The sequence below is a fragment of the Oncorhynchus clarkii genome, chromosome 10, assembly GCF_045791955.1.
Source record: "Oncorhynchus clarkii lewisi isolate Uvic-CL-2024 chromosome 10, UVic_Ocla_1.0, whole genome shotgun sequence".
Lineage (NCBI taxonomy): Eukaryota > Metazoa > Chordata > Actinopteri > Salmoniformes > Salmonidae > Oncorhynchus > Oncorhynchus clarkii.
Genome location: NC_092156.1, coordinates 64,427,889 through 64,499,977, shown reverse-complemented (window position 1 = coordinate 64,499,977; position 72,089 = coordinate 64,427,889). Strand labels below are relative to the sequence as shown.

The 72,089-nt window shown below is 41.8% G+C and overlaps 3 protein-coding genes and 1 long non-coding RNA gene across 6 annotated transcripts in view; 1 reads left to right on the top strand and 3 right to left on the bottom strand.

Moving 5' to 3' along the window:
* Window positions 1-12,930: 12,930 nt before the first annotated feature.
* LOC139419005 (F-box only protein 8-like) lies at window positions 12,931-29,474 on the bottom strand. The gene is made up of 6 exons (XM_071168812.1): window positions 29,220-29,474; window positions 23,474-23,871; window positions 22,788-22,914; window positions 22,057-22,175; window positions 21,770-21,966; window positions 12,931-15,653 (listed from the first exon to the last, which is right to left on the bottom strand). The coding sequence occupies exons 2-6, from the start codon at window positions 23,860-23,862 to the stop codon at window positions 15,466-15,468; spliced, it is 1,020 nt and encodes a 339-aa protein (XP_071024913.1). The 5' UTR covers window positions 23,863-23,871; window positions 29,220-29,474; the 3' UTR covers window positions 12,931-15,465.
* Window positions 29,475-29,926: 452 nt separating this feature from the next.
* Window positions 29,927-42,928, top strand: LOC139418997 (centrosomal protein of 44 kDa-like). The gene is made up of 11 exons (XM_071168804.1): window positions 29,927-30,022; window positions 30,258-30,356; window positions 37,870-38,017; window positions 40,709-40,855; window positions 41,056-41,151; window positions 41,351-41,503; window positions 41,624-41,839; window positions 42,104-42,167; window positions 42,306-42,424; window positions 42,703-42,740; window positions 42,880-42,928. The coding sequence occupies exons 1-11, from the start codon at window positions 30,000-30,002 to the stop codon at window positions 42,926-42,928; spliced, it is 1,152 nt and encodes a 383-aa protein (XP_071024905.1). The 5' UTR covers window positions 29,927-29,999.
* Window positions 37,558-47,532, bottom strand: LOC139418998 (uncharacterized). 3 transcript variants are annotated; one of them, XR_011635371.1, is made up of 6 exons: window positions 47,378-47,532; window positions 46,987-47,068; window positions 44,662-44,755; window positions 41,013-42,410; window positions 40,703-40,819; window positions 37,558-39,949 (listed from the first exon to the last, which is right to left on the bottom strand). It is a non-coding gene; the product is annotated as an uncharacterized lncRNA (long non-coding RNA). The 3 variants fall into 3 exon arrangements; XR_011635370.1 differs by lacking the exon at window positions 47,378-47,532 and having other exon boundaries at window positions 41,013-41,122; window positions 41,315-43,643; window positions 44,325-44,755; window positions 46,987-47,243; XR_011635369.1 differs by lacking the exon at window positions 47,378-47,532 and having other exon boundaries at window positions 41,013-43,643; window positions 44,325-44,755; window positions 46,987-47,265.
* A 22,361-nt stretch (window positions 47,533-69,893) lies between these two features.
* The window catches only part of LOC139418995 (15-hydroxyprostaglandin dehydrogenase [NAD(+)]-like), a 29,302-nt gene continuing 27,106 nt past the window's right edge, over window positions 69,894-72,089 (bottom strand). The window contains exon 7 of the mRNA XM_071168801.1: window positions 69,894-71,033. Within this exon, the coding sequence (XP_071024902.1) occupies window positions 70,910-71,033 (124 nt within the window). The 3' untranslated portion in view covers window positions 69,894-70,909. The remainder of the gene's footprint in view (window positions 71,034-72,089) is intronic.

Here is a 72,089-nt window from a genome sequence, read left to right as displayed (position 1 = left end):
GCGTCACGCCACGACACACGGACATGAACGCAAACCCCCGGCTATCGCAGAACAGTCGATCTCATTCACATATTCTCACTAATGCGACACTATTTCAAGTATTTTACAGGGCGTGTAATCGCTGTGGCAGGAATGGCGAGGGCCGCCTTTGACATGGGAAAGTTGCCTGCCCACCCAGGTGCTAACACCATGGGACCAGCTCTGTTTAGTATTGGCCGCTCCTCCACAGCTTTCAACAATGTTGTTAGGCTACTCTGACCACCACGGTTTATGATGAAGCCACTACAGAGGATCATGGGAGGTGTAGTTTCATCAAGTTTTGTGATTGGAAACTCAATCCGGGTTGATTTGTAGTCTGACAAGTAAAAAACAAGAACTTAATATTCCTTATTTGATTTGATTCCGCAAATATTAGTGTATGTGTTGTCCTTATGGTCAAACAATGGTGGTTTTGTGGCCAACATTTGTTTGTTTTTAAATGCAAGACTCCCAAACACTCAAGACGGTTGTGGCTTAATCTTCTATTGGATTGTGCGACTGGACCGGTGAAGAAGGATGATGAAATGCTCGGCTCTCTCTTGCTGTGGCTGAGTGGTGAAGGAGCGCAAGCATCTGTTACGTCTCACGCTATGCCACCGCTAACCCAGAGGGACGTGAGGGAGGCCAGTGATTGGCCGCTGGCATCCTGTTGCTCTGAGGTCATACCGGGTCTGACCCATGTATCTATGGTAATGACCCATTTCTATGGTAGCCAGCTCGAAGGAGGAAGGGGTGTGTGGTAGTGGTACATGGGCGGCCATTTTGGAGAGAGTAACTGATCAGGACGGGTAAAGGGTTCTTTAGGCTCTCTGTTTTACTTCTCGATCTCTCTCGTTCTCTCTCTCTCTCTCTCTCTCTCTCTCTCTCTCTCTCTCTCTCTCGCTCTCTCTCTCTCGTTCTCTCTCGTTCTCTCTGTCTCTCTCTCTCTCGTTCTCTCTCTCTCTCTCTCTCTCTCTCTCTCGTTCTCTCTCTCTCTCTGTCTCTCTCTCTCTGTCTCTCTCTCTCTGTCTCAGAAAAAAAACTAATTAACAGCGGAAAAGTGGATTAAGATCTCCCATTTTATGTCGCTTTGAAGCATGTGTCTTTGCGGAGAACGAAAAATAAGACTTCTGCCTTATAAGTGCCCCTTTTCAGTCTCATTTCTACTATTTCGAACTTAAATTGAAACTGGATACTCACTCATCCATTCACATCAGCAGGCAAGGCAAGCACCTAGTAAAAATGGAGTATGGGACTCGGGACTCCTAGGATTTACAACGCATCGAGCCACCCCTGAGGGAATAAGGCCATTATCCAACCGTTCACTTCCATTGCTGAAATGGTTTCCCAGCTAGCTACTAGCCTACCCTGGCCCCTCAACCCCCTCAGCCCAGCACCAACCTAGGCCATAAAAGCCGGCCCCAGCCCTGGCTCTCCCTGGCTGTTGGTGGTCCCACTCTAGCCCCTTTAAACTAGGAAGGGGGCCCAATTTGATTGTGTCTTTCCACTGAAGGGCCCATCTGAGAGGGAGAAACTTCAAACGGCTACATAATCCAGGTACAGGCCCTCCACTTTTAGCTTCTCCGGCCCCTGTCTGTAGCAGCCGTAAAACTGTGGCCACTGAAACCGGAGGATGATTGATTTTATACAGATCTTGATTAGAATACGGGTTCCCGTTCTCTAGCTGACTGTATCAATATAATTTTATGATAAAATAATCAAGATCTTTAATGAGGGAAATGTCTCACTAATAGATTACTCGATGGAGTGTAATCAAAATGCGCGACATGTGTCCTTCCGTCGGTTTATAATTGAATGAATCTTTTGCAAGATTACCTTCTTCCCCCCATTGTTTTGTGTATCGAATGTTACTTTAGATACACTGTTCAATGGACAGTGTTTTCCATGCTGTGTGCGGCGTACAACCCTCTTACCGTGCGTCTCCCTTGCCAGTCAGGCAACAAATATCCACACATGTCTCTGTCTGGGACGGACTAGGTTGTCCAGGCTGGCTTTGGGGTTGACTAGATGTCAGTCAGTTTGGGGTTGAGGAGGAACAACGTGTGGAGGAATGTGGGGAAAGTGCACAGTGTGTCTGGACGGTCTGAGCCAGAGGACTGAGTGTATGCCAACAGCTGTGAGTAAGGCCTGGAGCCGGGGGCATTCCTGTGGCAGTCCAGGCCAGCCTTATGACCCGCGGCCGCCCACAGGGCCACGCAGGCGGTCAGAGCGGGTGAGAGGGGCACCCTGGGTCACCTCGGGCCCCATGAGGAGGGAGGGAGGGAGGGAGGGAGGGGGAGAGGAGAGGAGAGGAGAGGAGAGGAGAGGAGAGGAGAGAGAGAGAGAGAGAGAGAGAGAGAGAGAGAGACTAAATAAAATAGAGAACTGGAGATTGTGAGAGATTGTTTGATGTGACTGGCTGAGATCACCATTCTAGAGAAAAGAGGTGTAGAGAGATGGGGAGAGTGAAAGACAGATGAGAGACTGGTAGAGCAGCCAAGAGAGGTACAGAGAGAGAGAGACTCAAGAGCACAACAGTGGGGATTAGAACTCTCTCCCTAACTGTTCAGCTAGATGCGGCCATGTCTAGATGGGATTCAGTTTATGTCAAATTGATGTCAAAAGTAGATTTGTCTGCAGCGCCAGCTGTGCCATCAGAGTCCTGGGTTCGCGCCCAGGCTCTGTCATAACCGGCCGCGACCGGGAGGTCCGTGGGGCGACGCACAATTGGCCTAGCGTCGCCCGGGTTAGGGAGGGCTTGGTCGGTAGGGGTGTCCTTGTCTCATCGCGCACCAGCGACTCCTGTGGCGGGCTGGGCGCAGTGTACGCTAGCCAAGGTGGCCAGGTGCACGGTGTTTCCTCCGGCGCATTGGTGCGGCTGGCTTCCGGGTTGGATGTGCGCTGTGTTAAAGAAGCAGCGGCTTGGTTGGTTGTGTATCGGAGGACGCATGACTTTCAACCTTCGTCTCTCCCGAGCCCGTACGGGAGTTGTAGCGATGAGACAAGATAGTAGCTACTAACAATTGGATACTACGAAATTGGGGAGAAAAAGGGGTAAAATTCAAAAAATAAAATAAAAGTAGATTTGTTTTGTATTTTAGCTAACCCTGACCTAATTATCCTAACCTGCTACGTAAATTATTCTAACCTGCTACGAAAAGTCAACTTGAACATAAACTGTAAGCTTTCTAGTCACTCGCCCCAGGTGTTGATGGGGTTGATGGATGGTTGATATCCCACTGGGCACAGACATCTACTCAATGTCTATTCCACGTTTGTTCAACATATTTTCATTGAAATGACATGGAAACAACATTGATTCAACCAGTGTGTTCCCAGTGGGATCTGATTGGAGGAGCAGCTGGAATAGGCCTGCAAGTTAACTACAGAGCATGAACTCATGTTTTAGAGAAAAACAGTAATTGATGTTGTTTATTAGGGAGGTTGTGTTCTTTCTGAATGCTGCTTACACTTGGGACATGTTTTTGTTTTGGTTGTTTCGACTGAGGCGAAAAGTTGGCAGGTATCTCTGAAACCACGTTGTGTTTTAGTGGGGGTTTCTATCGCCACCTAGTGATCCTGGACAATGCCTTGGTGCAGAGAGAGAGAGAAAGAGAGAGAGAGTGTGGTCTACCTTACGGGTAGCAATGATGGTTTTTCCACATTCGATGAGAAGATGGTCGACTTCAGAAGAAAAAAGTCCTAGTAGTGATTGTATCATTTTCGCATAAACGAAACATGCACTCTTTAAAAATAAAAATCGGACAGAACAAAAAAGGGTTATATTGCTTGCTTCATACATGGCGCCATATAGAACCCTTAAGAGGGAAGCCCTAGAAGCATTTTTGGATCTATCTGAAACTTTTTTTTCTGAGAGTGTATATTGTTCGTTTATGCGAAAATGGTGCAATCACTACTGGGACTTTTTTCTAAGAGTGTAGGCCAATTTTACGTGAATTGATTTCTTATTTGACTTATTATTTGGTCTAAAATCGTTGTGACCAGCTCTTGTAATGTGTCCTTGACGCATCGAAGGATAGAACAGCAAATAGCGTAGAGCATCAATATTGTGTGCAGATTTGCTCTTCATTAATTGAATTCATATGTCAGGCAAGTGTATAATGAAAACATCTGAAAACGAAACACAAAAACTCTTGGAGAGAAATTCATGCTCTCATTGAAGAAAGGCTTTTTTATACAATACCAAATGTGATCAGGAATTAATGAAGTAATTCTTCCTGCCTGGTTTGTGTCAAAAGGCCTTGCTCATGGTGTGTAGAATTTCCTTTCGCATGCAAATATGAGATATATAGAGTAAAATATGCTACAATCCATTATTTTCTAAATGAATCAGCCTACCGTTCGTTTTTATTTGACCCTCGTGAAAAAGATGTCGTTCATTTATTAAAAATAATAACATGATTCATTATTCGGCCTATAACATAATGATGTGGCATGCATACGTCATCGTATAAGAGCACAACTCGAAGCAATGTTTAAAGTTCTAGGAATGTTGTTGTGTATGATGTATTCTAAGCCTAAGTCGTGCCTTTGATTTGTCTGGCCGTATTGCCAAGTTAAATAAGGGAATATAAACAACCTAAACTGCATACGGTTCGCTCACTGAACCTGAATGCAACTGTTAAATGTTTAAATCGAATTGTTAAACCCATCATCGTTGTCTATGTGAATTTATTCCTCATCGTCGTTATTTTGAAAGCATCATTTTTTCACTTTCAATTCTTAATGAACCTATCCACTATCGAATGATTATGAATCGTTTAATTTTAATTGTAATAGTTTATTCATTGGTTTCGTGGCAATGTAATCCTTGTTTGAAAAGAATGCCATACTCATGGTCACTTTGAATCAAATAATTAGCCTTTTCTGGCTATGTAAAGAGGATGCTTGACTGGCCTATATAGCCGATTACTCCTCTTCCAACAACCGGGGGAAGAGTCTGCATTGCACCGATGATTGCGAAGGGACACCTCAATCTTCAATATACGATAGGCCTATAGATTTTCTATTATAGGAAAAGTACAGCATTATACATTACACACACACACGGAAACTGATACATTAATTCAATCTTTTATAAGTTGTATCTATAAAAAAAAACGTAAATGTCTTCATTCCAACGTTTGTTACCCATATTTGTTTTAAACGAAAATCACCCACTATATTTTTTTTCTAACAGTCGACCCAAATATATAACGTTCTTGATTTTGACCCACTCAACATGTAAGAATAATGTAGCAAAATCTACTTAAGTAGGCCTAGCCCAGGTAAATGAATATGTTTGCTTTGAAGTGAAATATATTGCGTATATTTATATATATAAATAAATATATATAAATATATACATATACGTATATACGTATATACGTATCGCATTAATCATTACAAAGAATAACTGGATAAATGTCACCTTGTTTCAAAATAAATCTGGCCTAGATTTAGTTCCAATGTCGTCTACAAGATCAATAAAGCCTTATTGCATTGCATTTCAAAGCAAACGTTCATTTACCGAGGCTAGGCCTACTTAAGTAGAGTTTGCTATATTTTTCTTGCATGTTGAGTGGGTCAAAATCAAGGATGTTTTCATTTCTATGTAAAGGACATAATGACAAACCAGGCGGTCAAATGTTCCTCTAGGCTTTCTTGAAGCACTAATTCATCCCCTCAATGTGATTATTTACCTCTGATTAAGATAATTATGATGAAACGAATCGATTATAAATCAAAACCCGTTACAAATCATTCTGAAAAACAAACATAATCGGTTGTCATAGTAATGATAATTATGTCTCACCGCTTTGATGGCTCGGGAATACAAATGATGTGTGTTTTATAATTACACAGCGCTCACCTCTGCCTTTTATTAACGCACCTAGACTTTTTACAATGTAGTAATGTGTGAAAACAAGGACAGCCCAGTCAATAAAGCAAATCACTCTGCAGTCCGTCACCGATAAGAGGGAAAATTACCCTGGTAATTGCACGATTAATCACGCGCCTTTTTATGTTTTTCAGTAGGCAGACACGGAGCCACTATACCACCAATGCTCATAGGCACAGCAGCAAAACATGGTACACAGACGACGCTGGACTTGTACAAATCACAAACAAGCAACACGTCCATGCTTCATTGAGCTATAATGAAGAGGCGGCATGCAGGCACAACACAGAGCAGCTATAGGCCTACAGAAATTAGGTTATTTGAATGATCTTAAAACCCCACACGTATATAACGGATAGCTTACATCTAAAAACTAGAGCTGAATAATTATTTGACATATAAAAAAGAAAAATGTCAGATTGATTTATAAGCAACACATCTTGAACACATGCCCATAGTATTTATTTCTTACTAAAAGTGTATAATGCATGATTATCTGTCTCTATACATGTAAACGTGCACAGTTGTGTGTGTAGTATGCCTCGCATGTCCCAGTCTGTGATGAAGGTGGATACCTCCAAACAATAGGAACTAGGTAGAAGACAAAAATACATCTCTTCGGCCTCTCCTCTCTCTCTTGATACGTTTCTCTCAGCAATATTACCCTCAGAGATCAAACAGCTTGACATTGGCGAAATGTGGCTGTTTAGAAGCCCATAGAAGCCCTGCCCTGATTGGTTGGCTGGCAACGGCTGGGGTAATGTTATGACCAGGTAATTGCAGACCTTGGACAGATGCATTAACCAGGCTCAGTGACTGGAGCCACTGGATATTATTTTAGCCAGAGGGCCAAAGGAACCTGGAAGAACTGGGCCCTTAGAGAGGCCGAGGGCTGGACCTCCGAGGCCCCAGGAGGGCCCGGTACCCTGGCTCTGGTGCCCTCCATACCCACAGAGGGCTGCTCCCAACTGAGGTCTCGTTGGATCTCTGGGTCTCCCTCCTGGTGCTTTGAAGCAGGGGGCATTGGAGTTGATGAGCTCTTGTGGAGAGTGGGGACATTGGCACCCACCCCACTATAACTAACGCCATTCATAACCACTCTCACAACATGTGGTTGACCACTCTGTTGGTCTGTGTTTGTCTGTGCCACCCCATCTGTGTATTGGATGTACACACCTTATGGTAGCTTTCCCACCCTTGCTTTAATATGCCAGGGTACCCTGCCTTTATACTGCATACTTTGGACGATTCACTGAAAGTCACTTCCCCACTTTCCCCCCAACCTATTGCCTCTTCATTCAGTACAGAAACTAGACCCTCGCAAGGCCAGAAAACAGCTTTAACCGAAGATTGTGTGTCAATGGTTTCCATCACATTTCCTGTCGGATCTTTTAGGAACCCCTAGCTGGAAACCAGCCCAGCAGATCCTTTTTAAATTTGACGCTTGATACAATGTAACTCTTATGGAATTCACTGGTTTGCGTCCCAAATGTCACCATATTCCCTACACAGTGTGCTACTTTTATCCAGAACCCTGTGGGTCCTGGTCAAAAGTAGTGCACTATGTAGGGAATAGGATACATTTTAAGACATAGACACTGAGGTGAGAAACAAGTGGGCTTTCTGTAAATTAAACCTTTGTGGCTTATTATATAGAATACGCTCCTACGCCTTGTGGGCTTTTAATGTCCAATAGCATAGCCAGTAAAGCCTGGGCCACACTTCCTGAGATGCACTCAGGATCTAATAACACTGTCATAGTGCTGCTGAATGGCCTGGTGTTGTACAGCAGTATGTCAGAAGAGAGCCTTTGAATAAGTTGACCCTCGCCATCCGGAAAGGAACTGCCTCCTTCCATAAAAGCTTATTGCCAAATTTACAGCAGAGTTCATTTACAAATGTTGGACATGTACTCCAGTGTGTTATAATGTGTGGGCTATGTTGGACAAATGAGTGAATATTCTGGTGTTTTATTTTCTATCTCATTCTATCCAATTCTATTCCATTCCATTCCAGCCCATTCTATTCTATTCTCCATCTCTCAGTGCCAATCTAGTAACAGTAGCAGCGCAGCGATTGCGATATGATGGGGATGTATAAGCAGATAGATTAAAGCAGTAGTTCCACCCAACAGCTCAACAGCCTATAGACTGATCACTGATCTCCCCTCCTTGTAATCTGACAAGTGTCAGACACCCCAGCCTGTCACGTCTGGGCAGGGCGCTCTCCCTAGTATATCTTTATGTCGTTTGGGGGAGGGGAGGCAGTAATGTAATGTAAGTTGTCAGAGAGATATGGTTTTCATGAAAAAAACATCCCATAAAACATATCCCCACCACTTACATCACCTAACGGCTTATTCAGGACTTGCCTTAGAATCAGGAACTCACCTTTGAGTATTCGACTCAGAAACGAGAACCATAAGGAGAGAGAACGGACTGCAACAGTCAACTAGGTTATGTACATGGCTGTGACAGTACTGTCCTGATGCTGAAAATTATTGTCATGTCATATCGCGGCCATATTCCTTCCCAATCTGAATTAAAAATAAATCAAATACGAAATATTATATCGTACCGCTGAGCGCCAGACCGAGGTTTTGAAAAGTACCCTGTCCAATAGAATATGAAGTCTCCTTCTTCCCTGTATGAAAGAGAAGACAACTGTTCACTAACCCCTTCATCAGAGCATAGCCATGTCAGGACAGGTATAGAGAATCAGCCTATGGGCCGTGTCTGTGATGGGATGTCTATGATAGGTATAGAGACTTGGTCACTGATCGCTCCCCACAGCTGGACAACAGCTGGCCAGAGCTGTTGGATGTCCAGAAGACTCTCTGTCCACTCCAGAAAATAAGGGACACTTTAGGCTGCAAGATAAGTGTGTGTGTGTGTGTGTGTGTGTGTGTGTGTGTGTGTGTGTGTGTGTGTGTGTGTGTGTGTGTGTGTGTGTGTGTGTGTGTGTGTGTGTGTGTGTGTGTGTGTGTGTGTGTGTGTGTGTGTGTGTATGGAGAGAATGACCCTGTTTGAAGATGGGGCTATGTTTATGGTATATATTGGACTTATATTATACAATTAGTTGCTTCACTGGCTTGGTTTCATTGCCAGTATACTATACAGATGCTATACCTGGACATATTGTAATTCATTATGAGAACATACATTTACATTATCATTAGAAGATTTCAGATTTTTGCTAACTTTTTATACCATTTTGTTTTTAGGATGGACTGTGACATTAGTATCAATTGCGACCAACTTGCTGCTGCTCTGTCAGGTCAAAAAAAGGGTAGGACATTGTTTCAATTTTCCCCACCCAACAACAATATGTATCCATGTAACCCTATAGCAAATGTAGGATTCATTCATTTATATAAATAAACATTCAGTGGATTACAATACTCCTCCATCTTCCTTGAAAGGACTTCCCCATGCATGACTTAACCGCCATAAAAATCAAGTCCTCTTGCGTCTTTCATTTGTTACCTTAAGTACAAAATAAGGCAGCCCATTTTCAATTAGAAGGCCATCTGGAGATTACAGTTATTTTAAACCTCTGACAGAACGAAAGTCCGTTATCTCTTGTACAGTTCCTTGATCAAATCAAATGTGACATTTCAGCGGACTAACAAGCAATTATATCAGGTAATCATATCAGTATAATATCGTATCATGATTATTTATGATATGGCCAATAAGGCTACTTGATAAGTGCTAGCGGAAATATTGTTGTGAAAATGTTTCTGCTTTTAATTTATTTACGTGAACTGACGTATTTCATAAGGACAATGGAACGTATTTCTGAAATATTTTCATCATGTTGAAAGAATGATCATAAGGATATCTCGTTATATATCACGTAAATTGCTTTATTCCCTACAACCAATATACGTTTTTTACGTATTGAGAACTTATTAGATAGATCTTATAACGATTCTATTGCAAATAATTATATTATTATTAGGCCATGTAACTTCCTAAAATAATCGCAATTCGAGGCTTTTTCGATAGGAAATAGAGTTCTCAAGAGCACCAAAGAAGACCCGGAGACAGAGAGAGCAGCTACAAGCACCATCATTGCGGGACTGCCGATGGGTCATTAATTTCTTTCAAAGGACTACCCCTAGTTAACGTGTTTTCTTGAAGTTATGTTCACCATCATTTTCAGTTTAATTAATACGCTTTTAAAACCTTATTGACACATCCCGTTGTGCGCAGGGTTGTTATGGGGCCGAGTGGATCCAACCAAAACTTCCGTAACGTAATCAGTGCACGTTTGCAATCAGATTGAGTTACTGGCATGCTTTTGAAAACTGCAGACAATATAGGCCTATACTCATGGATCAAATCGGTAAGCAAAACAAACACTCAAAACTCCTGCCTTTCTATAACTGCTGTCTGTTGACATCACAATATTTCAATGTCACATTGATTGAGATCTATTTTAGGACTTAAAAAAGAGCAGAAAATCATTAAAAACCCAATAATCCTAAACCATAAATTGTAAAATGACACAAAAAAAATAATAAAGGCTATGGGAACCGAATTTCCAATTTCCAAGAGCGTTGGGTTTGGGCTTTGAATTGGGAGGTGCGGTTTCAGATTGTTAAGAACATCCCCAACTTTGGCATCTGCTTGACATTTGGACCCGAGGAAGCCTTGCGTGAGAGTAACGCCAATAAAGATGCCAAAGCACATTTAAAACCTTGGGCAGAAAACATTATTGGTGGTTCCATACCAAAATAATGAAAGGAGATGCATGCGGTGCCATTTCCCCCCTCTTGCCTCTTTTCAAACTGTGATGTCATGGATGGTATTGCAAAAATGCCGGTTGCTGTGTTTCGGATGAACATAATTAGTCCAGCATGATCGCGTTTAGAGTTTGATGGTCAGTTCGCCAAAGTGTACGAGACTAGTGAAAGTAGGCCTATCATGTTGGCGTCAACTAGACGAAATAGTAGATATTTCCAGAATCGAAATATTCTTATCCATCCATATTCTTCTTCTTTTCATTTTATTTTATTTTTCTTGGGAGGGCTATTTGACTATAATAATGACAATGATATTTGTATTACTTTTATTATACCTGTGCAGTATAGGCCTGGCTTCTTTCAGATTAGCATCCGTTTTTGATTTACATGACCAAAAGTCTGGTAAATGGAACTCAACATTCTCCGTAACCTATCCAGAAAGATATTATACGTTTGCTACAAAATTATTCAACTTAGGTAGATTTTATCTTGAACTCTCAAACTGTACTTTGTATATGGCCTATTCTGAGGGTTAATTTTAGAATAGGCCTACTGTTCCTCAATAATATACAATATGAATGTTGGTAAATGTTATATTACAATTATTATTGTTGTTATTATTAGTAAAATTACAGCGCATAGTTTTATATTATAGGCTAGGCTATGGGATCGAAGCCTACCCAAATTCCCCCTGCTTTCATCCAGAGACCGCGCGTCTCAGCAGCGACAGCGTGGCGTCCCGCTCCCTCAGCAGGTAGTTGTGTTGACAAACTGCAGAATATGGAGAACCGTAAGGACTTCATCAATCATTCCAAATGAAAGGCAACCTCGGTGTCAGCCACCCCGAAAAAAAATGTTACCTGTATAAACAGCATCAACTATCGGAAACCCTGATTAGGCCATGGGAACAGAGCAGAATCAAATACAGCCTGTTCATTGGAAGGTAGAAAGAAAAATCTAATTTCATCATACATTTCAGTTTCAGATGCACCTAGACTAAATTAAATGAACGGTATGGTCCAATAAATGAACATGTATGAGCTAGGCTAATAAGTTAGGTGGAATAAAAATGAAAAATAGTGCAGAATAATAAACAATCACAATTTCCATTTAATATTGCAAATGACTACAAAGTGCATCAAGAATAATAAGACACCTACATGTAACTATGTTAATGTTGGAAGTACAATTTTATGGTCAGTGTGGTGAACTAACTGTAATCCTTATTTGTATATCTTATGTCCCATCCTTCCTCCCGATGCGCATAATCGATTGTTTGGCACAAATCTTCATCGACTGATTTACAGGGTCAACTCGTGCGTTCTCGCTTTACTCAAGTTAAGAATCTGCCTTATCAGAAAGTAATTTATGTCAGTCAATTAAACACGACGATTCCTATGAACTAATGTAACTTGCATGTAGGATTCTCTTAAATAGTATTGCTTTTATATAATAAGAGTAATGGAAGGCGCTTGGAGCTCCTTTTGGCACAGTTGTAGTTATAGGTCCTCAATGTAGAATAACCCCGTGGTAGTTGCAACAATGATAGGTAGGCTATTAATCATATCTTAATTAGTACGAACATGTGTTTTACTGAAAAAGCTGGTACTAAATGAATGATTAAGCCAATGGATCGTGTCATCTAAAGTAGGATACCAACCATTCAATCATGAACCATTTCAGTTCTCCATCCAATTTAGCTTAGTATTTGGCATTGCCATGCTTTTTTCGTAGGCCCTGAAAGGAGTCTTTGAGGAAGACAGATAAAGTTGAGTTATATATTCTCCCTCCTTGACATGGTACCTTGTCTCCCTGCGCAATGGAGAGCTAAAAAGGGGTCAGGGTACACATTGCATCACCACTCTCTAAACTTTCTCAGATTGACCTCTCTCCCATGCAGCTCCAAGGGCCCTGTATCTCTCTGCTGACGGCCCCTGTGATGCTCTCCCTTTTCATTTACAGCACATAAAGCACACTCCGCTAGAGGTCGAGGGTCATGTTGTGTCTGGAGTCGATTTACTCCTGTCTATCTACACTGACAGGCTCAGAGGAACTCTATAGTTAATATATACACTATGGATTGTGGCTTTGAAAATGGGGTTTGGTAGTTTCGAGAGCCGTGTTGAGAGGTGTATATAGGTGACTTAATTCGTAAATATAGTGTACATAGTCGAAGGGTGAATCAGTAATGGTCACAATCTTAAATATATAAAAACATTATGATCACTGTAGAAAGTCACAGCTCAACACAAGGGGAATATTTTCTCAGAGTTTAATTTGTATACAATCTAGACAGGTTTTTATTTCCAGTGTTGTCATTCAGCAACCCATCTCAGATGTAAATGGTTTTGTTAGGCTGTTGAAAAGGGAATGGTCTATAAAAATCTCAATCCATAAATCCACACAGGAAACTAAAACGTACATGGAATTGAAGAAAAGGAAAAGTCTGTACTGTCATTTGCTGCTGTTAAACTCATGTAATTAACATTTCATAAATATTACGATAATAATCTCAAATCACTTAAATTTAAATTCATCATGGAAGTGGAGAACATTAACTGTGCAAAGACTCAGTTCTCTGCATGCAGTCCAGTGCTCATACAAAATGTCAGTGCAAAAACAGGTCTACTTATGAGGAAAAAAAATCTGTTAAAATACGTCAAAATAAAATGTTTCTTATATAAATCTCTATACTTAAATATATACATGTGCAAATCAAATCTGGGTTTTAATCAATTGTATGCAAACATTTACCACAGTTGTTATTCTGCTCAGGTTCACATGTCAGTGTGGTCGTCATTTTCAACATTTTGTTTATTGGCACTAGAACTAATAATAAAGACTGCATGGCTAAGACATCAGATAGAAAACAAACAATCCTTCAGATATGTGAGAACTAAATAGTGTAATATATATATATATATATATATATATATATATGAATCAGAAGACAGCAGTGTGGAGAGAAAACACCCCCTGGTTAAAGTGCTCACTAGTTAGTAATCATTAAAAGAAACAATCTGGTTCAATACTGAACACTGCATAAAGAAATGTCACGAATAGAGCGGACTTGATTCCTTATTCTAGATGACATATTTCTGGACATTTGTAGCAAATAGAATCAAGCCCTTCGAGTCACTGGGGAGAGGGTGGGAGAGAAAGAGTGACGTTGCAGTCATAGAATAGACAATTTAAGATTTAAACATGATAGAGGCATCAGTCCAGAGTCACACACATAAAACAAATCACAATATAAATGTTGTCCGCAAAGGATGGTGGGAAAGATTAACGTTCATATCTGTGGTGTCACTTATGCTGTTTACACAGGCAGCCCAATTCTGATCTTTTTCTTCACTAATTGGTCTTTTGACCAATCAGATCTGGACGTGAAAAGATCAGATTTGATTGGTCAAAAGACCAATGAGTGGAAAAAAATAATCAGAATTGGGCTGCCTGTGTAAACGCAGGCATCGGTGCTAGAGTCAGTGCCGGAATGTGTCCCAAATGCCACCCTATTCCCTATATAGTGTACTGCTTATGACACGAGCCCTATGGGCCCTGTTCAACTGTAGTGCAACACATAGGGAATAGGATGCCATTTGGGAATCAGCCTGTTTTTAAGGGGTAGAATGCTTGTCAACACAAAAGGATAAAGTAACATAGATACCTTCATTTACCAACATTACCTATCCCAGCTTGGGCCGAGGTAAAAATTCACTGAACAATTGTCCTCAACTTTGACACTTATTTTTCCATCAACAATCAATAGCTGTATTACCAGTGTTGTGTTCATTAGGCACCAAATATAATAAAATGGATTGCAACATTGAGAAACAAAATTGGACTTGTCCAATAAGAAACATTTATTTTCGTCTTCCGTAGGCGAAAAACGTTTTCAATTTTGCACACTAATTAATACGACCCAGCCGAGATGCATGCAGATGAGAGTTCACATTACAAACTCAAAATTGGATGCTCTGAGATTCCCATGGACATTCTACTCATCCACATACATCAATTCAGAGTACGATCCATGGCGATTACTTTACAACTCATAAAATACTTTGGAATGGACGCAAAGAGCCCTTTGAAGTTCTCTGCTAAAAATAAAAGGATTCCATGTTGTAAATGTGGTTGGATTAATTATTGTTGTGCCTCTTGGAAATTCATATTCATTCCATCCAATTTAATCCGGCTTACAAAGTTAAGGACAAAAATACAGTGGAGTTTCTACCAGCCTATTAGTCATTCTTTTAAGTTCCTCTAATTGTAAAAAAACATTCCAACAAAAACATTTAAAAAAGAAAAACAGAATATTTAACTCAAAACTCAAGAGTAATTCACAAAACAAAAACAGAGTATAATGTGAACCACAACTGCAAATTTTTGCTGTAATAATTTTCAGTCCTTGTTCATAGCATATGTTTAACTTCTTCTTGACTTCGTTAACATACTGGAGCTACACTTCTGCGTGGTTAAGCTGGAAGTAGTTGGTTATATTGTCATATGCTACTTTTGTGCTGAATATACGTCTAGCCTGTCTGAGGCTATATCTCACACCTTAAGATGTCACTTCATGTGGGCGGGCCAAATCGCTACGCTACTTGGTCTCCATTGGCTCTACAGCCGGAGAAGAGATTACCTCCCACCCAGTATGGAAACAAGAATCATTGCTAGCAGTACAGGACCCTATATTAAGAATGACCAGCAACAACTATTGTCCAAAGTAGTATCTTGCATCAGTGCAATCACTGGTTTGTGTATTCACCGACTTCCACTCCTCGTCACTTCCCGGTTAGGCCGCCACATGGCCGATGAGATAGATGTTGTCGTAAAGATGGCCGACAAAGTCCTCGCTGATGTTCTGGGCAGCGTGGCGCGTGTTGCGGATGAACTCACGTTTGGACATCTTGTTCTTGACGTGCGGGCTGGTCAAGTCTATAGACAGCAGGATGAGCGAGTAGCAGAGCACATACACCGCATCTGGAGAGGAGAGATGGACAGAATGTTAGAGAGGTCAAACAAGTCCCAGCACCAAGCATCCAATGAAGATTAAGTTGTATATGGAGCTGTGAGGTGGCAGCTAGCCTAGCGGTTAAAAGCGTTGGGCCAGTAACCCAAAGGTCGCTGGTTTGAATTCTGGGCAGACAAGGTGAAAAATCTGCCGATGTGACCTTGAGCAAGGCACTTCGTCACCCTGGATAATAGCGTCTGCTAAATGATAAATATATAAATAAATAAAAGTGAAATTATTTTAGACTTAAGATAAATAATGGCAATGGGGCACACACACCAACAAAATACCTATTTAAAAAAAAATCTTGCTTAGTAATATACATGTATTCAGTATATTAGCCAGCCCCAATGTTTTAGTTGATGTCTTTCTCAGTCCAGCAATACTTTCTCTGTTCATTGTGTGGTCATCACTTGGCTGAGAGGGTGGGTGGGAGTTTAAGAATAAACGACAGGGAGACAGAGCGAAGGGAAGACCAGAAAAGAGCATCAGAACAAGAGAAGGGCAGATAAAGAAAAATAGCTTCATAATGACGTGTCTACAAACAAAAAACACACATTCTGAAGTGTGAATAATATTCCTTTACAGGACACATAACAGGGAAGGAAAGAGACATGTCTACTCATATTCTCAGACCTTACAGTGTGGGTATCAGCCCTGGTTCTGGGCAGACTAAGAGGGGTTGAACAGGGGGTCTCTTTAGAGTGGGAGAGAGCGAGAGAAAGTGTGAGAGCGTACATCTCCGCTCCTCCTTTACTGCTCTGCCAATTCTATCGCCAGTAAGTTTATAATAAATCAGCCGGCTTCTCCTCCAGGACGACGCAGAGCGGCCGAGAACCGCGCCAGATGTTATTACAACACCGTTCTGTGATAGGAGAGTGAGGGCAGCGCTCCAGCCAAACACTTTAAACCCCTGGGATTATTGTGGCTTAAGGGACCAATGACAGTGTTAGTACAAAGATTTCTCACACATTTGAATCATGCAACAAGGACAGGACAACTTGGGTCAAGTGCAACATCAGAGCCCTTTGTAAATTACAGAGGCATTGTGGGGAGATCAACAGACGAGAGAAGACCTAAAGCCTGTGGGATTTGTTGAGCCTGGACCCTGAGTTAGGAGTTGTTCAACTGTGGCAGAAACTGGCAGGTGGTTGCAGGCGCTGTTGACAAGACAAGACCAGACAGACGCATGATGTCAGGTGTTTACAGTGACATCACCTATTCCTTTTAGCTCCTAGTGGAGTAAAGGGCCTTTTACAGTACTTGGGTCTTCTAGGGCTCGGTCCTCTAAAGCAGACCTACTGGTTGAATCCATCTGTCACTGCGGCCCCACTCAGCCCAAGCCATCTCACTTGGGTTGAGGTCGGGTGATTGTGGAGGCCAGGTCATCTGATGCAGCACTCCATCACTCTCCTTCTTGGTCAAATAGCCCTTACACAGCCTGGAAGTGTGTGTTGGGTCATTGTCCTGTAGAAAAACAAATGATAGTCTCACTAAGCCCAAACCAGATGGGATGGCGTTTCGCTGCAAAATGCTGTGGTAGCCATGCTGGCTAAGTGTGCCTTGAATTCTAAATAAAAATCAGCAACAGTGTCACCAGCAAAGCACACCCACACACCTCCTCCATGCTTCACGGTGGGAACCACACATGCAGAGATCATCCGTTCACCTACTCTGCGTCTCACAGCGGTTGGAACCAAACTCTCAATTTCATGGCGTTTGGAACCAATTTTTTAAAAATTGGACTCAAATGTCCATTGCTCGTGTTTCTTGGCCCAAGCAAGTCTTGTCTTCTTATTGGTGTCCTTTAGTAATGTTTTTTTTGCAGCGATTCGACCATGAAGGCCTGATTCACACAGTCTCCTCTGAACCATTGTTGTTGAGATGTGTCTGTTACTTGAACTCTGAAGCATTTATTTGGGTAATGAACTTATCCTCTGCAGCAGAGGTAATTCTGGGTCTTCCTTTCCTGTGGCGGTCCTCATGAAAGCCAGTTTCATCATTGCGTTTGATGGTTTTTGCAACTGCACTTGAAGAAACGTTCAAAGTTAACATTTTCCAGATTGACTGTCCTTCAGGTCTTATAATTCTTGTCAAAATATGGACTTGGTCTTTTACCAAATAGGGCAATCTTCTGTACACCACACCACCCCTACCTTGTCACAACACAACTGATTGGCTCAAACGCATTAAGGAAAGAAATTCCACAAATTAACAAGGCACACCTGTTCATTGAAATGCGTTTTTTTAACGGTTTTGTAAAAATTATTGTATGAACCATTTAGGAATTACAACCATTTTTTATACATACTTGGACAAACTGACAATCAAATTAAATTACTTAATACTTGGTTGCAAATCCTTTGCAGTCAATGACTGCCCTGAAGTCTGGAACCCATAGACATCACCAGATGCTGGGTTTCTTCCCTGGTGATGCTCTGCCAGGCTTTTACTGCAGCAGTCTTCAGTTCCTGCTTGTTCTTGGGGAGTTTTGCCTTCAGCAAGTGAAATGCATTCTCAAATTCGATTCAGGTCAGGTGATTGACTTGTTTATTGCAGAATATTCCACTTCTTTGCGTTAAAAAAAGTATTGTGTTGCTTTCGCAATATGCTTCGGGTCAATGTCCCTCTCCACTGTGAAACACCGTCCAATGAGTTTTGAAGCATTTGGCTGAATCTGAGCAGATAATATAGCCCTAAACACTTCAGAATTCATCCTGCTGCTTTTGTCAGCAGTCACATCAATAAATACAAGGGAAGCAGCCATACATGCCCACGCCATAACACGACCTCCACCAAGCTTCACAGATGAGGTGGTATACTTCGGATCACGAGAAGTTCCTTCCCTTCTCCATACGCTTCTAATCATTCTGGTACAAGTTGATCTTTGTCTCATCTGTCCATAGCATGTTGTTCCAGAAATTTACAGGCTTTTTTACATGTTTTTTGGCAAACTCTAAAGCTGTGTTCCTGTTTGAGGCTTACCAATGGTTTACATCTTGTGGTAAACCCTCTGTATTTACTCTGGTGAAGTCTTCTCTTGATTGTTGACTCTGACACAGATACAGTGCCTTGCGAAAGTATTCGGCCCCCTTGAACTTTGCGACCTTTTGCCACATTTCAGGCTTCAAACATAAAGATATAAAACTGTATTTTTTTGTGAAGAATCAACAACAAGTGGGACACAATCATGAAGTGGAAAGACATTTATTGGATATTTCAAACTTTTTTAACAAATCAAAAACTGAAAAATTGGGCGTGCAAAATTATTCAGCCCCTTTACTTTCAGTGCAGCAAACTCTCTCCAGAAGTTCAGTGAGGATCTCTGAATGATCCAATGTTGACCTAAATGACTAATGATGATAAATACAATCCACCTGTGTGTAATCAAGTCTCCGTATAAATGCACCTGCACTGTGATAGTCTCAGAGGTCCGTTAAAAGCGCAGAGAGCATCATGAAGAACAAGGAACACACCAGGCAGGTCCGAGATACTGTTGTGAAGAAGTTTAAAGCCGGATTTGGATACAAAAAGATTTCCCAAGCTTTAAACATCCCAAGGAGCACTGTGCAAGCGATAATATTGAAATGGAAGGAGTATCAGACCACTGCAAATCTACCAAGACCTGGCCGTCCCTCTAAACGTTCAGCTCATACAAGGAGAAGACTGATCAGAGATGCAGCCAAGAGGCCCATGATCACTCTGGATGAACTGCAGAGATCTACAGCTGAGGTGGGAGACTCTGTCCATAGGACAACAATCAGTCGTATATTGCACAAATCTGGCCTTTATGGAAGAGTGGCAAAAAAAAAGCCATTTCTTAAAGATATCCATAGAAAGTGTTGTTTAAAGTTTGCCATAAGCCACCTGGGAGACACACCAAACATGTAGAAGAAGGTGCTCTGGTCAGATGAAACCAAAATTGAACTTTTTGGCAACAATGCAAAACGTTATGTTTGGCGTAAAAGCAACACAGCTGAACACACCATCCCCACTGTCAAACATGGTGGTGGCAGCATCATGGTTTGGGCCTGCTTTTCTTCAGCAGGGACAGGGAAGATGGTTAAAATTGATGGGAAGATGAATGGAGCCAAATACAGGACCATTCTGGAAGAAAACCTGATGGAGTCTGCAAAAGACCTGAGACTGGGACGGAGATTTGTCTTCCAACAAGACAATGATCCAAAACAAAGCAAAATCTACAATGGAATGGTTCAAAAATAAACATATCCAGGTGTTAGAATGGCCAAGTCAAAGTCCAGACCTGAATCCAATCGAGAATCTGTGGAAAGAACTGAAAACTGCTGTTCACAAATGCTCTCCATCCAACCTCACTGAGCTCGAGCTGTTTTGCAAGGAGGAATGGGAAAAAATGTCAGTCTCTCGATGTGCAAAACTGATAGAGACATACCCCAAGCGACTTACAGCTGTAATCGCAGCAAAAGGTGGCGCTACAAAGTATTAACTTAAGGGGGCTGAATAATTTTGCACGCCCAATTTTTCAGTTTTTGATTTGTTAAAAAAGTTTGAAATATCCAATAAATGTCGTTCCACTTCATGATTGTGTCCCACTTGTTGTTGATTCTTCACAAAAAAATACAGTTATATCTTTATGTTTGAAGCCTGAAATGTGGCAAAAGGTCGCAAAGTTCAAGGGGGCCGAATACTTTCGCAAGGCACTGTACGCCTGCCTTCTGGAGGGTGTTCTTGATCTGGACAACTGTTGTGAAAAGGGTTTTTCTTCACCAGGGAATGAATTCTGTCATCCACCACAGTTGTTTTCTGTGATCTTCCAGACCTTTTGGTGTTCCTGAGCGTTCTTTCTTTCTAAGAATGTACCAAATAGTTGATTTGGCCACACCTAATGTTACTGATGGGTTTGTTTTGATTTTTCATGCCTAATGATGTCTTCCTTCAATGGCAAGGACAGCTGTTTGGATTTCATATTGAGGGTTAACAGCAACAGATTCCAAATGCAAATGCCACACTTGAAATCAACTCTATACCTTTTATCTGCTTACCTGTAAATTAACTAATGAGGGAATAACACACACCTGGCCATGGAACAGCTGAGCAGCCAATTGTCCAATTACTTTTGGTCCCTTAAAAATATGGGGGGGGGGGGGAACCACATAAAAAGTGCTGTAATTCCTACACCATTCACCTGATTTGGATGTAAATACCCTCAAGCTCATATTCATTATTTCATTTTAACTCCAATATGCTGTGGTAGACAGCTAAAGCAATAATAACAACATGGTCAATGGCCAAAAATGTATGATCTGACTGTATATATTTTAGTATTTTACACCCTTTTTCTCCCCAATTACAATCTTGTCTCGTCGCTGCAACTCCCCAACGGGCTCGGGGAGGCGAAGGTCGAGTCATGCGTCCTCCGAAACATGACCCACCTAACCGCACTTCTTAACTCATGCCCCCTTAACCTGGAAGCCAGCCGCACCAATGTGTCAGAGGAAACACCGTTCAACTGACGACCGAGGTCAGCCTGCAGGCACCTGGCCCGCCACAAGGAGTCGCTAGAGTGCGATGAGCCAATTAATCCGGACGACACTGGGACAATTGTGTGCCGCCCTATGGGACTCCCGATCACGGCCGGTTGTGATACAGCCCGGGACCGAAGCCGGGTCTATAGTGACATATCTAGCACTGCGATGCAGGGCCTTAGACCGCTGTGCCACTCAGGAGGCCCATATATTTTTATATAAAAATAAACATTTCTCTTACAAAAGTAGTGCGCTGGGCCTTTACTAGTCCTATATTAGCAGACCGATATAGCACTCTATAGCGCGGGCAGACGGCTAGATCATCGGCAAAAAAGAAAAACAAACATTGCAGCACCGACACACATCTTGCCTCTAACTCAACACCTGTCAGGTCTACAATTCCCATTAATTAATTTATTACTACAATTCCCCCCCACTAAACATCCTGTAGAACTACAACTCCCTCCGCTTACATAGGCTGAATTAACATAACACGCACCAGAACTACAAATCTCCTCCACTCATCCGACTTCCCTAAACACCCTGCAGATTAGAACTACAACTCCCTGCAGTGCACTGACCTGGGCTGAGACCCACATCCCGGACCAGGACAGGGTTGCAGGCGCAGAAGCGGTGGGAGAACTTGGTGATGAGCGTCTCCAGATATTCGCCCCTCTCCTCTGGGGCGTGGATGTGCCTGAAGAAGTCCCTCAGTGCGTTGGGCAGGAACTGGTTACTGAAGTTGTGCAGCGTGACCAGCTCGTCCAAAACATCTCTCCTGCAATTAGAGACAAGCCAATAAGAATTTGAAAAAAGCCCAGTGAGAATTCGAGAAAAGCCCAGTGAGAATTCAATAAAGAAAACCCACCTCTCATCTAGGTATACCCTCAGCATTTTCCAGTTGAGCGTGCGAGTGCAGAAGATGAACTTGGCCAGCTCCTTGGGGTGGTCCACCAGTATGCCTTTGGACATGAAGTAACTGATACCCTATTGGGGGGGGGGGGGGGGGGGAGAGAGAAAGAGAGAGTCAATATGAAACACACACAGAGAGAAAGAGGGATTAGAGGGGGAGAGTAGAGACCCAGCACCATTTCAGTCCATTACACAGCTATCACATGCCCTTTAAGTGGCTGGCCATAGTGAGCCTAATCCACTTAGCGATACAGACAGACCAAATAACGCCATTAGAATGTTCCACAGATTCTCGGGAACCAGGCTTTGACCTGCTGCGACCTTCAAGGCTGATGTCTTTCAGAATGTATGCATCGGCAGTAAACAAGTAATTTAGCTGGTAGTCATTTGTCTTCAAGGAGGGCTGAAGTGTGGTGGGTTTGATGTGTAAAGTGTGGTGGGTTCAATGTGTACTCACTATTTCTAAATCATATTTTTTTTGTGGTAAAAAAAATCAAGAATCAATAACGTAGTAAAAAAAAGCTAATTGGTCCATATACATATTCATATATATACTGAACAATTTCCCGGAAACAGATTAAGCCGGCTTTATCTACGTCCGGGAAACCGGAGTGTTTCAGTGGGGAAGTGGTGCTTTAAAAAGGTGGACGAGGCATTTGGGATAAAGGTGAAAAAGAGATGACTTACCTCCTGATGGTTAGCGTTGAACGTCAGACTGCCTTCATCTAGCATCATGTAGAGTCTTCTATATGAGAAGCCATAGGGAAGCCTTCTATTGTAGATGGAACAGTGACCCCATGTGGACTTACACAAACTAGGGCACAGCCAGACAGAGAAAGAGAGAGCAAGTCAGGGAACAAGCGAGCGACAGAGAAAAAGGGAGGACTGCAATTAGAAACATGATCACCCAATCAACTCTTTGAACCATTAAAGACACAGAACCTGGTACATGTTATACCTACTTGTGGCAAGCACCATTTGAATGATTTGTGGACAATTAAAAACATTGATGAATCTGTAATGGTGTGTCAGGTCCTGTCCTGCAGCACACTTCTCATTGGCTACGTTCACACAAGGAGCCCAATTCTGATATTTTGTCCAATAATTGGTCTTTTGACCAATAACATCAGAACTTTTCACATAAAAAAAAAAAAGCTGATCTTATTTGGTCAAAATACCAATTAGTGACATTAGTTTTGAATAATTCATTCTGAACACCCGCTAACTGACCCAGTCAGTCTACTACTCACCCCTGCCTCCCTTCCACAGACCCAGTCAGTCTACTACTCACCCCTGCCTCCCTTCCACAGACCCAGTCAGTCTACTACTCACCCCTGCCTCCCTTCCACAGACCCTGTCAGTCTACTACTCACCCCTGCCAGAGGTACTCGTCGTGGCCCAGGTCCTGCCACACGCAGGATGCCAGACAGAGGTCTGTAGCGTTCAGGTAGGACAGGATGGTGATGCTGAGCTCTGGAGGAAGCATCTCCAGGTCTATGAAACCCTGCTGCTCCTTCCCCCGGCGGGCACGCAGCAGCTGGTAGATGTCTGCCCCTTGGCAGTGCTGGGGGTGGCGCCGCGGGTGGGGGTGAGGTGGCAGGTTGCCCACCCCGGGGGAGGGGGGAGCCTGGCCTGGGTTAACCCCCATCTCCATCCCCAAATCCTGGGGATCTCCGTCAAGGCCAGGTCCAGCATCCCAGTGCTCTCCGTACTCCTGCTGCAGCTGCTGGTTCCTGGCCACCCTCCACAGCCCCTGACCCATCTGCAGGATCTGGTGTATAGGCAAGACAACACAGGCAGCACAGTCTGCATGTGTCACATAGGGAATAGGTTCCCTCAGGAGGAATATCAAACAGAAGTAGCTCAGTGGTCTAGTTACTAGGCATTAAATTGGGAATTTCCTGGCCATCCAATCTGGCCTTAAATAGCCATGTACTCTTATAATCTCCACCCGGCACAGCCAGAAGAGGAGTGGCCACCCCTCAGAGCCTGATTCCTTTCTAGGTTTCTTCCTAGGTTCCTGCCTTTCTAGGGAGTTTTTTCTGTGCACCTACATCTGCATTGCTTGCTGTTTGGGGTTTTAGGCTGGGTTTCTGTATAGCCCTCTGTGACATCTGCTGATGTAAAAAGGGCTTTATAATAACATTTGAGTGATCCAAAGTCCTATTTTAACAATCCAATATAATAACGGAGGCCATCGTTCTACCTTGTTTAAATGTTTGGGCAGCTGGATTACTTCCTGGTTAATTTAGTCAATGGCATGGCAACAGCTGATGGTAGGCATAGCAGGCTAACTCCAAGATAGCTATGCTGAGTCACTGAAGGGCTCAGTGGTTGTCACAAAATAGAGAAACATCCGTGACGGGTTAATTTAATCTGGATTCAGACCCTAGCTGTTTGTTCGCAGAAACATCTCAACGATTGCCTCTACTTTCATGTGTCATCTCGCATACATTAGCCCAATCAAATCAAAGCAATTGCTTCCTGAAAGTGCACTCTGGAACAGTCTCTGTAAGGGGTCGAGGCAGATGCTAATGTGACTTTACACAACAAGCCATTTCGAAATATACTGAACAAAAATATAAATGCAACAATTAACGATTTTACTGAGTTACAGTTCATAATGAAATTAGTCAAATTTAAATAAATTAGGCCCTAATCTATGGATTTCACTTTCACGTGATTGGGCAGCAGTGCAGCCATCTGTGGGCTTAGGGGGGGGGGGGCACAGGCCCACCCACTGGAGCCAGGCCAGGCCAGGCCAATCAGAATATGTTTTTCCCCACAAAAGGGCTCTATTACAGACAGAAACACTAAAAGTTTCAATCCCGCAGGTGAAGAAGCCTGGATCTGGAGGTCCTGGGCTGGCGTGGTTACACGTGGTCTGCGGTTGTGAGGCCGGATGGACGTACTGCCAAATCCTCTAAAACAACGTTGGAGGTACAGAAAATAACATGAAATTCTCTGACAAAAACTCTCTGATATTCCTGCAGTCAGCATGCCAATTGCAAGCTCCCTCAAAACTTGAGACATCTGTGTCATTGTGTTGTGACTAAACTGCACATTGTAGAATGGCCTTTTATTGTCCGAAGCACAAGGTGTACCTGTGTAATGATCATGCTGTTTAATCATCTTCTTGACATGCCACATCTGTCAGGTGGATGGATTATCTTGGCAAAGGATAAATGCTCACTAACAGGGATGTAAATACATTTGTGCACAAAATTGAAGAGAAAAGCTTTTTGTGCAGATGGAAAATGTCTGGGATCTTTTATTTCAGCTCATGAAACATGGGACCAACAATTTACATGTTGCTATTTCAGTGTAGTTGCTATATGCATCAAGCCTGCCATCTCCACCTTTACCCTTATAATCCTTGGGCCAGGAACGACTATCTTACCCCTTCCATTTATAGCCATCTAAACCTTTACCCCATCAGACAGAAGACAGTGCAATTGAGGCAAGGCCTAAACCATTTAGCCTGCTATCACTTACCCTCCATCATGCCAGCTATGGCCCTGTTTTTTCTCCAGGAAAAAAACACCATCCACAACACAGATTGACGTGGTATTATTTTATAAACCAGAAGTAGCCTCAGTTAACCCGCTAGGTGACATGCATTCAACTCTCTCCGACTCCCCTGTCAGTCAGTCTCAGTGAGTGGGTTTGTAGCTTAATTTCTAATTCTTGTGTTTTAGTCATACATTTGTTTCCCCTTTAACTTAGTTCGGATAGAGCTTGTGAGTAAGCATTTCACTCTAAGGTCTACTACACCTGTTGTAGTTGGCACGTGACAAATAACATGTCAGACAGTTTACACTACAGGCACTCTTCTCTCTTGTAATATCATCTTAGAATGGTTCAGAGCGGAATCATAGCCTGGTCTTAGATTTGTTTGTGCCATCTTAACAATCAACACAGGAGTTGGCGATTGTTAAGACAGCCCAAACACATCTGGGATCAAGCTAGAATCTTCCATCCCTGTCACTACAGCTGAATGTCAATTCCAGCCTATTTAGCCTACCCACTGCTCGGAATTCCTCACGTTCTCAATTCTCTGTTTCCCCATGTGATGTGGGCATGCACCTAGGCTTCTCACCGCTACATTGCACTTGTTATTCAGCATTCCCTGCTTGCTGCTGGAGCATTAAGACTGTAGGCTGCTCAAAAAACACAGTTGGGAATGTCTTAAAGCTACAATATGTAACTTTTTGGGCAAGCTGACCAAATTCAAAGAAATGTGTGTTCTAGATATGTCAGTCTCATTGAAAGCAAGTCTAAAAAGTGCTAGTTATGTTCTTTGTAAGCTATGTCCATGATTCCTGTTATGTTTATTTTTTTAGCATATTTTACTTTTGTACATAAGCTTCAAACTAGGGGTCGACCGATTAATCGGAATGGCCGATTAATTAGGGCCGATTTCAAGTTTTCATAACAATCGGAAATCTGTATTTTTGGGCGCTGAGTTCCGATTATCATTTTAATTAAATTTGTATATATTTTTTTATTTGATACCTTTTATTTAACTAGGCAAGTCAGTTAAGAACACATTCATATTTTCAATGACTGCCTAGGAACTGTGGGTTAACTGCCTTGTTCAGGGGCAGAACGACAGATTTTCACCTTGTCAGCTCAGCGGTTCCAATCTTGCAACCGCACAGTTAACTAGTCCAACGCTCTAACCATTGCACTCCACGAGTAATCTGCCTGTTACGCGAATGCAGTAGAAGCCAAGGTAAATGGCTAGCTAGCATTAAACTTATCTTATAAAAAAACAATCAATCATAATCACTAGTTATAACTACTAATCCAGTTTAGCAGGCCATATTAACCAGGTGAAATTGTGTCATTTCTCTTGCGTTCATTGCACGCAGAGTCAGGGTATATGCAAGTTTGGGCTGCCTGGCTCATTGCAAATTAATTTGCCAGAATTTTACGTAATTATGACATACATTGAAGGTTGTGCAATGTAACAAGAATATTTAGACTTATGGATGCCACCCGTTAGATAAAATACCGAACGGTTCCGTATTTCACTGAAATAATAAACGTTTTGTTTTCGAAATGATAGTTTCCGGATTCGATCATATTAATGACCAAAGGCTCATATTTCTGTGTGTTATTATGTTATAATTAAGTCTGATTTGATAGAGCAGTCTGACTGAGCAGCAGCAGGCCCGTAATCATTCATTCAAACAGCACTTTCGTGCGTTTTGCCAGCAGCTCTTCGCAAGCACAGCGCTGTTTATGACTTCAAGCCTATCAGCCTAATGGCTGGTGTAACCGATGTGAAATGGCTAGCTAGTTAGCTGGGTGTGCGCTAATACTGTTTCAAACGTCACTCGCTTTTAGATTTGGAGTAGTTATTCCCCTTGCGCTGCAAGGGCCAAGTTTTGTGGAGCGATGGGTAACGATGCTTCAAGTGTGGCTGTTGTCGATGTGTTCCTGGTTCGAGCCCAGGTTGGGGCGAGGAGGGGGACGGAAGCTATACTGTTACACTGGCAATACTATAGTGCCTATAAGAACATCCAATAGTCAAAGGAATATGAAATACAAATGGTATAGAGAGAAATAGTTCTATAAATACTATATTATCTACAACCTCTTACCTTGGAATATTGAAGTCTCATGTTAAAAGGAACCACCAACTTTCATATGTTCTCATGTTCCGAGCATGGAACTTAAACGTTAGTTTTTTTACATGGCACATATTACTTTCTTCTCCAACACTTTGTTTTTTAATTATTTAAACCAAATTGAACATGTTTCATTATTTATTTGAGGCTAAATTGATTTTATTTATGTTTTATATTAAGTTAAAATAAGTGTTAATTCAGTTATTGTAATTGTCGTTATTACAAAAAAAAATAAAAATTGTATTTTTATTTATTTATTTAAATAGTTTGATTAAATCGGCCGATTAATCAGTATCGGATTTTTTGGTCCTCCAATAATCGCTATCGGCGTTAAAATCATAATCAATTGACCTCTACTTTAAACAGCTGAAAATACAAAATAAATTGGATATGGAAAACATATTTCACAGCGGTTTAGATGGTACAATGATTCTCTACACTGACTGATTATTTTGTCAAACAGAAATTAGGAAAACTATTAGAATTTTAGCAACCAGGAAAAGGCAGAGCTATTTCTGCATGTTGCATCTTTAAAGTTGACACGAGTCTGTCTACTGGTTATATGGTGAGAGGGTTACTGTAGGTCATAGATGGTCCTAGACATGTAGGCCTAGACTAGGTCTAGATACATAGCCTAAACTGTTTGGATTAGTTCAACTGACCTAAGGGTGCATTTGTTCAAATGTGGATTGATGTCTTACTGTCATACTTATGACGGCCTGGCTTGCTAGTCAATTATTTTAATAATTTTCTGAACAAATAATTCAGTAGAAAGAGCAAACTTGCACAGTGCATGGTGTGATCACATTGGCTGAACTGATGTATTGGGAATGTACAGGACAGGCATATGGTTGGTCTAAATTGGTAGTTGGGTTTGGGGGGTGTTTTAACTGAATCTGGTGTTTGCAAACATATAATTTGAGTTTAAAATGAGCAACTATCTACAGTGGGTTTTGACTTCTTAGTGATGGAAAAACAGGTGGTAGCCTACCTGTACGGAGAATGTTGTACCCAATGTTCTGTGTACAGTCGATAAAGTGACGCACAATACAGATTCTGAGAAATCATTCTGATCAGCTGCCTACTGAATGTACAATCTTTAACAAACTAATGCAAACGTTTCGCTAGTGAGAAGGACATTCATACATACCTGTAGTCATGTAATAAGAACTGTCTCTTGGTGAACAGAGGGACCATACTCTGTCAAGCACTAGAGTTATGTGCCCCATCGTCCGTAGACGTTTGCCTAATTCAGTAATTGGATAAACTGTCATACAAAGTCAGACAGTAGTGGGCTGGAAATACGTTCAGTGTCTTGCTGTAAACAACATCAACATTGAAGTTATGTTCAGAAGCTTATATATAATAATTTCACTATCAAGCCAAATTTACCTAAAGCCCTCGCCTTTCTTCAATATAATTATTACAAGCCAACCAGCCATCGTCTTGTCAATGACCGACCATTGTAACCAGCGCCACCTACCTGAATTGTATGGAAGATTGTACCGCCGCCGCGACGTATACACAGTCCAGAACGTAAACAACTTCGGTGGGAATAGTTTTGGGTCTTCTACCGGTAACCAGATGTTCCCATTACCGCTGAATGCTGGCCAAAAATACCCACTATCGTCGCTGTTGTAGAGAAAAACTGCTCACAAAGTGACAACAGGCCTAATCTGCCCCTATCACTCAATATAGGGCTTCCTCAACTCCTCCTTTCTCCCTCCTCTTTTCACACGCACAGTTGTCTGGTTTGACGTTTCGCTTGTTATTGGTGGAAATGACGTGGCTGTAACTGAGTAAATCCATCTAACGATTGTGAATGGTACTTAACTATGATATATACAATCTTTCAATTGTTTTGTTTAAAAAATATTATTCTAGAAAAAATGTCGGCCTACACAGAAATCCATTGGACTTTTTACAAAAAAATCTGCAGTGCATTGCTTTGTTTCTTCTAACACATTAAAGGTAGCTAACCAGAATACTTTTGTTTTCCTTTCAACTACAGACAGAAAAGACGGCGTTTTACATGGATTTAGTAAGTTCAGCTTGTTTCATAAGTCGTCGTCAGTTTACCATCGACATTAAAACCAGAAGTCTACAAACAAAACTTTTACCGCCATGTAGCTACGAATGTGCTCTTTTGAATCTTCCTTCTAGTTTTTCTGAGTCACTTATCATGGCAACCAATCGCGGCAGTTATGTTATTTACCCGGGCAAAACAAACTAAATACATGTCCAGTTAGCGAGCTAATTTGGCATGCCCTTCTACTTAAATACAAGGTAATTTATTATATTTTGTGTTATGGTATGTTTCAGTAGCTGCTACAACGTGTCACCTCAACAAAATCTAACGTTAGCAAGTAACTTGCTGGAAAGCTGTGTTGGTAGCTAGCCAACATTTAACGTTACCTAGTTTGTTAGTTAGGTAGTTGGTGTTTTATCCATTCGTTGCAAAATTAGTTAAATGGGAGAATTGTTGTGGTAACGTTACCTGTCTGTCATTTGCATCTTCAAGGTCCACAATGATGTCAACCGGTGATTTGAAAGGATGTCTTCGGAAGCTGGATGTTCAATTACGGGCATTGAAGTACCCAAGAGAGGTCGACTATAATGGGTATGTTAGCTAGGTCATGGATTAAAAAAAAAAATGGTGCCAGTGCTAACTAAACAATTGTGCCACGTTCCCAAACTTTTTGAGGGAAGGAGCCAGCTTTACAATCTGTCGGCACCTGTGTTGTGGTTGTTCAGTTGATGGCCACATGATGGCTCCACTATTCAGTCTCTTAGTTGCAGTGTAGGAGATGTTTGAACATTTGTGTCATTTTTACTTGCTTACATTGGAGAAATAAATCCCCCATATATTTATTTATTTATTCATTCTGATATCTAGTGAGCTCCAAACGTATTGGGGCAGTGACCATTTTTGTGGTTTGGCTCTGTACTCTAGCACCTGATTTGACCATCAGGTGTGCCAAGTCTGGTGGACAGTGGGTTGACACTTTGGATTTGAAATGATACAATGATTGAGTTTAAAGTGCAGAATGTCAGCTTTCATTTGAGGGTATGAACCGTTTAGAAATGCCGACAATTTTTGTACATAGTCTCTCCATTTTTGCCATCGTTATTAGATAGATCTGAATGAATCGTGAATAATGTTGAGTGAGAGTTCGATACACAAATATCATACACCCCCAAATGCTAATCTCCCTTGTTATTATATTGGGAGAGGTTAGTATGTCTTGGGGTATGATATTTGTGAGTCTAACTTTGTCACTCATCATCATTTACAATTCATTCAGGACTATCTGTAATCATTGTAGCATCCCCATGAATGTATAAGTGTTTAGAAGCACATTATATTCTTACTTAAAGGGAAAGTGACACAATACATTATTTACCATTCATTTGTATTGGGCATAAAATAATCTGAAACGCAACCAAAACAAACAGCAAATGCATCCAACAAGTTTGTAGAGTCACAAGCTTGATGTAATCATTGCATGCTAGGAATATGGGATCAGATACTGAACTTTTGACAACTTTAATACACATGTTAATTTGTCTCAATACTTTTGGTCCCCTAAAATGGGGGTCTATATGAAAATACCCTCAAATTAAAACTGACAGTCAGTATTTGACTATGAAGTTAAAATGCAAAGTATTAAAGTACAGAGCCAAAACAACATGTGTCACTTTCCCAATACTTTTGGAGCTCACTGTATACAGTATACATGGAGTATACCAAACATTAAGAACACCTTCCTAATAATGAGTTGCCCTCAGAGCATCAATTCAGCGTGGCATGACTCTACAAGGTGTCAAGCGTTTCACAGGGATGCTGGCCCATGTTGACTCCAATGCTTCCCACATTTTTTTTCAAGTTGGCTGGATGTCCTTTGTGTGGAGGACCTTGATACACACAGGAAACTGTTGAGTGTGGAAAAACCCAGCAGTGTTGCAGCCCTTAACAAAAACGGGTGCCTCTGGCACCTACTAACATACCCCGTTAAAAGGAACTGAAATATGTTGTCTTGCCCATTCACCTTCGGAATGGCACAAATACGGGATCGGGGCACCACCAGTACAGAGCTTGCTCAGGAATGACAGCAGGCAGGTGTGAGTGCATCTGCACACACAGTGAGGTCGAAGACTTTTGGAGGATGGCCTGGTGTCAAGAAGGGCAGCACAAAAGCCACTTCTCTCCAGGAAAAACATCGGGGACAGACTGATATTCTGCAAAAGGTACAGCGATTGGACTGCTGAGGACTGGGGTAAAGTAATTTTCTCTGAAGAATCCCCTTTCCGATTGTTTGGGGCATCCGGAAAAAAGCTTGTCCGGAGAAGACAAGGTGAGGGCTACCATCAGTCCTACGTCATGCCAACAGTAAAGCATCCTGAGACCATTCATGTGTGGGGTTGCTTCTCAGCCAAGGGAGTGGGCTCACTCACAATTTTGCCTCAGAACACAGCCATGAATAAAGAATTGTACCAACACATCCTCCAAGAGCAACTTCTCCCAACCATCCAGGAACCGTTTGGTGATGAACAATGCCTTTCTAGCATGATGGAGCATCTTGCCACAAGGCAAAAGGGATATCTAAGTGGCTCGGGGAACAAACATCGATAGTTTGGGTCCATGGCCAGGAAACTCCCCAGACCTTAATCCCATTGAGAACTTGTGGTCAATCCTGAAGTGGCGGGTGGTCAAACAAAACCCCACAAATTCTGTCAAACTCCAAGCATTGATTATGCAAGAATGTGTTGCCATCAGTCAGGATGTGGCCCAGAAGTTAATTGACAGCATGCCAGGGCGGATTGCAGAGGTCTTGAAAAAGAAGGGTCAACACTACAAATATTGACTCTTTGCATCTTCATGTAATTGTCAATAAAGACCTTTGACACTTATGAAATGCTTGTAATTATACTTCAGTATTTCATAGTAACATCTGACAAAAATATCTAAAGACACTGAAGCAGCAAACTTTGTGAAAATTAATATTTGTCATTCTCAACTTTTTGCCATTACTGTATGTATATACAGTGCCTTGCGAAAGTATTCGGCCCCCTTGAACTTTGCGACCTTTTGCCACATTTCAGGCTTCAAACATAAAGATATAACTGTATTTTTTTGTGAAGAATCAACAACAAGTGGGACACAATCATGAAGTGGAACGACATTTATTGGATATTTCAAACTTTTTTAACAAATCAAAAACTGAAAAATTGGGCGTGCAAAATTATTCAGCCCCCTTAAGTTAATACTTTGTAGCGCCACCTTTTGCTGCGATTACAGCTGTAAGTCGCTTGGGGTATGTCTCTATCAGTTTTGCACATCGAGAGACTGACATTTTTTCCCATTCCTCCTTGCAAAACAGCTCGAGCTCAGTGAGGTTGGATGGAGAGCATTTGTGAACAGCAGTTTTCAGTTCTTTCCACAGATTCTCGATTGGATTCAGGTCTGGACTTTGACTTGGCCATTGTAACAACCTGGATATGTTTATTTTTGAACCATTCCATTGTAGATTTTGCTTTATGTTTTGGATCATTGTCTTGTTGGAAGATAAATCTCTGTCCCAGTCTCAGGTCTTTTGCAGACATCAGGTTTTCTTCCAGAATGGTCCTGTATTTGGCTCCATCCATCTTCCCCTAACCATCTTCCCTGTCCTTGCTGAAGAAAAGCAGGCCCAAACCATGATGCTGCCACCACCATGTTTGACAGTGGGGATGGTGTGTTCAGAGTGATGAGCTGTGTTGCTTTTACGCCAAACATAACGTTTTGCATTGTTGCCAAAAAGTTTAATTTTGGTTTCATCTGACCAGAGCACCTTCTTCCACATGTTTGGTGTGTCTCCCAGGTGGCTTGTGGCAAACTTTAAACAACACTTTTTATGGATATCTTTAAGAAATGGCTTTCTTCTTGCCACTCTTCCATAAAGGCCAGATTTGTGCAATAGATTGTTGTCCTATGGACAGAGTCTCCCACCTCAGCTGTAGATCTCTGCAGTTCATCCAGAGTGATCATGGGCCTCTTGGCTGCATCTCTGATCAGTCTTCTCCTTGTATGAGCTGAAAGCTTAGAGGGACGGCCAGGTCTTGGTAGATTTGCAGTGGTCTGATACTCCTTCCATTTCAATATTATCGCTTGCACAGTGCTCCTTGGGATGTTTAAAGCTTGGGAAATCTTTTTGTATCCAAATCCGGCTTTAAACTTCTTCACAACAGTATCTCGGACCTGCCTGGTGTGTTCCTTGTTCTTCATGATGCTCTCTGCGCTTTTAACGGACCTCTGAGACTATCACAGTGCAGGTGCATTTATACGAAGACTTGATTACACACAGGTGGATTGTATTTATCATCATTAGTCATTTAGGTCAACATTGGATCATTCAGAGATCCTCACTGAACTTCTGGAGAGAGTTTGCTGCAGTGAAAGTAAAGGGGCTGAATAATTTTGCACGCCCAATTTTTCAGTTTTTGATTTGTTAAGAAAGTTTGAAATATCCAATAAATGTCGTTCCACTTCATGATTGTGTCCCACTTGTTGTTGATTCTTCACAAAAAAATACAGTTTTATATCTTTGTTTGAAGCCTGAAATGTGGCAAAAGGTCGCAAAGTTCAAGGGGGCCGAATACTTTCGCAAGGCACTATATATATATATATATATATATATATATATATATATATATATATATATATATATATATATATATACACACACATATATACATACAGTGTCTTCAGAAAGTATTCAGACCCCTTGACTTTTTTCCACATTTTGCCTTATTCTAAAATTTGATATTGTCCCCCACTCAAATCTACACACAATACCCAATAATGACAAAGCAAAAACATTTTTGCTAATTTATATATTTTTAAAAGTATGTTTACATAAGTATTCAGACCTTTTACTTAGTACTTTGTTGAAGCACCTTTGGCAGCAATTACAACCTCAAGTCTTCTTGGCTATGACGCTACAAGCTTGGTACACCTGGATTTGGGGAGTTTCTCCCATTCTTCTCTGCAGATCCTTTTAAGCTCTGTCAGGTTGGATGGGGAGCTTCACTCCACAGCTATTTCAGGTCTCTCCAGAGATGTTTGATCAGGTTCAAGCCTGGGCTCTGGCTGGGCCATTCAAGGACATTCAGAGACTCATCCCGAAGCCACTCTTGTGTTGTCTTGGCTGTGTGCTTAGGGTAATTTTCCTGTTGGAAGATGAACCCTCGCCCCAGTCTGAGGTCCTGTCCACTTTAGAGCAGGTTTTCATCAAGGATCTTTCTGTGCTTTGCTTCGTTCATCTTTGGCTCGATCCTGACTAGTCTCCCAGTCCCCACAGCATGATGCTGCCACCGCCATGCTTCACCGTAGGGATGGTGCCATGTTTCCTCCAGACGTGACGCTTGGAATTTAGGTCAATCTTGGTTTCATCAGATCAGAGAATCTTGTTTCTCATGGTTGGAGAGTCTCTGGGTGCCTTTTGGCAAACTCCAAGCGGGCTGTCATGTCTCTTACTGATGAGGGGCTTCCGTCTGGCCACTCTACCATAAAGGCCTGATTGGTGGAGTGCTGCAGAGATGGTTGTCCTTCTGGAAGGTTCTCCCAGCTCCACAGAGGAGCTCTGTCAGAGTGACCATCGGGTTCTTTGTCACCTCCCTGACCAAGGCCCTTCTCCACAAATTGCTTGTTTGGCTTGACGGCCAGCTCTAGGAAGAGTCTTGGTGATTCTAAACTTCTTCCATTTAAGAATGATGGAGGCCATTGTGTTCTTGTGGACCTTAAATGCTGCAGACATTTTTTGGTACCCTTCCCCAGAACTGTGCCTCGACACACTCTTGTCTCTGAGCTCTAAGGAAAATTCCTTCGACCTCATCGCTTTGTTTTTGCTCGGACATGCACTGTCAACTGTGAGACCGTATATAGACAGGTGTGTGCCTTTCCAAATCATGTCCAATCAATTGAATTTACCACAGGTGGACTGATCAAGTTGTAGAAACATCTCAAGGATGGTTCAATGGAAACAGGATGCACCTGAGCTCAATTTCAAGTACCATAGCAAAGGGTCTGAATACTTACAGTATGTAAATAAGGTGTGTTTTTTATTTTGTAATAAATTTGCCAACATTTCTACATTTTGCTTTGTCATTATGGGGTATTGTGTGTAGATGGTTGAGGAAAATGTTTTATTTAATCAATTTTGGAATAAGGCTGTAACTTAACAATGTGGAAAAAGTCAAGGGGTCTAAATATTTTCTGAAGTGACTGTTCATAAACTGTCCAGTGAGTGAGTATTAGCTACACCCGTCTAGTCCTGGGTCGGACCCCCCTTTGCCTCCAGAATACCAATAATTCTTCGGGGCATGGATTCTACAAGTCGTGAATGTTCCACATTCATGTTGGTACATGCTGACGCGATGGTGTCATGCAGTTGCTGCAGATTTTTCAGCGGTACACCACTGCAACCAGCCTGTACTGTTGACACCAGGCAGTGTCCATAGACTCTGCCATCAGTATGACGCAACATTTCATCTGGTTTGGGCTTAGTGGGACTATCATCTGTTTTTCAACAGGACAATGACCCAAAACGACTCCAGGCTGTGTAAGGGCTATTTGACCAAGAAGGAGAGTGATTGAGTGCTGCATCAGATGAACTGGCCGCCACAATCACCTGACCTCAACCCAATTGAGATGGTTTGGGATGAGTTGGACCGCAGAGTGAAGGAAAAGCAGCCAACAAGTTCTCGGCATATGTGGGAATTCCTTCAAGACTGTTGGAAAAGCATTCCAGGTGAAGCTGGTTGAGAGAATGCCAAGAGTGTCCAAAGCTGTCATCAAGGCAAAGGGTGGCTACTTTGAATAATCTCAAATATACATTTTTTTTTTTTGGTTACTACATGGTTCCATATGTGTTATGTCATAGTTTTGATGTCTTCACTATTCTACAAATATTTTAAATATTAACCATCCATGCAGTATCTAAGAATATTTTGGGCAGACGAGACCTTGAAGGAGAGGCAGGTGTGCATATGGTAGCATTTCTCATGATTTAATATTTTGTTCCACCATGAGCCTAATTTCCAATGATCCCATTGCTATGATGAGCATATCTGACCAGCTCTTTATCCAGGTTGTGGGGTCACTGATTTCTATGGCCTTTGTCCATTACACTCAGTATTTGTCTTGAAAGTGCCAACACATTGCAAGTGTGATGACATATGGAACTTGTGATGAATTAAGGATGAAAATTTAGGCTAGAATGAATATTATCAACAGTCTGTATGATGTTCTTGCGTGCTATAGGCAAACCTCTGTAGTGTAGGATAATGTCACGAGACTGGATGTTTCCCATATGGGACCCTATTCCCCAGATAGTGCACTACTTTTGACTACGGGCCCATAAGGCTCTGTTTAAAAAAAAAAAAAAAGCACTTTATAGGGTGCTATTTGCGACAAAGACTAAATGATTTGGCTGGAAGACAGACTAAACATCTGTAGTCCTATAAACATCCAGATTGGGGCTGTAGCCACGGGTACAGTTCATGGTCTGGGTTTGTTTTGAAGTCTCCGGCAGGCGGCAGAGGGGGTGTACGGAGCCCTGCCCGACTATAACTCTGTTTGTAAACATGCTTTACATTAACCAGTCGTGGGTCCCCCTCTGACGAGGACCCCAGTCTGCACAACTGATGAGCAAGGAAGCAGGAATTCCTTTTGAAGTGAAGAGCGTCAAACACAATGTGCTTGGAATTTAAAAAATGATGTGGCTCAAATACAATTTTCTGTGGATGTGAGATCATTTAAAAACAGGAGACAAAAGGTTGGCTACTTTTCAAATGTATATGTTTTTATCGAACTCGTTTGGGTTCCATTGATGTCAAAATGTGCGTTGGGCTGCGTTTAGACAGACAGGTAATTTCTTATTTTTTCCACTAATTGGTATTTTGACCAATTACATCAGATCTTTTCAGATTTTTCAGATTTTTATGAGAGCTGATCTGATTGGTCAAAACTTTTTGTTGTTAAAATCGGTCTACCTGTCTGAACAGAGCATTATTGTCATATTTTTAGGCCTCAATGATACTAATGCATATGAAAACAGTAGTACACATTGTAAAACTATGCTTTATCTCTACAGCTTGGCCAAAGGGGATCCTTCTGCCTTTCTTCCCATAGTGAGTTATGCATTCATCTCCTATTCACCACACCTTGCTGAACACCTGGTGGGCTTCGGAGTGGAACTCACTGGGAAGAACGACCTACGTTTTATCGAATGCATCTACAAGGTAAATCCACACATTGATTCTATTTTGTTCTTTAAAAAAAATAATCTTAAGGGTAATAGTGTATAGTACCTGTCAAAAGTTTGGACAAGGGTTTCTTTATTTTCCACATTGTAGAATAATAGTGAAGACATCAAAACTATGAAACAACACACATGGAATCATGTAGTAACCAAAAAAGTGTTAAGCAAACCAAAATATATTTTAGATTCTTCAAAGTAGCCACCCTTTGCCTTGACAGCTTTGCACACTCTTGACATTCTCTCAACCTGCTTCATGAGGAATGCAATATCCAATTGTTAGTTATAGTCTTATCTCATTTCTGCAACTCCCGTGCAGACTCGGGAGTGGCGATGGTCGAGAGCCGTGCGTCCTCCGAAACACAACCCAACCAAGCCGCACTGCTTCTTTGACACAATGCCCACTTTACTACATGATTCTGTGTTATTTAATAGTTTTGATGTCTTGACTATTATTCTACAATGTAGAAAATAGTAAAAATAAAGAAAAACCCTTGAATGAGTAGGTGTGTCCAAACTTTTGACTGGGTACTGTAGGTTAACATGTTTCTGTGACATAGCCTTAGTATTTAACTATCATCATGCACATTGGAGGGATTCTACTCCATAGGTCTCCATTAGTATGGTAGGAAGAAGACGCAGAGCGTCTGTGTTCTAATGACTAACATCTTTCGTGATGAAATCATGTTTTCGAATGTATTCCCCCCCCTGCAGCAATCCCACATCTAGACCTACCCGTTTGAGAAACACATTGGCATCACTCCCCAGTTGACTGTATTATCTCCCAGGCTCGTTCCTTCATGCCCTCCCTATGATTTAATGCTCTGTTCATTCACTGCGTGCTGGGATCTTTCCTGGGTCCTACTTTTCCAGTAGGCTCCCCACCACCGCTCTCCCCATGTGGCCCCATGCAGTGTCGTCTCCCTAACACGGAACAGTTTCTCCCAATAGCAGGGACTCTCCTCTAGATCCCCTCTCTCATACATCACAGTTATCGCCGTAATGGTTCAAAATGGCAAAGTGTTTCCAGTTGTTTCCTCACAGGCAACGGACACACACACTCGCACACTGTGACTTCAGTTTATTCCTTGGGGTCTCCTGAGGCCAATGGCTGTCTACCCAGACGCTCTGCTGTGGTTTAACCCCTCCAAGCTTGAGCTGAACTGCAATATTTTCCCCTAATACACACACATGGAAGACATTGCTATTGCATCACTCACTACCAATAAAGTCCTTTTGAAACAGTGCAGGGTTTCCCCTGTAGAAGTTAAAGGTAGGCTACATGTGGGATTCCTTTTCATTCCTGTGGTGCTCAAATGACATGAATGGAGTCTTAAAGTAGTCTAGAAATTCCATTAATTCTTATCTATGGGAAATGTCCCACTGTCGGAATTCCCTTTTTCACAATATTGTGCTTGGTCAGGTCAAGGCTAAGCCATTTCCTTCATCTCACGTTCTAATATTACAGCTCCTCTCTCATCACAAACAACTGAGGACTTGGAAGGAATGACTTGTGTACATGCATCAGGGGTTTTTCAGTCTTTTTGTTGAGGCCTGTTAACCCTGCTATCAGAACCAGAAGGGTTTTCACTGAGCGGGCCCTGATCTGCAGCATCTGTATTTAAAACACTCTCTGGTGTTTACTTCCAGCTGGCAACCGGTGGTCGGCAGCACAGCGTCCTTGAGCAATTATTTTATAAAGGCTCACATGAAATCCTGATTCCTGCGGTAAACACAGGAACTCCATGTTGGTCCAAGTTCTCATCTCGGATCAGAATCCCGTCTTCTGTTCTCTTAGTGCTGAAGCCGCAGGCGAGCTATCTGCCTCTCACAGCATCGGTTCATTTTGGCGAGAGGAGAGGGAGAAGGAAGAGCGAGACCCTCTGGCTGGCGCCCAGTCACTGCTTCGCCTGGCCTGCACACACACACACACAAAAATATGGGAGACAGATTGGGCCGACACACCGGCAGCATTTCATACAGAAGACGATGCAAAGAGGAGACAAGCCATTTGCTCTCCATTATAGTCGGTGTAACAGGGAAGCACTCATTTAGCCCTCCTGTCATACCTACTGCCATCTTTCCCTGAACTCATGTCAACTATAGTGAGTTTTACAATTATCAGTAGAATGTTTGGATTTGTCATATGTGTTCCAGCTCCTATTATTCCCTTTTCATGTGTATCCCTTGCCTCGATACACTTAATTCACATCACTTTTTGGAAGGGAAAACAAACTCCATATACTTTAAAAAAAATGATTACAACCAAATGGAAACTGTAGAAAATATAATGGACCTACATTTATACTGTTTCTTGACTGTGTCCAGCTCACTAATAATCATTCAAATGAAACCGAGACAGTCGGGTAGCATCAAATTGCAAAAGCAATGTGTGTGACCCTCTGGACCTTCTTGAAGAACGAATGTGGCTCCCAGCGCAAAATGAGATTAAAACCCCTGTACCAGATGCTTTGCAATGTCATTTTCAGTTATCTTCAATGACAATTCAATGAATATGGTTTTGCTCTTTGCGTTTTTTACTGTTTGAATGAAAAAACAACCATGGTGTATTTTTGATTTGAAACAATTTTTCAGCAGGGCAAATTCAGCCGTGTGTGTGTGTGTGTGTGTGTGTGTGTGTGTGTCATACTGTCTATTGTTCACCCACATCTAGGTACTGCGGGATCTCTTCCACTACAAACCCGTCCTGACCAAGCAGCAGTTCCTCCAGTTTGGCTTTGCAGAAAGAAAGACCTGCATCCTCTGTGATGTCATCGCCTTCGCCCTGCAGAAACACAAAGAGCTCAGCAAAGGCAACAAGGTCAGTCTGTCTCCCTCAGCTTTGGCGAGCCTAGAGCAAAGCGTATCATCAACGACATGATAATGATGATACGGTATTCACGGTTCAATTAACTATTGCACCCTCTTGATCAGACCATGTCTGTATTGTAATAGAGAATGTGTTCTCCATAGCCTACCTGGTAAAATAAAAGGTCCATGTATTGCATCTGTGTGTTGCAGCCAAAGCCGAGAGCTCGTTTTCAGGCCTCGAGTTCAGACTCCAAAAGTGAGGCTCTCCCATTTCAGGCTGAAACAATGAACCCCATGGCCACCACAGTAAGTCTTTGCCAAGGACTTGACAGTGTAGCCCAACAGACCTGTTCAACTCTCTACACTTTATCAAAAAGGCCTGACCTATCCTAGTTAAATAAAGATGAAATAAAACATTTTAAAATAATACAATTGTCCATTGTAATGCTGCATGAGTACATGGCCCGACCTTAACATGACTAGGTGAGATGGTTCTTTCCCACAGTTGTCCCTAAGCAGGCCACTAGTGGAGAGACACATTGGTGGTGACTCCTGGGTCTCCTCTAGTAGAACCTCTGATAATGAAGAGTCTGAGGAAGAGGAGGAGGGGCTGGGACTGGAGGAGGTCCAGATCCAAGCACCTACAGTCCCTCAAACAGTGAGTACCAGCATACTTCTCCACAATTATAAGCACAGACACACACACAGCCCTTCTCTCTGTACCATACAGCACCAAAGTGACACACACACACAGAACGGATTGTGACCACCCTTCCAGGACCTGGTGGGGGAGGGGAGGCTGGCAGCGCTGGAGGCCCAGCTGCCGCAGATCCAGACTAGGCTGGGGAGGCTCTCGGCCCTGGAGCAGAGGCTGGAGCTTCTAGAGAAGGCCTCGGCCGGGAGGATCACTATAGACAAGCACCAGTGGGAGAACCTGGAGAGCAGAGTGCTACTGCTGGAGACCAGACTGACCCTCTCCACAGCCATGGCCCAGGTGTGTGTGTGTGTATGTCCCTATCCACTGCAAAGGGATTCTTGGATACTGTGTCAGCCATGGCCCAGGTAGGAAGGAATCTTTACACCACATCTGTCTGATCTGGAGACTCTTCTAAAGAACTCTCCATACCTCTATCTAATGACAAGTAGAAGCAGATGTTGAACTAATGATGTCAGTCCATTCCAGAATGTCTACTGTATCTGTTTGCTGGTTAAAGATAGAAAAATGTACAGCTTTCAAGTTTTTTTTTTTCCCCTCTAGGAGTCGTCACTTATCAATGGAGGTTGGAGTCATCACATGGCGGATAATGCAACAGAAGTCACTGGTTGGAACTGATTTGGACAAAAGTGTCTTAGTAAAGTATTATTGAGGCCATCGTATACAACAACTGAAATACAGTAATAGAAAGATCAAATTCCCAGTGTGATATAAAAGTTCAACTGATGCTCACATACCCTTACAGAGTCAAGACCCAGTCCTCCAGAGAGCCTCCTACACAACTCTGGCTGTGAGCGTCCTCAGTCCTCCACCCCTTCTGCTAGCTATCCCATCACCCCCTGGGTGACAACTGCACCCCCAGAGGTAATGGCAGATATTACAAGTAATATAATATAATGTAAGTAATATAATGGAAACATTAGACTATTTGGGCTGGATTCAATCTGTAGTATTGTGAAAGAGCCACGTTATAGGTTGATTTTGAAACTTTAAAGGCAATGTTCGAGGAGACTTCATTCACGGTAAACTCTGCATATGCCGACTCAATTGGAAATTACCTTCGGATTTTAACGCGGATCTTCCGCAATACGGATTAAATCAAGCCCTTTGTTTTTCTTTCTGTCTTGACTCATTTTCTTTAGGAGATTATGAAAGAGAGATTGGAAAGGATAGCCAACATGTAAGTACTCTAGATCGATGTTGTATTCCCTCTAATGTTAACCAAGGCTAATACACCATCTACTGTATATAAAATAATACTGCATTTGTTTAACTTCATTTCATTATTTACTTAATTTTGTTCTTCTCCTTTGTTTTAGGATGAAAGACACATCCAGCCTTTTAAGAAGTATAGAACCCTCAATGTAAATTCAGACTTTAAAAAGATGTGTATTTTTGTAATTGATCTCCGGATTAGTATGTGAGTGATGAATAAAGGTATCATGGATAAATATCGACTTGTGTTCACAATCCATTATATACAGTACCAGTCAAAAGTTTGGACACACCTACTCATTCAAGGGTTTTTCTTATTTTTTACTATTTTCTACATTGTAGAATAATAGTGTAGACATCAAAACTATGAAATAACAAATATGGAATCATGTAGTAACTAAAAAAGTGTTAAACAAATCAAAATATATTTTATTTTAGATTCTTCAAAGTAGCCACTCTTTGTCTTGACAGCTTTGCACACTCTTGGCATTCTCTCAACCAGCTTCATGAGGAATGCTTTTCCAACAGTCTTAAAGAAATTCCAACATATCCTGAGCACTTGTTGGTTGCTTTTCCTTCTCTGCGGTCCAACTCATCCCAAACCATCTCAATTGGTTTGAGGTCGGGTGATTGTGGAGGCCAGGTTATCTGATGCAGCACTCCATCACTCCTGCTTGGTTAAATAGCCCTTACACAGCCTGGAGGTGTGTTTTGGGTCATTGTACTGTTGAAAAATAAATGATAGTCCCACTAAACGCAAACCAGATGGGATGGCTTAGCGCCATGATGGTTAAGTGTGCCTTGAATTGTAAATTAATCACTGACCGTGTCGTCAGCAAAGCAACCCCACACCATTTAAAAAAAAGAACTTTTTTTATTTAACTAGGCAAGTCCGTTAAGAACAAATTCTAATTTGCAATGACGGCCTACAGGGGAACAGTGGGTTAACTGCCTTGTTCAGGGGCAGAACAACAGATTTTTACATTGTCAGCTCGGGGATTCGATCCTGCAACCTTTCAGTTACTGGCCCAATGCTCTAACCACTAGGCTACCTGCCACACCCTCACACCACCTCAATGCTTCACGGTGGGAACCACACATTCAGTGATCATCCGTTCACCAACTCTGTGTCTCACAAAGACAAGGCGGTTGGAACCAAAAATCTCACATTTTGACAGATTTCCACCGGTCTAATGTCCATTGGTTGTGTTTCTTGGCCCAAGCAAGTCTCTTCTTATTGGTGTCCTTTTTAGTAGTGGTTTCTTTGCAGCAGTTTGACCATGAAGGCCTGATTCACTCACTCCTCTGAACAGTTGATGTTGAGATGTGATGTTGAGATTTGAGGTTGGCAACTCTAATGAACTTCTTCTCTACAGCTGAGGTAACTCTGGGTCTTCCTTTCCTGTGGCGTTCCTCATGAGAGCCAGTTTCATCGTAGTGCTTGGGTTTTTACGACTGCACTTTTCCGGATTGACTGACTTCAAACGCATTAATAAGAAAATAAATTCCACAAATGAACTTAACAAGGCACACCTGTTAATTGAAATGCATTCCAGGTGACTACCTCATGATGCTGGTTGAGAGAAGGCCAATAGTGCAAAGCTGTCATCAAGACAAACGGTGGCTACATTGAAGAATCTCAAATATATTTTGATTTGTTATACTTTTTTGGTTACTACATGATTCCATAGTTTTGCTGTCTTCACTATTATTCTACAATGTTTAAATTAGTACAAATAAAGGAAATCCTTGAATGAGAATGTCCAAACTTTAGACTGGTACTGTAATGATCTATTTTATTTGCACTAACAACTTTACATACAATACCCGATCTTGTGTAACTTTACTTTTACTATGGACCTGACCAGTAGAGGTCACCAACAGACCTCTGAGATGTCTTCTCTGGCTATACTGGACAATACTCCAGCTCCCGTTCAATCCTTCCTCCTCACAGTAGAGCTCCCCTAGGCCCTGTACGAACTGAAATGTATGAAGATCAATTGCATTTTGAAAAGAAGGCTAGGAGAAAGGACAAGGAATTAATCATTTGAGAAAGTCTAATTCTGCTCAAAGTTTTCCTCATTCAGGCTGAGATTCAATTCAAGGCATGTTATAAAGTAGTGGTTTCTCAAACCTCATGGAGATCCCCAGACCTTTTCATGTACTTGATATATTCCAGAGCTAGCACACCTTATTCAATTTGTCAACTATACTGAACAAAACTATAAATGCAACATGCAACATTTTACAGTTCATACAAGGAAATCAGTCAATTGAAATAAATTCATTAGGCCCTAATCTATGGATTTGAAATGACTGGACAGGAGCACAGCCATGGGTGGGAATAGGCCCACCCACTGGGGAGCCAGGCCCAGCCAATCAGAATGAGTTTTTTCTCACAGACAGAAATACCCCTCAGTTTCATCAGCTGTTTGGGTGACAGGTCTCAGATGATCCCGCAGGTGAAGAAGCCGGATGTGGAGGTCCAGGGCTGGCATGGTTACACGTGGTCTGCGGTTGTGAGGCTGGTTGGGCGTACTGCCAAATTCTCTAAAACTACGTTGGAGGTGGCTTATGGTAGAAAAATGAACATTAAATTATCTGGCAACAGCTCTTGGGCATTCCTGCAGTCAGCATGCCAATAGCACGGTCCCTCAACTTGAGAACTGCACATTTTAGTGGCCTTTTCTTGTCCCCAGCACAAGGTGCATCATGCTCTTTAATCAGCTTCTTGATATGCAGCGTTGTACTGTGAATGAGGTCTTTGCTGACAAAGTGCTCTTTAATTGAATCCTGGCCTAAAATATCATAAAAATGCATAATAAAAAACAATGACCAAGGAGAGTTGTGGATCCAAAGAAATGGACAACCCAGTGTGCTGGAGCATGGTGCTTGCAACACCAGAGATTTGGCTTTGATTCCTGTAAGCGCCACATAAGCTGTGGTGTAATCGAGGATTGGCCACAGTACAAACACTCAAGAGGCAGGTTAAAGGCAAAATATAGACTTTTAATGACTGGGATCAAAAGCCAGGACCTCCCTGGGGCTAAACAACCACCAAATTGGTCGCCGGAGGGATGGTCACCTTCTGAGGCTTAGAACCATGGTTCTGAGTGGCCCAGAACATGAGCAAACTCTAATTCAAAAGGCCTAGCTCTGTCAGAGCATAACTTACTCAATCAAACTGAACCAAAGACCTTCATTCAAACAAAGGTCCATGGAGCTTGGACAGTCTTCAGCAGCTCCTGCTGCTCTCTCTAAGTGGCAAACCCCCAATCAGTGGTGTAAAGTACTTAAGTAAAAATATTTTGGGGGGCGTATCTGTACTTTACATTACTATTTATAATTTTGACAAATGTTGCTTTTAATGTACTTTTTACTCTATACATTTTCTCTGACACCCAAAAGTGCTAGTTACATATTTAATGCTTAGCGGGACAGGAAGATGGTCCAATTCACGCACTTATCAAGAGAAAATCTGACAGACTACATAAACACATGCTTCGTTTGTAAATTATGTCTGAGTGTTGGAGTGTGCCCCTGGCTATTAGTAAAAAAAAAAAAATACATGTAATGGTGCCTTCTGGTTTGCTTAATATAAGTAATTTGAAATTACTTTTGGTACTTAAGTATATTTAAAACCAAATACTTTTACTCAAGTAGTATTTTACTGGATGAATTTTACTTGAGTCATGTTCTATTAAGGTATCTTTACAGTTGGGTACTTATTCCACCACTTCCCCCAATTCGTTTGAAGGCATCCAATAAATGTTGCATTACCGAATTTATTAACGGAGTCAGAAAACAAATGTGTTCGATGTGTTCAAATGCCTCTTGATTTTCATGCTTGTATATTTCACAGACAAAATCTTTATATTTCACCAATTAAGCACATACACAAATGCAGTGCTTTTGCCAATCCTTTATTTCGTTGACCACAGTGTGATGTTTGGATTTGACCACTGGAGTTCACTAACAGACAGTATATTCCAGCTGACATTATTAATTCATGCTTCCTTGTTGCCCTCTAGTGGTCATTCTATGTATAAGAGAACAATTATCCTTCACTGCTACTTTGAATATTTGCAAAGTGCTCTGTGAGATGGAATGTTTCCAGAGCAAATTGCCACTCTAAATCTGAATGGTCATTCCTAGAGGGTCCTAGCCTAATCTCTGAGACCTTTCTCCCTCCGTCTCACCTTCCCTCTTACCTGTTGTTTAGCTCAGCTCCCAGGCATCTAGCTGGCTGAAGCTGTTGGAGAGGTGAAACATCTAGGTCATGTGGGGACCTGTCTGGAAGGATGTACACATTAGTATTCTGGAACAGAGTCTGTTATTGCAAATCCAAGGCACTGTTCCTGAACATTGTTATTGACTTTCAGTGTGAGTCAGGAGTAAGTGTGACGCAGCTCAGCAAAAACATGGGTAGATCAGAGGTGAGCCCTGACAGTGGAGGTGGTGTGTGTGTCTGTCTCTAGTTGTTTGTGAATGTGTGCATGTTTCCCTCTCTCTCTCTGTGTGTGTGTGTGTGTGTGTGTGTGCGTGCGTGCGTGCGTGCATGTGTGTGTGTGTGTGTGTGTGTGTGTGTGTAGAGCAGCTTACCTTGATGCTGGGAGCTCAGCAGGTGCCAGCTGGCAGAGTGAGACCACACAGTCTCTGTAGTAAAGTCTGATCATAGACCTACAGAGCGAGCACCAAAAGTAGCAGATCTGAGACCTTCCCTACCCAGATGTGGCTAAGCCGGGGGAGAAGTCCTTAATCACTTCTCCACTGCTATGTTTCTTCAAGATTGTTCCCTAAACCCTGCTTGTTTTTACTGGCTGTGTGTGAGGGTTTTGATTGGATGTTCTGCACTGTGCATCCTGCGTTTTCTGTGTGTGTTGATTGTTGTTGGGATTCTGTGGCTGTGTCTTGCTGTATGTAGTCTATCAAGAGAAACTCCTCTCCCAAGAAAAATAATGCTCTATGAATTGAATACAACACATGACTAAAGAGTACAATGAAGCACTGTTGTGATCTCCTGCCTGAACAAACACACCTCTTGCATTGTGTGGATTTGACGAGAGCCGCTCCATTTCAGCTTAAAGTAATTACCCGGAGCTGTGGGGCTTTTGGAAGGGGAGGAAGTGTATTCACTAGAAACATACACCCTCCCTCCCTAATGTTGATATGTATGGAATAAAGGGAATCGCTCCAAGGCTAATGAATGTTGAATGAAGCCCATTGATTCCATTAATCATTTTCTTTGCAATTGTCTTCTCAGTCATCAGTTTAGTTCATTATGAATTGCAGTAAAACAGTCAATTCTCCAAGGCATTGGATTGAATTATTATATACATTTTATATACATTTTATAATTTTTTTCTGTCACAATTTGAATGTTTTCTTTTTTTATGGACTTGACTGTGAACCGATATGCTTCTTCAACCCTAAAGGAATGTGTCTTTTACAGCAGAAAGGCCTACTACTGTCCAACAAGGAATAAACAAACTATGCCATCTATCTGTTCACTCCAAAGTGTATTTCTGATAAAAGGCTCTAATATTACATTGTCTTATTGCTACAACATACCTACTATACTGTAAGTCAAACACAATCTGCTCAAGTAGCTGTTTCAATAGAAAATCCCTTCCCTCCCCATATACAAAAATATAAAACACAACATGCAACAATTTCAATGATTTTACTGAGTTGCAGTTCACATAAGGAAATCAGTCAATTGAAATAAATTCATTGGGCCCTAATCTATGGATTTCACATGACTGGGAATACAGATATGCATCTGTTGGTCACAGACACTGTACCTTAAAAAAAAAGGTAGGGTGTGGATCAGAAAACCAGTCCGTATCTGGTGAGATAATCATTTGCCTCATGCAGCGCGACACATCTCCTTCACATAGAGTTGATCAGGCTGTTGATTGTGGCCGGTGGAATGCTGTCCCACTCCTATTCAATGGCTTTGCGAAATTGCTGGTTATTGGCGGGAACTGGAACACGCTGTCGTACACGTCGATCCAGAGCATCCCAAACATGCTCAATGGATGAAATGTCTGGTGAGTCAGTAGGCCATGGATAAACTGGGACATTTTCAGCTTTCAGGAATTGTGTACAGATCCTTGAGATGTGGGGCTATGCATTATCAGGCTGAAACATGAGGTGATGGCAGTGGATGAATGGCATGAAAATGGGCCTCAGGATCTCGTCACAGTATCTCTGTGCATTCAAATTGCCATCGATAAAATTCAAATGTGTTTGTTGTCCGTAGCTTCTTCAGTTGTGTAAACCCACAGTTTCATTAGCTCTGGCAACAGCTCTGATGGACATTTCTGCAGTCAGCATGCCTATTGCACACACCCTCAAAACGTGAGACATCTGTGGCATTCTGTTGTGACAAAACTGCACATTTTAGAGTGGCCTTTTATTGTCCCCCAGCACAAGGTGCACATGTGTAATGATCATGCTCTTTAATCAGTTTCTTGATATGCCACACCTGTCAGATGGATGAATTATCTTGGCAAAGGAGAAATGCTTACTAACCGGGATGTAAACAAATCTGAGAGAAATTAGCTTTTTGTACTTATTAAACATTTCTTGGATCTTTTATTTCAGCTCATGAAACACGGGACCAACACTTTACATGTTGTGTTTATATTTTTGTTCAGTATCTATGCTATTCAGCATATCCAAAGCAACTTACATTACATACATTATACAAACTTACATTACATACATTTTATATATGGGTGGTCCCAGGAATCAAACCCACTATCCTGGCTTTGTTAGCACCATGCTCTAGCAATTGAGCTACAGTTTTTAACTGAAAGTCAGAAACCATCAGCGTCCCAATTCACTCTGCTCTAAAACAAATACGCTAGCCACAGCTATGATTCATAATGTAATCACAATGTGTCTCAAGACTAAGAGCCCCCAGAGGCTGATATTAAGACAGAGTGAGAGAGAGGAAAAAAAGTTAATAGTGAATGTGTCATTATCTTTTGTTGATTAGCCTTGGCTGGAACACACGGCTCTGTCTGTCACTGCCCCACATCTACCTTAATCTGCATCTCCACTCCAGCCTTCATCAGTCACAGCAGGACTGAGAAAACAGACTGAACAAGAGAAAGAAAGAGGGAAAAAGGAGGGATAATCTAAGGGAGCTGGCACTCGGCACATTCCTTCAGGGTCCTGAGTGTGTGTGTGTGTGTGTGTGTGTGTGCTATATGCCTCTGTGTGCGCCCCGCCACTCCTCCCTCCTCTCACACCAGTCCACATTCAAGTTCATTCCCACCCTAATTAGCTGGATCTCAAGCATGCCCATGAACTCTTTACCATTCTGATTGGTTAGCCCCATAGCAGACAGACATGGCAGGCACCATGCAAGGCTAATTGGAGTAATCTTTCATTGTAATGACTGCTGCGGGTATAGATGACTGAAATGTACAGGCCCAAGCTGAGCAGTGAAGACTGAAATGTACAGGCCCAAGCTGAGCAGTGAAGACTGAAATGTATGGGCCCAAACTGGGTAGTGAAGACTGAAATGTATGGGCCCAATCTGAGCAGTGAAGACTGAAATGTATGGGCCCAATCTGAGCAGTGAAGACTGAAATGTATGGGCCCAAACCGGGCAGTGAAGTGCCTGTAGACACACGCCTGCGATCAAATGTGACACTCAGCTTATAGCGGATTCTCCCCATGACGGACCACAGTAAGTGGTAGTTATTGTTTGTCAGCTCTTGCTTGAGCTCACGAGTAAAGTGACTTTGATGTTTTTGTTATCTGCCTATATTCAGACTATGCGCTGCAGGTAGGGCCCTGCGGCCGCTAGGGGGACTATTTGGGGGGGACCTCAGTCGGGGGTTCTCAACTTACTGTTGAAAGATAGCATAGAAGAATACACCACATGCAATTTCGAAATTTGGTAGCTAGTGCATCAGCAGTTTTTCTTGTGTTATGTCAGTCACTGAAAGTCACTCATGTCGATAAGATTGCTAGGTAAGTTAGCTGGCTAGACTATCTAAACCTTCATGGCCGAACCATATCCCGCTTAGGGCCCCTGTGTAAAAACATCCAGTCATTGTTGATTTGATTCACATTAAGTTTCCGTTATTATCTTACCTAACATATGTCTCGGTTCCAAGCCGGTCATCCTGCGGACAATTGACCTACTTCACGCTGAGGATTGTTTTTCTAACACTCCAGTTTAACTCCACTATTTCTCCTCATTGTTTTGTTCCGAAAATAATTTCCTCCTCTCCATCTAATGATTGATTGCAAATTTACTCTTATTTCTCACTCTCTCGGCCAATAGAAGCCAAGTTGTTATAGTTGGATCAGGGCCAAAAGCCCTTTGGGTTCCCAATCAAAACAGTTTCCATAGGGCTATGGGAAGTCCTACAATAACATCTTATCATTGTGAGCGAGCACACTAGGCGAGCTGTGGAGGTCACTCAGACATGGAGTTGAAAAATAAACACTGCGACTCTCTCACACTGTGAATGTGCTGCTGAGGTCACTGCCCGAGCAGACGCTACAAACGACAGTGGACTGTTGGCAGGACCTGCATCAGAGTCTGGGTAAAGAAGGCTATAGAACGGAAAGAGGCACATTGGCCCACAACACACCACAAATCAGTGGTGAAAACATACAGTTGATGTCGGAAGTTTACATACACCTTAGCCAGATACATTTAAACTCAGTTTTTCACAATTCCTGACATTTAATCCTAGTAAAAATGCCCTGTCTTAGGTCAGTTAGGATCACCACTTTATTTTAAGAATGTGAAATGTCAGAATAATAGTAGAGAGAATGATTTATTTCAGCTTTTATTTCTTTCATTACATTCCCAGTTGGTCAGAAGTTTACATACACTCAATTAGTATTTGGTAGCATTGCCTTTAAATTGTTTAACTTGGGTCAAACGTTTTGTTTCATCAGACCAGAGGACATTTCTCCAAAAAGTATGATCTTTGTCCCCATGTGCAGTTGCAAACCGTAGTCTGGCTTTTTTATGGCGGTTTTGAAGCAGTGGCTTCTTCCTTGTTGTCGATATATCGGACTCGTTTTACTGTGGATATAGATACTTTTGTACCGGTTTCCTCCAGCATCTTCCCAATGTCCTTTGTTGTTGTTCTGGGATTGATTTGCACTTTTCGCACCAAAGTACATTCACCTCTAGGAGACAGACCGAGTCTCCTTCCTGAGTTTGTACAGATGAACGTGGTACCTTCAGGTGTTTGGAAATTGCTCCCAAGGATGAACCAGACTTGTGGAGGTCTACAATTGTTTTTCTGAGGTCTTGGCTGATTTCTTTTGATTTTTCAATGTCAAGCAAAGAGGCACTGAGTGTGAAGGTAGGCCTTGAAATACATCCACAGGTACACCTCCAATTGACTCAAATGATGTCAATTAGCCTACCAGAAGCTTCTAAAGCCATGACATAATTTTCTGGAGTTCTCCAAGCTGTTTAAAGGCACAGTCAACTTACTGTATGTAAACTTCTGACCCACTGGAATTGTGATACAGTGAATTATAAGTGAAATAATCTGTTTGTAAACAATTGTTGGAAAAAAGACTTGTGTCATGCACAATGTAGATGTCCTAACCGACTTGCCAAAACTATAGCTTGTTAACAAGAAATTTGTGGAGTGGTTGAAAAACAAGTTTTAATGACTCCAACCTAAGTGTATGTAAACTTCCGACTTCAACTGTATTTGTCCAGGAAAAATGAATCAAATATATCTGTTCTATCATGACCGTTGTGAAACAGAAACGGCATCTGCTGCAAAGGCCAGCCGGATTGTCTGACCTTGTGGCAACAGGCCAGTCATCATGGTTGAAAAACATGGCTGGGATAAAGGCTGTTTAGAGAATAAATAACACAAGACTATCTCGCCGAGCTAAGGGTTTGCAGAGTTTTTATAGAATGCTGAGCCAATGTAAGCCCTTCTGCCTCTGTTTACATTGAAGATATCTCAACCCTGAGCAAAGCTGGGAGTTGGCTGGGAGTTGTACTCTCTCTTTCGTTCCCACCATAGTTTGTAAAGAACATATTAACTAACCTCTTGTAGTTCTTATCTTAAATCGGTTCCGAACCCCTCCAAAACAATAACTACATCCTGTGGTCGATAACCAATCAACCACGGCAGAGGATAGGACGAGGTCACACACGTTTCCGTAAACATCTAGACATTTCTGAAGCAAGGCGTCATGTAATGCAGTTTAAATGATAAACAGAGGGTAAAGGAGTAAACTTCCATGAACAAATGAGAATGTCTCTCACACTCTTTCTAAGGGGTAGCCAGTAATTAGAGCCTAAGGGTATTTTCAATGGATGCATGCTCTTTAAAATTGGGCCGTTATCTTTGAGTGACTAATTTTAACCCTGGCTGTCAATCATCATTGCTACATGTGCTCCATGTTGTCATTATCATTCTTGCGAAAGCAACAATGCTGGGAAAGTTGACGGCTCGACTTACAGACATATATACTCATATTGTTTCTCTACGACCTTTGACCTTTTGGTTGCTTTTCAGTTCTCTAAAGCAGAGGCACTAATACCACACCATCCTCAGAGTCAACTTAATTACTATGCAACAGGAATTTGATAATCTTCTGCTTTACATGCTCCGTAGGAATACTGACAACATATCGTGTTGGCTTATATGGTTTAAAAGGGTGTTCTATTCAGACCGTGAAGGGAGTTTGTTGACTGACTGCCAATCAGATTAATTGGCAGCCAGTCAGTGACCCTCTAGTCTGGTAAGTACTGTCTGTGTTTGCAGCCTAACCTTATCACACTGGCACCATCCCTCCACTACCAATTAGCAGCCTATCTTACACAGCACAAGGCAACAGTTTGCTTCATGAGTTTGGTGTAGTCCTGCTGATATCAATGTGTGTAAATCACTTTTTGAATACATGCTGCCAGAACATGCTGCTTTGACCTTACAGTAACAGTAGTTGGTTGAAATGAAGAGAATCATCATAGTCAAAAATAGAATAGGGAAATCAATTTTGGCAGCGGTGACTCAACCATAAGTCATTTCCACCGTGCTATTTTCTCCTCAGACAACATAAGCAATGAGTCATAGGAGTTCACGAGAACCTTGCAGGAGAGAAAATCCCCATGTTGTTGTGTGCTAGTTCTATGTGTCCAGAAGAGCGGGATCCAACTGGGCGTTGAATTGACATCTGTGCCAATGGGATACCACTTTTCCTTAGTGGTGGAAAAAGTTCCCAATTTTCATACTTGAATGAAAGTAAATATACCTTCATAGACAATTACTCAAGTAAAAGAGTCACCCAGTAAAATCCTACTTGAGTAAAAGTCTAAAAGTATTTGATTTTAAATGTACTTAATTAAGTATCAAACGTAAATGTAATTTCTCATACTTAAGTACCAAAGTAAACATATACATTATTCCACATTTCTTGTATTAAGCAAACCAGATGACACCATTTTAGCCAGGGGCACACTCCAACACTCAGACATCATTTTTCAAACGAAGCATGTGTGTTTAGTGACTTCGCCAGATCAGAGGCAGTAGGGATGACCAGGGATTGATAAATGCGTGAATTGGACAGATTTCCTGTCATGCTAAGCATTCAAAATGTGACAAGTACTTTTGAGTGCCAAGGAAAATTAATGGAGTACAAAGTACATTTTCTTCTTGAGGAATGTACTGAAATAAATGTAAAAGTTGTCAAAAATATTAAAAGTAAAAACCCCAAAATACAGACCCCAAAAATGACTTAAGTAGTACTTTAAAGTATTTTTTACTTAAGTACTTTACACCACTGATTTTCCTGCTGTGTTCTACCCATCTGTCTCCTCTTTCCACTTCACCACACATTAAGGCTAGTCACAGTACTTTACACAAGGTCAAGCTGATGCACCTATTTCACAGTAATACAACAAAGACATGCACACACACCACACACACACTGCATTACAAAGCCCAGACATTAAAAGAGCATATCACTAAATGACGGAGGGAAATCTCAAAATAATGTGCAGACAAAACATTTTAATACATCGCGTGTTGAACTGCCAGTGACACTACTGTAAAGTAATCATCATGGCGCTTACACAAGACTAACATACTGTTAAAGTTGGCATAAGCATTATGCATTTTGTTTATGCGGACATTGTGCTGCGTGACACAATATTCAAGAGAAACACTATGGCTAAATGTATGAAGGGTGGTTGAAAGGTTCCTGGTCTTTCTTACTGCCTGTTATCAAATGTATCGATTACTGTATTCTCTGGCATGTTGTGGGGGTTACCCTACGAGATGGCAGTCATTGTGTCACTGGTTTTCACCAGGATTCCCTATATGAAACTAGATGTCTGTTCCTCAAGGGCTTTACCCATAGAGAATGATAGAGGCCTCTCGATGCCAAAAGGCCAGTTTAGCATGGGGGCTTCCACCATACTTTTTTTGTTGCCATTTTAAGTAGTCAAAGTAGTCAACTGGGTGGCGAGTCCATATGGGTTGTAGCCTCAATGGCGCTGCCCATGCTGTCACAGATTCTATAATGGCGCAGACATAAAGATGAGTCCTCTTTCTAGCTCTATGGGTTTACCCTTCCCATGAGTTTCTTCATAGACAGTAGTCATCTTGTTGCTCAATATTTGTCGATGAACCAGATCAAATAAAAGCATTTCCAGAGTATAAAAAGTCAACATGAATCACTGTAAGAATAACAAAGAGTCTATGGGTAAACAAGTACTTAAAACTCACCTTTGACTCAGGTAAAGAGGCTTGGTTCTTCATGTGATGAAAAGTCTTCGCTGTGGATCCATGCAAGTGCAGGTGTACAGCCTAGTGAAGATCACTAGAGGGCTCTGTCTCCTACTTCCTACAATGGGCGCGTTCCTCTGCCCAAGCGTTGTCGATGCATGCCAGATCTTATAATGTCTGGATAGGTATTTTATGTATCAGCTAAACACACACATGTGTTATAGCAAACTGGTGCCCAGTTGATTACATGGCACTCGGCCATCGGAGGATGCATGCAACGTCTGAGCAGGGGAACACGACCAGAATCACTGTGAGGCTTTTGCTCTTTCTGCATAGTCTGAAAGGCCTGTCCTCTCTCCTCATTCATTTCACTGATCTGAAAGAACCGACCAGAGGGGTACACTACAAAACTGGATCAATGAGTTAGCCAGCTAACCTTGATAAACAACCAGAAAAACTTTATTTTCTGGTTCATTTAAGAAATCTGAACTTGGATATGTGTTATTGGTTGTCGAATCAATTAAACCATGCCAATTTCAAGTTTTATTTTAAAATTAAAACAATTTTCCAGAAGATTTAGGCAAATTAGCTAGCTGGCTAACTCATTGATGCTGCTTTATAGCATATCCCTCTGGTGAAAGGCTGCCTAACGATGGGCTTCCACCATTTTGTTCACACCTGTCAAGGCTTTTCCAATCAGTGTATCTGAGTAAACTGAGGTGGAACTTTTGCTTTCGTCTGTCCAATTGTCTTGCCAACCTTAAAAAAGGTCCCGTCTGGTTCAGTGGGTATGAGTGTGGAGCTACCACCAACAACATCGTTGTGAGTTCAATTTCCACTGGTGCATGTTGAAAGGGCCATATTCCCATCAAGGGCTGCTCTGTGGAAAGAAAACTCTCTCTAAATATCTAATTAAATCATTGAGCCATACTTCTCAAAAGCCCTGTTTATACCTGGTTCTAACCTTTGTCCCGATCTTGTCCACATTCTGACTGTGCCCACAGTTGTAGATGATTAAAAGATTGTGATCAGATCTTCTGACCACCTCCAGAGGTAGTCAGGGACCCATTGTGTCTGGATATCTTACAAGTGTAGACGGATCTGCACAGTGAAATCTTCATTATATCGGCCTCTAAAATTATTGACAGGTGGCACCATTGACTTATGGCGTCAATGTGTTTGTTAAAATAGATAATTAAATATTATTTTGAAATAATATCTGTCAAATAATGTGCATACAGGCAGAGACCAGGAAATCTGGTCACAATGCGAACACAATAGACAGATAAAAGACATTTGTCTTTTATCACAATGTGGGTAAGTTCAGGACTAAGGACGCATGTTTGTACCTGGAACAGAGCGAGGCAATGGTGTTTGAACAAACCCTTTCACCAGGAGCATTCTTTAAAAACCTGGAGGTGTATGCATTTCTCAAAGCAGGTTGGGAAATTCAGTTTTTACACCTTTGACTTTGAGCCAACATTTAATGACATTTCTAAATCACTGTGCTTATTTACATAAACTCCGAAATATATTTTGAATAATGTACCTCCCTGAGCCTCTGTTGACACTTGAAATGCTCAGTCTGATCGTGTGAACATTATGAAGCAAAATAAAAATATATTTACATACATAGCCCTGATTGGCTGACAAGATGGTCTAGAACCCACCCCCTTAACCAGATTATTTTTTATAATAATGATGTGGGCCAAATGTTCCATCCCACCTTAACAGGCTGAAATTTCAGGCATTTATTTCAAACAGGTCTTACACAAAAACGGTATTATCATAATTTTCACAATTTCACAGTGTTATTTTTACCTCATAGTGTGGAAATATCATAAAAAAATGTGCTTTTAACTGAACTGACCCCTTTAAGCCGTGGTTGCTGTGCGTGACATTGCACACCATCACGAAAAGGAAACTTCAGCAACCATATTAGGATGTGTAACTTTCTCTTGTACAAATTACTCTCATCAACATTCTTCAACAGCCTGACACATGGGAATACCATATTATCACATGCACTTTAGTCATTGTGTAATTTGCATTTAACAGTGTGATGAATACATCATGGGTACATGCCATTCTGACTGAACAGCTACGTGCGTCAATTGAGCACAATGTGAGTTTTGAACAGGAGAGAGAACATCCTGTCTAATTCACAGCAGTTGGGAGGTAGATGTAAATATAGGTTTATGACTGGTGGTGTTAACTTAATGACATGATTTCAACTATAAAGTTCACACCCAGCTCCTAGTCAATGTAGCCACCCTATCATTACATATGGCCTAGAAGCCCAACAACAGCAGAGAGAACATTTACACACACTCACACATTCCACCCATCTCTCCATTTAATAAGGACCTATGACATAATTAGGCAGACACATTATCGTACTTAGCATGGGTGTGTTGTATTGTATCACATTGTATAAGTAGTCTTGCACGAGCCTTGGCTTATGCTTGCCAGAATGGCTCATAGGAGCAGGAGTCTATCTGTTCTGCACCGTGAGGCAGGTTGATGTACAAGTACACCCCCTGGTCAGGACTCTAGTCTATCGCAGGGCCTTTACCACCAATCTCACTCTTTAAAGCTGCAATATGTAACGTTTTGGGCAACCTGACCACATTCACATAGAAATGTGAGTTATATTCTGTCATTCTCACTGAAAGGAAGTCTAAGAAGTGGTAGATATGTTCTGTGTGCATTATTTCTATGCTTCCATTCCTAAGTTTCGTTTTTGCATCTTTTACTTTCAGTTTTGTACACCAGCTTCAAACAGCTGAAAATACCAAATTTTGGGTTATTGAAAATATATTTTACAGCGGTTTAGATGTTACAATGATTCTCCCCAGTATTGCTTGTTTTGTCACATAAACTGAAATTAGGCGAGCTATTACAATTTTAGCAACCAGGAAATGGCTGAGCGATTTCTGCTTCTTGCAACTTTAATGCTGAGTGCCAGGGACACTCTAACCATAAGGCCACTAAGTTTGTCTGTATCACATGTAGGGATGCAAAATTCTGGTAACTTTCCCAAAATTGCCAAGTTTTCCAGATATCTTGGTTGGAGGATTCCAGATTTCTGGCTCATTTCCTTCTGATTCCGGGAATCTTCCAACCGAAATTGATGGAAAACCTGGGAATTTATAAATAGTTTGGCATTTTTGCAACCCTGGTGTTAGGGGCAACGTTGAAGTAATTCTATATTTTTTTATCTCATGGAATTTTATTCCACTACTGCTAGAGATATATCATTGCCATTTATAGCTAATAGGTTGAAATGTTCATGAAGATCCTTTGATGTATACACTGCCATTCAAAAGTTTGGGGTCAATTAGAAATGTCCTTGTTTTTGAAAGAAAAGCACATTTTCTGTCCATTAAAATAACATAAAATTGATCAGAAATACAGTGTAGACATTGTTAATGTTGTAAACGACTATTGTAGCTGGAAACGACAGATTTTTTAATGGAACATCTGCATAGAAGTACAGAGACCCATTATCAGCAACATTCACTCCTGTGTTCCAATGGCACGTTATGTTAGCCAATCCAAGTTTATCATTTTAAAAGGCTAATTGATCATTAGAAAACCATTTTCAAATATGTTAGCACAGCTAAAAACTGTTGTTCTGATTAAAGAAGCAATACAACTGGCCTTCTTTAGACTAGTTGAGTATCTGGAGCATCAGCATTTGTGAGGTTGATTCAGGCTCAAAATGGCCAGAAACAAAGAACTTTTGTTTTGAAACTCGTCAGTCTATTCTTGGTCTATTCCATGCGAGAAATTGCCAAGAAACTGAATATCGCGTACAACGCGGTGTACTACTCCCTTCACAGAACAACGCAAACTGGCTCTAACCAGAATAGAAAGAGGATTGGGAGGCCCCGGTGCACAACTGAACAAGAGGACAAGTACATTAGAGTGTCTAGCTTGAGAAACAGACGCCTCTCAAGTCCTCAACTGACAGCTTCATTAAATAGTACCCGCAAAACACAGGTCTCAACGTCAACAGTGAAGAGGCGACTCCGGGATGCTGGCCTTCTAGGCAGAGTTCCTCTGTCCAGTGTCTGTGTTCTTTTGCCTATCTTTAATTTTTATTGGCCAGTCTGAGATATGGCTTTTTCTTTGCAACTCTGCCTAAATATTATAATCTAATTGGTGAAACTATTGACTCTTCTATAGCATGGCAAGGAACAGAAGCCTCTGGGTTTAATCAGGTCTTCAGGAAATTCATTTGGAATGATCGGTGATAAAATGTTTGATTTGGAACTGCAAGTCCACCTGATGCTTCTGTTCTCTTGTAGTGTTACATATTTAATCTGTGGTCTATTTCTCCCCAAATGAACTTCTTTATGACAGAGTCAGGTTTAGACCAATATCCCATAAGGGGCAGTGGTAACATGGAACTCATAAAATTGATACGAGGGAGGACAGTGGTGGTTTGTAGGTGGTTTGTTTCTTCACTGGGACCATGGGTGGTAGTTGAATGCTTCTCATAGCTGAGTTAAGAGGTAGTAGAGCTGATTTAGACCAATGGCTCTTGTAACCAGACCATGAGCTGAATGCTGTGAAAATAGATATTATTGGCTGGAGGGATTTCTGAGTGTTCAGTTTGTTTGATTTTGATATGTGAGCAAGCCAATTTTTGATGTATGTTTTGTACCATCAGTTCAAGAGAGAGAGAGCAAATAGCATGGGGAGGTGGGACAACCCTTTTTAGTTTTACCCATTTTCTCTCCCCAATTGGTAGTTACAGTCTTGTCCCATCGCTGCAACTCGGGAGAGGCGGAGGTCGAGATCCATGCCTCCTCCGAAACACGACCCTGCCAAGCCGCACTGCTTCTTGACACACTGCTCACTTAACCCGGAAGCCAGCCGGACCAATATGTCAGAGGAAACACCATCCAACTGACGACAGAAATCAGATTGCAGGCGCCGAACTCTCCCCTAACCTGGACAACGCTGGACCAATTGTGCGCCGCCTCATGGGTCTGGGATCAAACCCGGGACTGTAGTGGTGCCTCAAGCACTGTGATGCAGTGCCTTAGACTACTGCACCACTTGAGAGGCCTCTCCTTTGGTATTTTGGGTTACTTTATGAGGATCCCCATTAGCTGTTGCGAAAGCAGCAGCTACTCTTCCTAGGGCCACAGAAAACATAAAACCAGATTTTAATTCATTAGGATCCCCACAAGTCAACGACAATGGTGACAGCTAGTCTTACTGGTGTCCGACATATAACGAAAAATACATTACAGACAAAGGAGTTTACAATTTACATACATTTAAAAACATTAACATATAGTGTGTTTATCAGTTACACATACTGTACATGTCAGTTCATACACACAACCGGTAGGTCACATGGGGGAGAGGGGTTGTGCTGTGAGGTGTTGCTTTATTTGTGTTTTGAAACTAGGTTTGCTGTTCACTTATGCTATATAAGATGGAAGGGAGTTCATGCACTCATGGCTGTGTATAATACTGTATGTTTCCTTTAATTTGTTCTGGACCTGGGGATTGTGAAAAGACCCCTGGTGGCATGTCTGGTGAAGTAGTGTGTGTGTCAGTGCTGTGTGTAAGTTGACTATGCAAACAATTTGGAATTTTCCACACATAAATGTTTCTTATAAAAAGAAGTGATGAGGTCAGTCTCTCCTCAACTCTTAGCCAAGGGAGACTGGCATGCATAGGATTTATATTAGCCCTCTGGTTACAATGAAGAACAAGACGTGCCGCTCCGTTCTGGGCCAGCTGCAGCTTAACTAGGTCTTTCTTTGCAGCACTTGACCACATGGCTGAACAATAATCAAGATCGGACAAAACTAGAGCCTGCAGGACTTGCTTTTTGAAATGTCCTGTCAAAAAATCTGAGCATCTCTTCATTATGGACAGACCTCTCCCCATTTTAACAACCATTGAATCTATATGTTTTGACCATGACAGTTTACAATCTAATGTAACACCAAGCAATTTAGTCTCCTCAACTTGTTGAACAGCCACACCATTCATTACCAGATTCAGCTGAGGTCTAGAGCTTATATTATTTGATACTAATAGAATTGCTTAGAGAAAGAGATTTTGTGCTCTCCAATCTCATAAAACATTTTAGAAAAAGACCCATTGCTGTTATCCTCACAAGGGGAGGCTACTGAAAACATGGGTGCCAATTATTTTGACCCCTATATTTGTTTGTTGATTTTTTTTTAAGAATACTTGTTAAACAAAATCTCTTTCTCTGAGCAATTGTATTAGTATCAAATAATATAATTTCCCAATTTGTATGGAGCAAACAATATAGCTCAGTATTTGTATTATTTATTTTATACAGTCTTTTTTGCTCATTTTTATCAAAGGTGCCAATAATTCTGGATATGAAGATTCCCGGAAGCAGGACAGAATAACCAGGAAATGGGTGTGTTGTATCACAAACATTTACTATAAACTAAAGTAAGTAGCAGCAGTGTAAAAACAAAGGGGGGGTCAATGTAAATAGTCCGGTGGACATTTGATGAATTGTTCAGCAGTCTTATGGCTTGAGGGTAGAAGCTGTTAAGGAGCCTTTTTGTCCTAGACTTGGCGCTGCGGTACCACTTGCCGTGAGGTAGCAAAGAAAACAGTCTATGACTTGGGTGACAGTTTTATGGGCTTTCCTCTGACACCGCCAATTATATAGGTCCTGGATGGCAGGAAGCTTGGGCTCAGTGATGTCCTGGGGTGTACGCACTACCCTCTGTAGCACCTTACGGTCAGATGCCGAGCAGTTGCCATACCAGGCGGTGATGCAACCGGTCAGGATGCTCTCGATGGTGCAGCTGTATAACTTTTTAAGAATCTGGGGACCCATGGCAAATCTTTTCAGTCTCCTGAGGGGGAAAAGGTTTTGTCGTGCCCTCTTCACAACTGTCTTGGTGTGTTTGGACCATGATAGCTCGTTGGTGATGTGGACACTAAGGAACTTGAAACTCTCAACCTGCTCCACTACAGCGCCGTCGATGTTAATGGGGGCCCGTTCGGCCCGCCTTTTCCTGTAGTCCATGATCAGCTCCTTTGTCTTGCTCACATTGAGGGAGAGGTTGTTGTCCTGGCACCACACTGCCAGTTCTCAGACCTCCTCCCTATAGGCTGTCTCATTGTTGTCAGTGATCATTCCTACCACTGTTGTTTCATCAGAAAACTTAATGATGGTGTTGGAGTTGTGTTTGGCTACTCAGTCGTGGGTGAACAGGGAGTACAGGAGGGGACTAAGTCCACACCCCTGAGGGGCCCCAGTGTTGAGGATCAGCGGGGCAGACGTGTTGTTGCCTACCCTTACCACCTGGGGGCGGCACGTCAGGAAGTACAGGATCCATTTGCGGAGGGGGGTGTTTAGTCCCAGGTTCCCTAGCTTAGTGATGAGCTTCGTGGACACTATGGTGTTTAATGCTGAGCTGTAGTCAATTAACAGCATTTAAGGGCTGCTCTGTGGAAAGAAACCTAAATATCTAATTCAATCATTGAGCCATACTTCTCAAAAGCCCTGTTTATACCTGTTTCTAACCTTTGTCTTGATCCTGTCCACATTCTGACAGTACCCACAGTTGTTGATGATCAAAAGATTGTGATTAGATCTTCCGACCACCTCCGGAGGTAGTCAGGGACCATGATGCATTGTGACCAGGAAATCTTGTCACAATGCGAACACAGTAAACAGTTAAAAGTATTTTATCACAATGTGGGTAAGATCAGGACTAAGGACGCATGTTTGTACCTGGGACAGAGAGAGGCAATGGTATTTGAACAAACCCTTTCACCAGGAGCATTCTTTAAAAACCTGGAGGTGTATGCATTTCTCAAAGCAGGTTGGGGAATTCCACTTTTACACCTTTGACTCTGAGCCAACATGTAATTTTATTTTACCTTTATTTAACCAGGTAGGCAAGTTGAGAACAACTTCTCATTTACAACTGCGACCTGGCCAAGATAAAGAAAAGCAGTTCGACACATATAACAACACAGAGTTACTCATGGAGTAAAACAAATATACAGTCAATAATACAGTAGAAAAATAAGACTAAATACAATGTGAGCAAATGAGGTGAGATAAGGGAGGTAAAGGCAATAAATAGGCCATGGTGGCGAAGGAAATACAATATAGCAAGTAAAACACTGGAATGGTAGGTTTGACAGTAGATGAGTGTGCAAAGTAGAAATACTGGGGTGCAAAAAAGCAAAATAAAGAAATAAATACAGTAGGGGAAGAGGTAGTTGTTTGGGCTATTTATAGATGGGCTATGTACAGGTGCAGTGATCTGTGAGCTGCTCTGACAGCTAGTGCTTAAAGCTAGTGAGGGAGATAAGTGTTTCCAGTTTCAGAGATTTTTGTAGTTCGTTCCAGTCAATGGCAGCAGAGTACAGGAAGGAGAGGTGGCCAAAGGAGGAATTGGCTTTGGGGGTGATAAGTGAGATATACCTGCTGGAATACGTGCTATGGGTGGATGCTGCTATGGTGACCAGCAAGCAGAGATAAGGCGGGACTTTACCTAGCAGGGTCTTGTAGATGACCTGGAGCCAGTGGGTTTGGCGACGAGTATGAAGCAAGGGCCAGCCAACGAGAGCGTACAGGTCACAGTGGTAGGTAGTATATGGGGCTTTGGTGACAAAACGGATGGCACTGTGATAGACTGCATCCAATTTGTTGAGTAGGGTGTTGGAGGCTGTTTTGTAAATGACATTGCCGAAGTCGAGGATCGGTAAGATGGTCAGTTTTACGAGGGTATGTTTGGCAGCATGGGTGAAGGATGCTTTTTTGTGAAATAGGAAGCCAATTCTAGAGTTAATTTTGGATTGGAGATGTTTTATGTGAGTCTGGAATGAGAGTTTACAGTCTAACCAGACACCTAGGTATTTGTAGTTGTCCACATATTCTAAGTCAGAACCGTCCAGAGTAGTGATGCTGGATGGGCGGGCAGGTGCAGGCAGCGATCGGTTGAAGAGCATGCATTTAGTTTTACTTGTGTTTAAGAGCAGTTGGAGGCCACGGAAGGAGAGTTGTAATGGCATTGAAGCTTGCCTGGAGGGTTGTTAACACAGTGTCCAAAGAAGGGCCAGAATTATACAGAATGGTGTCGTCTGTGTAGAGGTGGATCAGAGACTCACCAGCAGCAAGAGCGACATCATTGATTTATACAGAGAAGAGTGTCGGCCCAATAATTTAACCCTGTGGCACCCCCATAGAGACTGCCAGAGGCCCGGACAACAGGCACTCAGATTTGACACACTGAACTCTGTCGGAGAAGTAGTTGGTGAACCAGGCGAGGCAATCATTTGAGAAACCAAGGCTGTTGAGTCTGCCGATGAGGATGTGGTGATTGACAGAGTCGAAAGCCTTGGCCAGGTCAATGAATACGGCTGCACAGTATTGTTTCTTATCGATGGCGGTTAAGATATCGTTTAGGACCTTGAGCGTGGCTGAGGTGCACACATGACCAGCTCTGAAACCAGATTGCATAGCAGAGAAGGTATGGTGGGATTCGAAATGGTCGGTGATCTATTTGTTAACTTGGCTTTCGAAGACCTTAGAAAGGCAGGGTAGGATAGATATAGGTCTGTAGCAGTTTGGGTCAAGAGTGTCCCCCCATTTGAAAAGGGGGATGACCGCAGCTGCTTTCCAATCTTTGGGAATCTCATACGACACGAAGGGGAGGTTGAACAGGCTAGTAATAGGGGTTGCAACAATTTCGGCAGATCATTTTAGAAAGAAAGGGTCCAAATTGTCTAGCCCGGCTGATTTGTGGGGGTCCAGATTTTGCAGCTCTTTCAGAACATCAGCTGACTGGATTTGGGAGAAGGAGAAATGGGGAAGGCTTGGGCGAGTTGCTGTGGGGGGTGCAGTGCTGTTGACCGGGGTAGGGGTAGCCAGGTGGAAAGCATGGCCAGCCATAGAAAAAATGCTTATTGAAATTCTCAATTATAGTGGATTTTATCGGTGGTGACAGAGTTTCCTATCCTCTGTGCAGTGGGCAGCTGGGACTAATGACATGCGTTTAAAGTCCCCATGCAGTCTTTGTCATGTTGTTTTTAAGTAATCACTGTATGTCTAATAAATCACTGTGTGTGTTTATTTAGTGAAAATAACTATTTAATTTCCCTGAATTACCTTTCACACTTGAAATGCTCAGTCTGATCGTGTGGGCATCAGGAAACAAATACACAATATATTTACATACATAGCCCTGATTGGCTGATAGGATGGTCTGGAACCCACCCCTTTAACCAGATGAAGTCAGATGAAGTCATTGGTCTATAATCATGATATGGGCCAAAAGTTAGATCTCACCTGGACAGGTTGAAATTCCAGGCATTGTTTCCAAACAGCTCTTACACAAAAATGGCATTATCATAATTTTCACAATTTCAGAGTGTTATTTTTACCTTTACCTAGTGTGGAAATATCATACAAAAACATGAAAATATGTTTTTACTGAACTGCCCCTTTTAAGGCGTGGTTGTGGCGGTGCGTGACATTGCACACCATCACAAAAGGAAACATCAGGTACCATATTAGGATGTGTAACCTTCTTCTTGTACAACATTCTTCAACACCCTGACACATGGAAATACCATATTATCACATGCACTTTAGACATTGTATAGTTTGCACTCAACAGTGTGATGAACACATCATGTGTACATGCCATTCTGAGTAAACAGCTGCGTGCGTCATTTGAGCACAATGTGAGTTTTGAACAGGAGAGAGAACATCCTGTCTAATTCACAGCGGTTGGGAGGTAGATGTAAATATAGGGTTATGACCGGTGTTGTTATCTTAATTATATGATTTAAACTATAAAGTTCGTACCCAGCTCCTAGTCAATGTAGCCACCCTATCATTACATATGGCCTAGAAGCCCAACAACAGCAGAGAGAACATTTACACACACTCACACATTCCACCCATCTCTCCATTTAATAAGGACCTATGACATAATTAGGCAGACACATTATCGTACTTAGAATGGGTGTGTTGTATTGTATCACATTGTATAAGTAGTCTTGCACGAGCCTTGATTTATGCAAGCCAAAATGGCTTATAGGAGCAGGAGTCTCTTCTGTAGCGTGAGGCAGGTACAAGTACACCCCCTGGACAGGACTCTGGTCTATCACAGGGCCTTACCATCAATCTATCCTTTTAAAACTGCAATATGTAACTTTTTGAGAACCCGACCAAATTCACATAGAAAGGCTAAGAAGCGTTAGATCTGTTCTATGTGCGTTATTTCTATGCTTCCCTTAAGTTTTGTTTTTGCATCTTTTACTTCAAAACAGCTGAAAATACAATAGTTTTGGTTATTGAAAAGATGTTTCACGGTGGTTTAGATGGTACAAATTAGGCAAACTATTACTTATTTAGCAGACGATCTCCTCAGGGACTCCTGATACAGGGCAGTTTCTCAGCTCTGTGGATGTAGAGAAGGGGCTGCACAAACCCAAAGACCACTATGATAGAGAAACAAATGGACATACCAAATGTACACTCCACTTGTTTTATAAAACGATAAATGATCAACTGAAGAACCAGTGGGAGGTACGTGACAACCATAGACACCATGATCATTGAAATGGTCCTGAAGGCCCTCAGTTTCATGTTGTTCATCCCTTCATCTTCCAGGACATTTCAGGGCCCTGAGAACAGCCAGGCAGCAGAACAACATCACAGAACACATAACCAGGGTGAATCCCAAAGTGAAGTCATTCATTATTCATTTTGATTCACCAAGCATGTAAGCAAAGCACCCCCCCCCCCCCCCCCGCTCCGCTCACTATCAACCACAGGACGTAGGCATTGGTGGGAAGGCTCAGAATGAGGTTTATTGAGTCGCCAGCAGTGTATAGTAGATACTGGACATAAAGTAGGGGTTTGGTGAAGAGGAGAGTAGAATTGTCGTCTACGGAATTGTTCATCTTTTCACAATTGTTGGGGTCTGTGAATATACGGGACAAAAATGGCCTCAGAGTGATATTGTAACAATTATAAACATCAACAGGTTACAGCTTACTATACGGCAACTTGAATCCTAAAGAAATAGAAGAGTAAATGCTGAAATATGTCTATGTTAATTGCAGACTACAATAAAGAACAGTCAACTATACTGTATGCAACACAATGACAGACCACTCAATGATATTAGAAAATGTCCAGCTTAATTTAAACTTCTAACCTGAGTAGTTGGAGAGGTCTTCCCTCTGATAAGGTTGTAATGGCAGTGGAGAGTGTCTGAAGTTTGCATGAATACAGTAGGTAAAGTCTGTCTGAATTATGCATATTAGTAGGTAAAGTTAGCGGTCAGTGTTCCTTCCTTGGTCATACGTGGGCTCTATCCCTAAATGGCACACCCTATTCCCTATGTAGTACAGTACTGTGGACCAAGGCCCATAGGTTAATGCACTATATTGGGAATAGGGTGCCATTTGGGAAGGAACATTGTTGAACACTGTTGAAACACAATTCAGCAGGAGGAAGGAGCATTTCACATACCCGGGTTTGACATGTCAGGTCTGAGATTCACATCTTGAAGATAATATATATGATCCATGTATACCAGTGGAGGCTGCTGAGGGGAGGACGGCTTTAATAATGGCTGGAATGGAGACAATGGAATGGTATCAACCACATGGAAACCACGTGTTAGATGTGTTTGATACCATTCCCTTGACTCCAATGACTCCACTCCATTCCATTGACTCCATATACATACATATACTACCGTTCAAAAGTTTGGGGTCACTTAGAAATGTCCTTGTTTTTGAAAGAAAAGCAATTTTTTTTGTCCATATGTAGATATTCCATTAAAAATCAGCCGTTTCCAGCTACAGTAGTCGTTTACAACATTAACAATGTCTACACTGTATTTCTGATCAATATGATGTTATTTTAATGGATTTAAAAATAAATCGTTCTTTCAAAAACAAGGACATTTCTAAGTGACCCCAAACTTTTGAACGGTAGTGTATATATTACATTACCAGTCAAAAGTTTGGACTCACCGACTCACTCAAGGGTTTTCTTAATTTTTTAAATTGTAAAATAATAGTGAAGACGTCAAAACTATGAAATAACACATATGGAATCATGTATTAACCCAAAAAGTGTTAAACAAATCAAAATAGCCTTATATTTTATATTTGAGAGTAGCCACCCTTTGCCTTGATGACAGCTTTGTACACTCTTGGCATCCTCTCAACCAGCTTCATGGAATGCATTTAAATTAACAGGTGTGCCTTGTTAAACGTTAATTTGTGGAATTTATTTCCTTCTTAATGCATTTGAGCCAATCAGTTGTGTTGTGACAAGGTAGGGTTGGTATACAAAGGCTGGCTACATTGAAGAATCTAAAAAAAAATGTGTTTAACACTTTTTTGGTTACTACAAGATTTCATATGTGTTACTTCATAGTTTTGTACAAAACATTAAGAACACCTTCCTAATATTGAGTTGCCCTCAGAACAGCATCAATTCATCGGGGTATGGACTCTACAAGGTGTCGAAAGTATTCCACAGGGATGCTGGCCAATGTTGACTCCAATGCTTCCCAGTTGTGTCAAGTTGGCAGGATGTCCTTTGGGTGGTGGCCCACTCTTGACACACATGGGAAACTGTTGAGCGTGAAAAACCCAGCAGCGTTACATTTCTCGACAAACTCGAACCGGTGCGCCTGGCACCTACTACCATACCCTGTTCGAAGGCACTTGAATCTTTGGTCATGCCCATTCACCCGCTGAATGGCACACATGCACAATCAATGTCTCAGTTTGAATGAGGTAACCAGTTCTGAGGAATTCTTATTTTCTCTAACGCTCCTCCTTTGATGAGGTTTGTATCAGGCATCTTCCTTCACCTTCTGTGACCCATATCAAATGTGTGCCGCTCGCTCTCTCCACCCCTCTCTTTTCCTGGTCGTAGGATCTCTCTGAAAGCCTGTTTGGTAAACAAGTTAACACAGACTGCAGCTGATAGCGGGAGGGCGGGCGGGGGGAGAGGGATGGCGGGAGGAGGGGGGGATATCCAGATGTGAATTCCTGTCACGCATACATCCTGGAATTAACTAAAAGCAGCAAAGGATTGAAAAATAAAATAAAAACTGTCTGTCTGTCTACATGCATGACTTACATAGTTCCTTGTCCTCTCGTCAAAGCCTGTTTTACTGCATGGTAGTGGAGGTGAGGTGGACACTCCCAACGGCAACATACTTAGCCCAACGGCAACATGCTCAGCTAGGTAGCGTGCTGACAACTCCCCAGCCCACAGGAGTCCTCTTTCTGCCAGCTAAACCTGCATTACTGTGTTACAGATACTGTGTTATGTACATAGTCATGTAACAAGGGAATGAGAAGAGGAAAGGAGTCAAAGTTTATTGTCTGACAACCAACAAAAATACAATTTTCACATATTCTATGATAATAAAGTATGCTATTGTATCATAAATAAACTACAGTTATTTGGTAGAATTGTAAACACATATTGTGCTTTGTGATAAAATGTAAATTTCATAATTGGGTAATAAGATTTTTTTCTTAGCCGACTCACCTCGTTAAATAAATAAAATAAAATAAATACAGCAGTCAATTTGTACCAAGTCTCTCATACTAGTCAAATCAACTGGAGGATTCTATGATGAGGGAAACAAGTCTCTCATACTAGTCAAATCAACTGGAGGATTCTATGATGAGGGAAACAAGTCTCTCATACTAGTCAAATCAACTGGAGGATTCTATGATGAGGGAAACAAGTCTCTCATACTAGTCAAATCAACTGGAGGATTCTATGATGAGGGAAACAAGTCTCTCATACTAGTCAAATCAACTGGAGGATTCTATGATGAGGGAAACAAGTCTCTCATACTAGTCAAATCAACTGGAGGATTCTATGATGAGGGAAACAAGTCTCTCATACTAGTCAAATCAACTGGAGGATTCTATGATGAGGGAAACAAGTCTCTCATACTAGTCAAATCAACTGGAGGATTCTATGATGAGGGAAACAAGTCTCTCATACTAGTCAAATCAACTGGAGGATTCTATGATGAGGGAAACAAGTCTCTCATACTAGTCAAATCAACTGGAGGATTCTATGATGAGGGAAACCCGAAAACTAAACCCTGTTTGTCTACCTTTGTTCACACCTATTAAGTTAGACTACTGGAATCTTGGTTACATCCAATGTAGGCATACAAATAGAGGTCCCATTAAATTACTATTCTAATTCCTAATTCAATGGGCCTACATTTCTACCAATTCCATAGACACATGGGTCTACTGTCTGAATGACTCCATACTCCGACCACTTTAAGTTCCTTTGTCTGGGTGGGAGACAGAAGTCCGACGGTATTCCGTGTTGCTCCTCTCAAGCGGACAGGGGCTCGTAGGTGTGGAAGTGGATCCCTTTAGAGCAGGTGATCTTCATCACGGCGCCGTTTAGACCGGTATCAGTTATCAGGCGCAACACACCCTCTGCGATCAGCGACGGTCTGGGGATAGAGATGGAGAGGTAGAGATAAAACAGGGTCGTGTTAGGTAGGGAACACAGTGTCCAGATAGTTCCTCCCTGGTTCATTCGGTTGTTTTCCGCCTGGTTCATTCGGTTGTTTTCCGCCTGGTGTCTAATGAACACGACCCAGGAAAGAGAGAGGCCATGATCATACATTCTCTTTCAATTCCTGAAGGTTTTATGGATTGAATTGGACTGGCTAACAATTTAGGTTGTAAAATGCCCTCATGATTTTATCAGATAATTCCTGAAACATGATGTAACTTAATTCAACAATTTCCTGGCTGAAAGAGATACAAGATCAACATTTAAAAAGGCCTCTTTTTGACGCTGTAGCCAACAGATGTATCACATCGCCTTGCCCCAGGCCAAACAGCTTGGACAAGGTATTGCGAAATACTGTACTTTAAAAGCAGCTGAGCTGGTAAATGTAAGCATTCAAGACTGAAGTGCATTCTGATATAAATAACAAAACTTGGCTGCATATGATTTTAAGTGCATCTTATCTCAAACACACTGTATTTCTCAATATTTGTCTTTGCATGTTTCGGATGCATATCGCAGCAAACCTAATCATTTCAAATAAATGTTGACAAAGTTAGTTAAGTCTTTCCTCAGAATACCCCTCAACGTTTCTATCTGTATATCTCCACCGCCGTTTGCTTCTGAAGTAGAAAACCTTATCTGATGTCGTGCAAAGCACTCAAAACACAGTGACATAGAGAGGGGACAAGACACAACCACACCAGGAAGCTTCCAAGGCCCCCTCTCTCCTCTCTCCAGATAAGACAGGGAAACTGAGGAGGGATAACAACCTCCATGGCCTCCCACACATACTATGTGGAGGGAGGATTTAAGGAGGAAATGGACACTGATAAGGGAGGCTTTGCTACTCCAGATACTGCATGACTTGATGTCGTAGAATGGAGTTAGTATTTGGGTGGTTTCGCAGTGCCATGTGGGAAGGGTAAGCTGATTCTAGGTCTGTGTTGACTTGTTTAGGTATAACCAACACTTGTATACATTAATCTGAAGC

Excerpts from the sequence above, each read along its gene's own strand:
- LOC139419005 (XM_071168812.1), bottom strand. The coding sequence starts at position 23,862 with ATGGGTCAGGGGCTGTGGAGGGTGGCCAGGAACCAGCAGCTGCAGCAG. Across the intron at positions 21,967-22,056 it reads AGGGTATACCTAGATGAGAG|GAGAGATGTTTTGGACGAGC; the intron begins GTGGGTTTTCTT and ends CTCTAATTGCAG. Across the intron at positions 15,654-21,769 it reads GGATGTGGGTCTCAGCCCAG|ATGCGGTGTATGTGCTCTGC; the intron begins GTCAGTGCACTG and ends TCTCCTCTCCAG.
- LOC139418997 (XM_071168804.1), top strand. The coding sequence starts at position 30,000 with ATGCCCTTCTACTTAAATACAAG. Across the intron at positions 41,840-42,103 it reads TCTCCACAGCCATGGCCCAG|GAGTCGTCACTTATCAATGG; the intron begins GTGTGTGTGTGT and ends TTTCCCCTCTAG. Across the intron at positions 42,168-42,305 it reads TAATGCAACAGAAGTCACTG|AGTCAAGACCCAGTCCTCCA; the intron begins GTTGGAACTGAT and ends ATACCCTTACAG.